A 72,089-nucleotide genomic window follows, 5' to 3' on the forward strand; every position below is an offset into this window, starting at 1 on the left:
AGAGATATCCCACAGGAGGAAGGGGGATGGGTTAGCGAGATCCCACAAGAGGAAGGGGGATGGGGGAGCGAGATCCCACAGGAGGAAGGGGGATGGGGGTGAGTGCTCCCACACGAGGAAGGGGGACGGGGGAGAGAGTTCCCGCAGGAGGAGGGGGGATGGGGGTCCGGGGAGAGTGATTCCACAACAGGAAGGGGGACGGGAGAGAGTGATCCTACAAGAGGAAGGGGAACGGGGGAGAGAGATCCTGCAGGAGGAAGGGAGATGGGGTAGAGAGATCCCGCAGGTGGAAGTGGGACGGGGGAGAGAGAATTCTCAGGAGGAAGTGGGACGGGGGAGAGAGATCCTGCAGGAGGAAGGGTTACGTGGGAGAGAGATCCTGCAGGAGGAAGGGGGATGGGGGAGAGGGATCCCTTAGGAGGAAGGGGGATGGGGCAGATAGATCCCACAGGAGGAAGGGGGATGGGGAAGAGAGATCCCACAGGAAGAAGGGGGATGGGGGAGAGAGATCCCACAACAGGAAGGGGGATGGGGAAGAGAGATCCCACAAGAGGACGGGGGATGGGGAAGAGAGATCCCACAGGAAGAAGCGATGGGGAATAGAGGTCCCACAGGAAAAAAGGGATAGGGAAGGGAGATCCCATAGGAGGAAGAATTGCGGAAGAGAGATCCCACAGGAGGAAGAGAGATGGGGGAGAGAGATCCCACAGGAGGAAGGGGGATGGGGGTGCGCGATCCCACAAGTGGAAGGGGGATGGGGGAAAGAGATCCCACAGGAGGAAGGGGGAAGGGGGAGACAGATCCCGCAGGAGGAAGGGGGATGGGGGAGAGGCATCCCGCCGGAGGAAGGGGGATGGGGGAGAGAGATCCCACAGGAGGAAGGGTGATGGGATAGAGAGAACCCGCAGTAGGAAGGGGGATGGTGGAGGGAGATCCCACAGGAGGAAGGGGGACGGGGGAGAGATATCCCGCAGGAGGAAGGGGAATGGGGCAGAGAGATCCCACAGGAGGAAGGGGGATGGGGAAGAGAGATCCCACAGGTGAAAGGGGGATGGAGGAGAGAGAACCCACAGGTGGAAGGGGTACGAGGGAGAGAGATCACACAGGAGGAAGGGGGACGGGGGAGAGAGATCCCGCAGGAGGAAGTGGGCAGGGGCAGAGAGATCCCACAAGAGGAAGGGGGATGGAGGAGAGAGCTCCCGCAGTAGGAAGGGGGATGGGGGAGAGAGATCCCACAGGAGGAAGGGGGATGGGGGAGAGTGTTCCCACAAGAGGAAGGGGGACGGGGGTGAGAGATCCCGTAGGAGGAGGGGGGATGGGGCAGAGAGATCCCACAGGAGGAAGTGGGACGGGGGAGAGAGATCACGCAGGCAGAAGGGGGATGGGGGGACTGGGGAGAGTGATCCCACAACAGGAAGGGGGACGGGAGAGAGTGATCCTACGAGGAAGGGGGACGGGGGAGAGAGATCCTGCAGGAGGAAGGGGGATGGGGGAGAGATATCCCACAGGCGGAAGGGGGATGGGTTAGCGAGATCCCACAAGAGGAAGGGGGATGGGGGAGCGAGATCCCACAGGAGGAAGGGGGATGGGGGTGAGTGCTCCCACACGAGGAAGGGGGACGGGGGAGAGAGATCCCGCAGGAGGAGGGGGGATGGCGGTCCGGGGACAGTGATTCCACAACAGGAAGGGGGACGGGAGAGAGTGATCCTACAAGAGGAAGGGGAACGGGGGAGAGAGAATTCTCAGGAGGAATGGGGACGGGGGAGAGAGATCCCGCAGGAGGAAGGGCGACGGGGGTAGAGAGATCCCGCAGGAGGAAGTGGGAAGGGGCAGAGAGATCCCACAGGAGGAATGGATATGGGGCAGAGAGATCCCACAAGAGGAAGGGGGATGGAGGAGAGAGCTCCCGCAGTAGGAAGGGGGATGGGGGAGAGAGATCCCACAGGAGGAAGGGGGATGGGGGAGAGTGTTCCCACAAGAGGAAGGGGGACGGTGGCGAGAGATCCCGCAGGAGGAGGGGGGATGGGGCAGAGAGATCACACAGGAGGAAGTGGGACGGGGGAGAGAGATCACGCAGGCAGAAGGGGGATGGGGGGACTGGGGAGAGTGATCCCACAACAGGAAGGGGGACGGGAGAGAGTTTTCCTACAAGAGGAAGGGGGACGGGGGAGAGAGATCCTGCAGGAGGAAGGGGGATGGGGGAGAGGGATCCCTCAGGAGGAAGGGGGATGGGGGAGAGAGATCCCACTGGAGGAAGGGGGATGGGGGAGAGATATCCCACAGGAGGAAGGGGGATGGGTTAGCGAGATCCCACAAGAGGAAGGGGGATGGGGGGAGCGAGATCCCACAGGAGGAAGGGGGATGGGGGTGAGTGCTCCCACACGAGGAAGGGGGACGGGGGAGAGAGATCCCGCAGGAGGAGGGGGGATGGGGGTCCGGGGAGAGTGATTCCACAACAGGAAGGGGGACGGGAGAGAGTGATCCTACAAGAGGAAGGGGAACGGGGGAGAGAGATCCTGCAGGAGGAAGGGAGATGGGGGAGAGAGATCCCGCAGGTGGAAGTGGGACGGGGGAGAGAGAATTCTCAGGAGGAATGCTGACGGGGGAGAGAGATCCCGCAGGAGGAAGGGCGACGGGGGTAGAGAGATCCCGCAGGAGGAAGGGGGACGGGGTAGAGAGATCCCACAGGAGGAAAGGGTATGGGGAAGAGATCCCACAGGAAAAAGGGGGATGGGGAAGATAGATCCCACTGGAGGAAGGGGAATGTGATCCCACAGGAGGAAGGGGAATGGGGCAGAGAGATCCCACAGGAGGAAGGGGGATGGGGAAGAGAGATCTCACAGGAGGATGTGGGACGGGGGAGAGAGATCCCGCAGGAGGAAGTGGGACGGGGGAGAGAGATCCCGCAGGAGGAAGGGGGACGAGGGAGAGAGATCCCGCAGGAGGAAGGGGGACCGGGTAGATAGATCCCGCAGGAGGAAGGGGGACGGGGCAGAGAGATCCCACAGGAGGAAGGGGGACGGGGTGGAGAGATCCCGCAGGAGGAAGGGGGACGGGGTAGAGAGATCCCGCAGGAGGAAGGGGTATGGGGTAGAGAGATCCCACAGGAGGAAGTGGTATGGGGTAGAGAGATCCCACAGGAAAAAGGGGGATGGGGGAAGTGAGATCCCACTGGAGGAAGGGGGATGGGGCAGAGAGATCCCACAGGAGGAAGTGGGACGGGGGAGAGAGATCACGCAGGCAGAAGGGGGATGGTGGGACTGGGGAGAGTGATCCCACAACAGGAAGGGGGACGAGAGAGAGTGATCCTACAAGAGGAAGGGGGACGGGGGAGAGAGATCCTGCAGGGGGAAGGGGTATGGGGGAGAGGGATCCCTCAGGAGGAAGGGGGATGGGGGAGAGAGATCCCACTGGAGGAAGGGGTATGGGGGAGAGATATCCCGCAGGAGGAAGGGGGATGGGTTAGCGAGATCCCACAAGAGGAAGGGGGATGGGGGAGCGAGATCCCACAGGAGGAAGGGGGATGGGGGTGAGTGCTCCCACACGAGGAAGGGGGACGGGGGAGAGAGATCCCGCAGGAGGAGGGGGGATGGGGGTCCGGGGAGAGTGATTCCACAACAGGAAGGGGGACGGGAGAGAGTGATCCTACAAGAGGAAGGGGAACGGGGGAGAGAGATCCTGCAGGAGGAAGGGGGATGGGGGAGAGAGATCCCGCAGGTGGAAGTGGGACGGGGGAGAGAGAATTCTCAGGAGGAATGGGGACGGGGGAGAGAGATCCCGCAGGAGGAAGGGCGACGGGGTAGAGAGATCCCGCAGGAGGAAGGGGGACGGGGGAGAGAGATCCCGCAGGAGGAAGGGCGACGGGTTAGAGAGATCCCGCAGGAGGAAGGGGGACGGGGGTAGAGAGATCCCACAGGAGGAAAGGGTATGGGGAAGAGATCCCACAGGAAAAAGGGGGATGGGGAAGATAGATCCCACTGGAGGAAGGGGAATGTGGCAGAGAGATCCCACAGGAGGAAGGGGGATGTGATCCCACAGGAGGAAGGGGAATGGGGCAGAGAGATCCCACAGGAGGAAGGGGGATGGGGAAGAGAGATCTCACAGGAGGATGTGGGACGGGGGAGAGAGATCCCGCAGGAGGAAGTGGGACGGGGGAGAGAGAATTCTCAGGAGGAAGGGGGACGGGGGAGAGAGATCCCGCAGGAGGAAGGGGGACCGGGTAGAGAGATCCCGCAGGAGGAAGGGGGACGGGGTGGAGAGATCCCGCAGGAGGAAGGGGGACGGGGTAGAGAGATCCCGCAGGAGGAAGGGGAATGGGGCAGAGAGATCCCACAGGAGGAAGGGGGATGGGGAAGAGAGATCTCACAGGAGGATGTGGGACGGGGGAGAGAGATCCCACAGGAGGAAAGGGTATGGGGAAGAGATCCCACAGGAAAAAGGGGGATGGGGGAAGGGAGATCCCACTGGAGGAAAGGGAATGGGGCAGAGAGATCCCACAGGAGGAAGGGGGATGTTGAATACAGATCCCACGGGAGGAAGGGGGATGGGAGAGAGAGATCACACAGGAGGAAGGGGACGGGGGTGAGGGATCCCGCAGGAGGAATGGGGACGGGGGAGAGAGATCCCGCAGGAGGAAGGGGGACGGGGGAGAGGGATCCCTCAGGCGGAAGGGGGACGGGGGAGAGAGATCCCGCAGGAAGAAGGGGAATGTGGGAGAGAGATCCCTCAGGTGGAAGGGGGATGGGTGTAAAAGATCCCGCAGGCGGAAGGGGGATGGGGGAAAGTGATCCCACAAGAGGAATGGGGAAGAGAGATCCCGCAGGAGGAAAGGGGATGGGGGAGAGAGCTCCCACAGCAGGAAGGGGGATGGGGGAGAGAGCTCCCGCAGGAGGAATGGGGATGGGGGAGACAGTTCCCGCAGGAGGAATGCGGATGGGGCAGAGCGATCCCACAGGAAGAAGGGGGATGGGGAGAGAGAGATCCCACGGGAAGAAGGGGAATGGGAGAGAGAGATCCCACAGGAGGAATGGGGACGGGGGAGAGGGATCCCTCAGGAGGAATTGGGACGGGCGAGAGAGAGTTCCCACAGGAGGAAGCGGGACGCGGGATAGAGATCCCAGTGGAGGAAGGGCGATGCGGGAGAGAGATCCCACAGGAGGAAGTGGGATGGGGGAGAGAGATCCCGCAAGAGGAAGGGGGTCGGGGGAGAGGAATCCCGCAGGAGGAAGGAGGACGGGGGAGAGGTATCCCTCAGGAGGAAGCAGGACGGGAAGAGCGATCCCACAAGAGGAAGGGGGATGGGGGAGAGAGATCCCGCAGGAGGAATGGGGATGGGGCGACGGGGGAGTGGGATCCCGCAGGAGGAAGGGGATCGGGGGAGAGAGATCCCGCAGGAGGAAGTGGGACGGGGGAGAGAGAATTCTCAGGAGGAAGGGGGACGGGGGAGAGAGATCCCGCAGGAGGAAGGGGGACCGGGTAGGGAGATCCCGCAGGAGGAAGGGGGACGGGGTGGAGAGATCCCGCAGGAGGAAGGGGAATGGGGCAGAGAGATCCCACAGGAGGAAGGGGGATGGGGAAGAGAGATCTCACAGGAGGATGTGGGACGGGGGAGAGAGATCCCACAGGAGGAAAGGGTATGGGGAAGAGATCCCACAGGAAAAAGGGGGATGGGGGAAGGGAGATCCCACTGGAGGAAGGGGAATGGGGCAGAGAGATCCCACAGGAGGAAGGGGGATGTTGAATACAGATCCCACGGGAGGAAGGGGGATGGGAGAGGGAGATCACACAGGAGGAAGGGGACGGGGGTGAGGGATCCCGCAGGAGGAATGGGGACGGGGGAGAGAGATCCCGCAGGAGGAAGGGGGACGGGGGAGAGGGATCCCTCAGGCGGAAGGGGGACGGGGGAGAGAGATCCCGCAGGAAGAAGGGGAATGTGGGAGAGAGATCCCTCAGGTGGAAGGGGGATGGGTGTAAAAGATCCCGCAGGCGGAAGGGGGATGGGGGAGAGTGATCCCACAAGAGGAATGGGGAAGAGAGATCCCGCAGGAGGAAAGGGGATGGGGGAGAGAGCTCCCACAGCAGGAAGGGGGATGGGGGAGAGAGCTCCCGCAGGAGGAATGGGGATGGGGGAGACAGTTCCCGCAGGAGGAATGCGGATGGGGCAGAGCGATCCCACAGGAAGAAGGGGGATGGGGAGAGAGAGATCCCACGGGAAGAAGGGGAATGGGAGAGAGAGATCCCACAGGAGGAATGGGGACGGGGGAGAGGGATCCCTCAGGAGGAATTGGGACGGGCGAGAGAGAGTTCCCACAGGAGGAAGCGGGACGCGGGATAGAGATCCCAGTGGAGGAAGGGCGATGCGGGAGAGAGATCCCACAGGAGGAAGTGGGATGGGGGAGAGAGATCCCGCAGGAGGAAGGGGGTCGGGGGAGAGGAATCCCGCAGGAGGAAGGAGGACGGGGGAGAGGTATCCCTCAGGAGGAAGCAGGACGGGGAGAGCGATCCCACAAGAGGAAAGGGGATGGGGGAGAGAGATCCCGCAGGAGGAATGGGGATGGGGCGACGGGGGAGTGGGATCCCGCAGGAGGAAGGGGATCGGGGGAGAGAGATCCCACAGGTGGAAGTAGGATGGGGGAGAGAGCTCCCACAGGAGGAAGGGGGATGTGGAAGAGAGATCCCACAGGAGTAAGGGGGATGGGAGAGAGAGATCCCACAGGAGGAAGGGGGATGGGAGAGAGAGATCCCAGAGGAGGAAGGGGGGTGGGGCGGAGAGATCCCACAGGAGGCAGGGGGATGGGGAAGAGAGATCTCACAGGAGGAAGCGGGAAGGGGGAGAGAGTTCCCACAAGAGGAAGGGTGACGGGGAAGAGAGATCCCACAGGAGGAAGGGGGACGGGGTAGAGAGATCCCGCAGGAGGAAGTGGGACGGGGGAGAGAGATCCCGCAGGAGGAAGTGGGACGGGGGAGAGAGAATTCTCAAGAGGAAGGGGGACGGGGGAGAGAGATCCCGCAGGAGGAAGGGGGACGGGGTAGAGAGATCCCTCAGGAGGAAGGGCGACGGGGTAGAGAGATCCCGCAGGAGGAAGGGGGACGGGGTAGAGAGATCCCACGGGAAGAAGGGGAATGGGGAGGAGAGAACACACAGGATGAAGGGGGTTTGCGAAGAGAGATCCCATAGGCGGATGGGGGATAGGAAAGAGGGATCTCACAGGAGGAAGGGGAATGGGGGAGAGAGATCCCACAGGGGGAAGGGGAATGGGGGAGAGAGATCCCACAGGAGGAAGGGGGATGGGGGAGAGGATCCCACAGGAGAGGGGGGGGTGGGTAAAGACATTCCACTGGAGAATGAGGAAAGGGTAATAGAGAGCCCACAGGAGGAATGGGGATGGGGATGAGATCCCTAAGAATCGAAAGGGGGATTGGGATAAGAGTTCCCACTGGAGGATTCCACGGGTAAACGATAATGCTACAGGTCGAAAGGATGCAGAAAATCTTTGTACGTGTGTGTTGGGTCTGAACAGAGACCCAGAGGAGATGCGTCCTCGCTCTCTGTGTATCTGGTAGTGAGCAAAGTCACACACTATCAAGGGCAGGGGAGGACAATCTCACAATGGTATTTCTTTCCTTCTCACTGGGACAGTCTGCTGACGGTCTCTTGTCCCTTACCGGGAAGGGGGTGTGAATCTCTGACCCACCTGCTGGAGTCAGTGTCGGTCTGGGTGTCAGTAACAGTCAGACGGAACATTGTCAATGGACGTGTCACAGGCAGCAGGAAACACGGCCATTCCTGTGATTTACTACCATTAAACCAATGGTCGTTGTTCACTGATCTGATGAAGTTTTCAACATCCCTTCACAAGGAACCACAGAACCCTCCCGTCCTTGGGGAATCACTGACCGATCCCCTGGGCATTTGTCAGAATTCTTCACAATCGGATTTATCACTGTTTAACCCAAATCTCTTTACATTGAAATGACACAATAGAACAGTTTCACAGTTCAGAGTGAGAGTTAAATCAAGTTACCTCAACGCCCGGCACTTGTGCAGCCCGGGTCCCAGCCGCTGGATTCCTTCACACTGAATGTGACAGTTCTCCAGGTCGAGGTGTTTTATTGTATCACAGAGTCCGATGACATGAGACAGGACCGCGCAGTCAATCGGGGTCAGTGTCACTCCACTGAATGAAAGTGTTTCCACAGATCCCAGTGCGCCCTGAGCCAGTCCACGATTCTGAGACTCAAACAGGTAGTGCAATGTGTTCAGGAGGCTCCTTTTACCAGCTTCACTCCATGTGTTTCCACTCTTGCGTTTAACCTCCTCCTTCACCCAATCAATCACCCGGCAGATTGTTTCATGAGGAAATGGACCCAGAAACTCCTCCAGGCCCCGAGCTGTCATTGGGGAGGAGAGACCAGCAACAAAACGGAGAAATACCTCAAATCGCCCATCTGTCATGTTGTGGGCTTCAGTGAGGAATATCAGGATATCCCCAGGATGTGGATTCAGGAATTGTGCGACTGCAGCTACAAACTCTTGGATGGTGAGGTGTGGGAATGTGTACACCACACTCTGGGCAGAATCCTCTCTCTCCAAAAGCTCCATCAAGAACCCAGACAGGAACTGGGAAGGCTGAAGATTGTACTTGATCAAATCTCCATCTGTAAACACAATCTTCTTCTCGGACACTCCTCTGAAGGCCATCTGACCAACCCTGAGTAACACATCACGGGGGTTCTCAATCTCACGGCCGTGGTTTTTCAGGATGTTATAAATATAGTAGGAGTACAGTTGGGTGATGGTCTTGGGAACTCGCTGCGGGTCCCTGACTCTTTTTGTGAAGAAGGGGCCCAGTGCCAGAGCGAGGATCCAGCAGTAGGAGGGGTTGTAGCACATGGTGTACAGGATCTCGTTCTCCTTCACGTGTTTGAAAACAGCTTCGGCCACCGTCTGATCTTCAAAATGTCTGATGAAATATTCCTTCCGTTCCTCACTAACAAATCCCAGGATTTCAGCCCGGACACTGATATCCGCCTTTTCCAATAAATGTAACGCAGTGGGGCGGGTGGTCACCAGCACTGAACACCCTGGGAGCAGCTTGCCCTGGATTAAACTGTACACAATGTCAGACACTTCACACCTCCACTCGAGATCTGGGCACTGGTGCTTGGGTTCTGTATCTCTCCGACTGTTCGCAAAATCGATTCTGTGTTTGAATTCATCCAAACCATCGAATATAAACAGTAATCCCTCTGCGTTCTTCCAGACTTCTCTCAGGATATTCCCAAAGTAAGGATACTGATCCAGAATCAGTTCCTTCAGGTTTATTCGACAGTTAATACTGTTTAAATCTCGGAATTTGAAACTGAAGACAAATTGGAATTGTTGGTATATTTTCCCCATGGCCCAGTCATAAACAATCTTTTGTACCATCGTTGTTTTCCCGATCCCCGGGACTCCGGCCACTGCTGCTGAACTCCCAGATTTGGATTTACTCCGGGAAAAGCTGCTCTGGAATAACTGATCAGTACGGATTTTTTCCAGCTGACTGCGGAGTTGTTTCTCTCTATAATCCTCATGGTCTCTGCCTCTTGCCAGCAGCTCATGTTCCACCAGTGTCCAATCTCGAACAGTAGAAATGACCGTGAGCTCAGCGTATCGATCAGCCAGCTGGAAAACCTTCACCTTCTCCGTCATCAGGATCGTGTTCACTCTCAGTGTTTCAGTTTGTGCCCGCAGAGTCTCCTTGTGTTTCTGTTGAACATCTTCCATGGGAACAGAGAACATATTCAAAACGTTAAATGGCTCATCTGACAAAGAACTTTATAATGGTATTTCAGCATTCAGTGTTTGAGATTTCATGAATAAATTCAATGCTTCCATGGATATTAGGACAGAAAGTAAAATTCTGTTCACAGACATGGAATTGACAGCAATGGATGTTCCTGAAAATGTCCAATCCTCATGTTCTGGTTCTAGTTATTTGTGAAGGTGAACATTCCCCTGATTGCACTTTCTGAGGAAGCTTAAACAAGCATCACTCCCCACTAACATCTTAACTGCATTCTACAGAGGCGTGGTTGAGAGTGTGCTGACCTTTTGCATCACAACCTGGGACTCCAGCTGCAGTGCTGCCGACAAAAAAGCCTTGCAGGGGGTGGTTAGGGGAGCAGAGAAGGTTATTGGGGTCTCCCTACCTTCTGTCCAAGACCTCTTTCAACGTCGATGCCTCCAGAAGACACGTTACATCATTAAAAACCCCTCACACCCTCTCCATGAACTGTTTGTTCTTCTGCCATCAGGCAAACGTTACAGGAGCATCAAAACTAAAACCACAAGGCTACTAAACAGCTTCCTCCCACAGGCAGTCAGACTGCTAAATAGCTGCTCTACCTGACTCTGCTTTGGACACTTTTAACTTGCACTGGACACTTATAACTTGATTTAAAGCGACATGTGGCTGTTGTGTTTTATTACTTATTGTTGTGTTTATTATTTAGTGTTGCGTTTGTTATGTTATGATTGCACTGCTCCTGGGAAACGCTGTCTCATTCTACCCTGCAGAGCTGATGTACGGTTGGAATGACAATAAAGTTTTTGAATCTTGAATATCCTATTGCAGTCCTGACTGCACTCCCGTTACAACAACATTTCACTATATTTAAAGCATTGTTTGCCTCATTAACAGACGATGTTAATGTTGATCTGGTTTGGAACTATGGAGAGCAGGACACTGTGCATTTTGGCCAATCTGCACACTGGGGAGTCACAGGTGTCCACTGCTCTTGCATCAAAACAGGAGCAGAATATGCGGGAAATACTCAAGTCGGGCAGCGTCTGGGGGAGAATCACAGTGAAGTTGCGGATCGATAACCCATCGGAACGACAGGAATGATGTTGTATTTATTATTTAGTGTTGTGTTTGTTATGTTATGATTGCACTGCTCCTGAGAAATCCCGTGAAGGCAGTGGAGTTTTGAGATCAGAGTTTTCTTGTTCCTGGGTGAGCTGCCAATCACAGCCGACAAGCCCCATCTGCCCAAAGCGACTGGTTATAAGGCACCAGTAACCCACCTCTGCCCCTTCTCCTGTGGGAAGAAACGCTTCCACCGGGATTAGTGGCTAAACCGCACGTGAAGGCCAAGAGCTGGACAGAGGCTACTCGCCACTGGGAGCATTTAATAGGTCGCAGCAGCTCATCCGCACTGACACCCCCCTACCCCCCGGCTATAACAATCTTAAGCAACCAAGGGGCGCTGTATTATTGACAATGAATCGGTAAATTGGTTTATTATGCACCACTGTAAAATGGAAAACTTTTCTGCATGCGATCCAAATAGATCATTACATCACATCGGTGCAATGAGGTTGTACAAGGAAAAATGGAACAGAATAGTTCAGGGAAACAGTGTTTCAGTTGCCGAGAAAATGCAGTGCAGGCAGACAATAAGGTAGAAGGCCAAAGGATCATTGGGAGGTCAGCGTTGAGTTTTTTTGGGACTATGTTCCTAAACTAGAAATCAACACCTTAAACTACAGTACTGTGCAGAAGTCTGAGGTGTATATTAGGACTGACACATTTTGTCTTTCATTTTCTAGTTTGCACTTTATCCCGTTGTGATGTGGTTTGAACGGCATCGTCTGGATGAAAGGTGCTTTATAAATAAGTCATTATTATTATTATTATTATTATTATTATTATTATTATTATTATTATTATTATTATTATTATTATTATCATCATCATCATCATCATCATCTTAACCTAAACTGGTAAAACTTGACGTACAGGCATAGCCAAGCACACTCGTGTCCCAATTGATAGGAGATTTCAGACTATACTCGTGGTGTATAGTGTTATGGGTTTTCGAAGATTTACACAAGTATCGCCGTGTGGGCCTAATTTATTAATACTATTCTGAAAAGCCTTTAGGATGATACCAGTTATTGATATTACGATTGGGATAAATAATACCCTGTTCGTGTTCCATAGTCTTTCATTTTGCCATTTCAATTCAACATATTTCTGGTATTGTTTTTTACTAATTCATTTCTGTAAGTTATGTGTGTTTGGAATGGCTATATATATTTAAAAAGTTGCTTTTGCTTGTTTATCCTGTAAAATTACATCCGAACGCAGATCATGTATTATCCTATCTGAAATAATGATCGGACGCAGTATGATATGAAGGACTCTAACTCTAAAAGTGGAACTCTAAAAGTAATTTACGTTTAGTAAATTATGGTGTTTTTCATCAGTTGTAGTTTAAGCAATGTTTTTGTGAATGTTGTCCGCCATTTTATTGTGCTTGTGCAAGTAATGAGATACAGTTGAACGACTGCAGGATCTTGTAAAGTCGGATTGTTTGTAGTTTCTCTTAGAATTTTCAGCATATATCGTCTTGGACCTATTAGTCGTTTATTGTGTATTATTGATAACTACATGTGTCAACAACCTTGTCCTGTATTGCTACAATGATCCCTTCTGTTTCTGGTAAGAGGTCTCCAACTCTGAGACAGGAGCTCGACGCTTCCTTGTCGACATCTATGTCAATAGAGCTAATTGTGGATTTCAGAAAAGGCGAGATGAGGGAACACGACACACCAGTCCTCACAGAGGGATCTGATGTGGAACGAGTGAGCAATTCTATATTCCTGGCTGTCAGTATCTCCGAGTATCTAACCTGGACCCAATATATCGATGCAACTACAGAGAAGGCACAACAGTGGCTATATTTCATCAGGAGTTTCCAACATCACTCGAATATTTCTACAAATGTAACTTGCAGAGCATTGTAACTGGCTGCATCACCGTCTGGTTCACGAGGAACGGAGTAAGGCGCACACTCAACGATTCAGGAGCAACTTCTCCTCTACCATGCAGTTTCCAAATGGACATTGAACCCATCGATACTGCCTCACAAATCTCTTTTTAAATTTCTATTTCTGCACTACTTATTTAGTTTAATATTTCATATAATCACACAGACATGCACAGCTATATATGTCCAACTTCCAGGCCCTGAAGCCACTTCGCTGCTCAGCCAGATCCACCGTCTGACAGGCCACATGTCTCGCATGGATAACTCCAGGTTACCGAAAGCAGTACTCTACGGAGAACTCTCTCAGGGCAAGTGACATCGTGGTGCCCCGCGCAGGAGGTACAAAGACCAAATTAAGCAGAGGCTTTCTCAGGTAAATATGGAGGTCAACGAGTGGCAGCCGCTGATCCACGGAAAAGCCACGAATTCTGAGGAACCCAGAAGAGCGACTGCTGAAAAGAAGAGGGGATGCAAGAAGGATACAACTACCCAAGCGCCTGCATCCCAGCTGTCCCTGTGTCCCAACTGCTCCCGTCCACAGATCCAGAATTGGCCCCTACCGTCACCAACAATCGTGTCGTCATCCGGTACCACCACCACCCCCCACAGACAGACAGACAGACACACACACACACACACACACACAAACCTATTTGGGAAGAGAACAGGATTTAGGGTATGTTTCATGATCATTAATGCTTGGTGGAACCCCGGAATGTCCATGCCCCCAAATCCTTTTGTTCCCCGGATCTGGAGTACCTGGTGCTGCTGTGTAAACCTTTCCGGCTGCCAAGGGAGTTCCCGGCTGTTATTATCACAGCTGTGTAATAACAACATCCCCCAGTTGTGTGTTATTGTCACAGAGGGGAGATGATTTCCTTCACAAATCGGTCAGGACTTCCCAAACCACAAAATTTGTATCAACAGTTCCGTGTGAACAGCACTTGTCGTGTGACCGACTGCTTACATTGCTGGTGATCAGCAGGAGCTCAAGAAATTCAGCTCCGATCTCTGCAAAGTCATCCAGGCAGCGAAATGACAACACAGAGATCGTATTCAGGCACAGCTCTCCACCAACAACACACACAGCTTATGGCAAGCTCTGCACCCCAATGCAGACTTCAGAGCTAAGTGCAGTGGTGCTGCCAACATCGCTGCCTGTCTCCCAGAGGATCTAAGTCTCTTTACGCTCGGTTCGATATCGCCAACACTGAGACCCCGAGGAGAGCCGACAAAGCGACCTGCACATTGGTCATCTCTGAGGCTGAAGTTCGCAGGTGTTTCCAACGAGTGGACAGTCTCAAGCCTGCGGGACCGGACGGCGTCCCAGGGCGGGTACTCAGGATGCGCGCGGCACAACTGGCAGGTGTATCTACGGATATTTTTAATCTCACCCTCTCCCAATGTAGAATTCCCTCCTGCTTCAAATCATCTACCATTGTTCCTGTACCTAAAACAACTAAGGCAACGTGTCTGAACGTCTGGCGTCCTGTCGCACTCACCTCAATAATAAGCAAATGCTTTGAGAGACTGGTCAAGGACTGCATCTGCAGCTTGTTACCACCCACACTGGACCCCCTACAATTCACCTACCGACACAACCCATCAACAGATGACACAACAGCGACTGCTCTGCACACCTCCTTAAACATCTGGAGAAGAGGGATGCTTATGTGAGAATGATGTTATTAGACTACAGTTCAGCATTCAATACCATCATTCCCTCCAGGCTTGACAAGAAGCTCAGAGACCTCGGCCTTCACCCTGCCTTGTGCAGCTGGGTCCTGGATTTCCTGTCAGCAAGTGGTAAGAGTGGGCTCCCTCACCTCTGCCCCTCTGACCCTCAACACAGGAGCCCCTCAGGGCTGTGTCCTAAGCTCCCTCCGTTACTCTCTGTATGCGCATGACTGTGTCGCTACCCACAGCTCCAATCTGCTAAATAAATTTGCTGAGGATACTATATTTATTGGCCAAATCTCAAATAATAACGAGGCAGCCTACACAGAAGAAGTCACCACCCTGACACAGTGGTGACAAGAAAACAACTTCTCCCTCAATGTCGCAAAAACAAAGGAGCTGGATGCAATGTTGCAAAGACAAGAGGAATGGAGACGGGCTAACCCCTATTGACATCAATGGATCTGGGGTTGAGAGAGTGAACAGCTTTAAGTTCCTCGGCATTCACATCACTGAGGACCTCACGTGGTCTGTACACATCAATTGTGTGGTGAAAAAAGGCACAACAGCACCTCTTTCACCTCAGACAGAACCATAGAACCATAGAACATTACAGCACAGAAACAGGCCTTTTGGCCCTTCTTGGCTGTGCCGAACCATTTTTCTGCTTAGTCCCACTGACCTGCACCTGGCCCATATCCCTCCAAACCCCTCTCATCCATATACCTGTCCAAGTTTTTCTTAAATGTCAAAGTGATTCCGCATTCACCACTTCATCTGGCAGCTCATTCCACACTCCCACCACTCTCCATGTGAAGAAGCCCCCCCCCCATGTTCCCTTTAATGTTTTCGCCCTTCACCCTTAACCCATGACCTCTTTTTTTTCTCCCCTTGCCTCAGTGGAAAAAGCCTGCTTGTATTCCCTCTATCTATACCCATCATAATTTTATATTTCTCTATCAAATCACCTCTCATTCCCTACATGCCAGGGAATAAAGTCCTAACCTATTCAAACTTTCCCTGTAACTCAGTTTCTCAAGTCCCGGCAACATCTTTGTAATCCTTCTCTGCACTCTTTCAACCTTATTAATATCCTTCCTGTAATTAGGTGACCAAAACTGTATACAATACTCCAAATTCGGTCTCACCAATGTCTTATACAACCTCACCATTACATTCCAACTCTTATACTCAGTACTTTGATTTATAAAGGCCAATGTACCAAAAGCTCGCTTTACGACCCTATCTACTTGTGAGGCCACTTTTAGGGAATTATGTATCTATACTCCCAGATTCCTCTGCTCTTCTGCCCTCCCCAGTGTTCTAACATTTACCTTGTATGTTCTAACTTGGTTTGACCTTCCGAAGTGTAATACCTCACACTTGTCCGCATTAAACTCTATCTGCCATTTTTCAGCCCATTCCTCCAACTGGTCCAAATCCCTCTGCAAGCTTTGAAAACCTTCCTCACTGTCCACTACACCTCCAATCTTTGTATCATCAGCAAATTTGCTGATCCAATTTGCTACATTCTCATCCAGATCATTGAGATAGATGACAAATAACAATGGACCCAGCACAGATCCCCGTGGCACACCACTAGTCACAGTCCTCCACTCAGAGTAGCAATCCTCCACTACCACTCTCTGGCTTCTTCCATTGAGCCAATGTCTAATCCAATTTACTACCTCTCCATGTATACCTAGCGACTGAATCTTCCTAACTAACCTCCCATGTGAGACCTTGTCAAAGGCCTTACTGAAGTCCATGTAGACAACATCCACTGCCTTCCCTTCATCCACTTTCCTGGTAACTTCCTCGATAAACTCTAATAGATTGGTTAAACATGACCTACCACGCACAAAGCCATATTGACTTTTTCTAATAAGTCCCTGTCTATCCAAATACCTGGAGATCCTATCTCTTAGTATTCCTTCCAATAATTTACCTACTACCGATGTCAAACATACCGGCCTATAATTTCACGACTTACTTTTTGAGCCTTTTTTAAACAACAGAACTACATGAGCTATTCTCCAATCCTCTGGCACCCGATCCGTGGATATCGACATAATATTTATGCCAGGGCCACTGCAATTTCAACATTAGTCTCCTTCAAGGTCCGAGGGAATACCCTGTCAGGTCCCGGGGATTTATCTACTCTGATTTGCCTCAAGACAGCAAGCACCTCCTCCTCTTTAATCAGTATAAGTTCCATGACCTCCCTACTTGTTTGCCTTGATTCCATAGACTCCATTCTAGTTTCCTTAGTAAATACAGATGCAAAATACCCATTTAAGATCTCCCCCATTTCTTTTGGTTCCATACATAACCGACCACTCTGATCTTCAAGAGGACCAATTTTATCCCTTACTATCATTTTGCTCTTAACATACCTGTAGAAGCTCTTAAAATTATTGTTCACCCTGACTGCCAAAGCAACCTCATGTCTTCTTTTAGCCCTCCTGATTTCTTTCTTAAGTATTTTCTTACTCTTTTTATACTCCTCAAGCATCTTATTTCCTCCCTGTTGCTATACATGTTATACATCTCTCTCTTCTTCTTTATCAGACTTTCAATATCCCTCGATAGCCAAGGCTCCTTATTCTTATTCATTTTGCCTTTAACCCTGACAGGAACATACAAACTCTGCACTCTCAAAATTTCTCCTTTGAAGGTCTCCCACTTACCAATCACATCCTTGCCAGACAACAACCTGTCCCAATCTACGATTTTTAGATCCCTTCTCATTTCTTCAAATTTGGCCCTTTTCAGGTTTAGAACGTCAACCCGAGGACCAGATCTATCTTTATCCATGATCAAGTTGAAACTAATGATGTTATGATCACTGGAACCAAAGTGTTCCCCTACACACACTTCCGTCACCTGCCCTAACTCATTTCCTAATAGGAGATCTAATATTGCATCCTCCCTAGTTGGTACATCTATATATTGATTTAGAAAACTTTCCTGAACACATTTTACAAACTCTAACCCATCTAGACGTTTAAAAGTATGGGAATCCCTATCAATGTGTGGAAAATTAAAATCCTCTACAATCACAGATTTCTGTCTCCTGCAGTTGTCTGTTATCTCTTTGCAGATTTGCTCCTCCAATTCTCGCTGACTATTGGGTAGTCCATAATACAACCCTGTTAATGTGGTCATACCTTCCTGTTTCTATGGCCTCAGTAGACAAGCTAATCTGTACTGCCGAAGCACTGCTGTAATATTTTCCCTGACTAGCTAAGCCACCACCCACCCTTCATCCCTCTGTCTCTATCACGTCTGAAACATCGGAACCCTGGAACACTGAGCTGCCAGTCCTGCCCCTCCTGTAGCCATGTTTCAGTAATGGCTATGATGTCATCATTCCATGTGTCAATCCAGGCCCTCAGCTCGTCTGCCTTTCCCACAATACTCCACGCTTTGAAATATACACACCTCAGAAGATTATTACCACCACACACAACCTTGCTATTTGTGACTTTGCATGAACTACCAACATCATTTATTTTTACCCCCGTTCCACTATCTGCTCTGGCACTCTGGTTCCCATCTAGTTTAAACCCTCCCCAATAAAACTAGCAAACCTCCCTGCAAGTATATTGGTCCCCTTGTAGTTCAGGTGTAACCCGTCTCTCTTGTACAGGTTCCACCTGCCCCTGAAGAGGACCCGATGATCTAGAAATCTGAAACCTGGCCCCCTACACCAGTTTCTCAGCCACGTGTTCATCTGCCAGAGCATCGCACTCTTACCCTCACTGGCACGTGGCATAGCCAGCAATCCGGAGATTACTACCCTCTGTGTCCTGTTTTTCAACTTCCTACCAAGCTCTCTGTACTCACTCATCAGGACATCCTGACTCTTTCTACCTATGTCTTTGGTACCGATGTGTACCACGACATCTGGCTGATCATCCTCCCACCTCAGAATGCTGTGCAGGCGATCAGAGACATCTCTGACCATGGCACCTGGGAGGCAACAAACCATCCGGGAGTCTCTGTCACGACCATAGAATCTCCTGTCTGTACCCCTGACTATGGAGTCCCCTATCACTACCGCTCTCCTCTTACTCCTCCCTCCGTTCTGCACTGCAGAACCAGACTCAGTGCCAGAGATCCGGCTGCCGCAGCTTGTCCCAGGTAAGCCATCCCCCCCAACAGTATCCAAATTGGTATACCTATTTTGGAGGGGAATGGCCATAGAAGAACCCTACATCAACTGCCCTTTCCCCTTCGCTCGCCTGACGGTAACCCAATTACCTGTGCCCTGTTCCTTAGATGTAACTATCTGCCAGAAACTACTATCTATAATCTGCTCAGTCTTTCGAATGATCCGGAGGTCATCCAGCTCCTGCTCCAGTTCCCTAATGCGGTCTGTTAGGAGCTGCAGCTGGATGCACTTCTTGCAGGTATTGTTGTCAGGGACACTGGATGTCTCCCTGACTTCCCACATCCTGCAAGAGGAGCATGCCGACATCCTGCCTGGCATATTCTCTAGTCTGAACGAAAAAAAAGAAAAACAGATGGTAGAGATGGTTGAGGACGTTTGGGCTGTGCCCCTAAATGCTAACGATTTTCTATAGGGGCACAATTTTGTGCATCCTGACTGGCTGCATCACTGCCTGGTATGGGAACTGTATTTCTCACAATCGCAGGACTCTGCAGAGAGTGGTGCGGACAGCCCAGTGCATCTGTAGATGTGAACTTCCTATTATTCAGGTCATTTCAGAGATAGGGGGTAAAAAGTGCCCGAAGGATCATTCTGGACCCAAGTCTCACCAAGCACAAACTGTTCCAGCTGCTACCATCCGGGAAATGGTACCGCAGCGTAAAAGCCAGGACCAACAGGCTCCTTGACAGCTTCTTCCACCAGGCCATCAGACTGATTAATTCACGCTGATACAATTCTATTTCCACAATTGGATACATAAATACAGACTCACTGCACACACTTTACTGTAATCGTGCTGCTGGCGCAGAAAAACAATTTTCACGACATGTGTCCATGATATTAACCCTGATCCTGAAAATTTTTATCTGGCTGTTGTCTCATTTTTTTAGATGTTATTCATCATCCTCATACTGTCCTCGTTCATATTAATCCAAGTGCACTCCAGTGCACATGGTGTTTACCAGAAATTGCTATTTAAGTTCTTATTGTTTTGAATATTTTCCAGATCTGTTTCAGACCAGGATATTTTACCAAAATTATACATCGATATGGGCACAGTGAGCGTTTACTACCTTGGTTATATTTTTACTGTTCAGCTCTGTTTGGCAGATTTTCCTGATCCTTGATGTAAATTCAAAGTTTGTTCAGCCTTGCAGTAAATTCAGATTTTCTTCAGCCTTGAAGTAAATTTTGTTGGAAGGTTTTCCTTTTTAAAACTATTATCTATTTTCTTTGCTTATTGATATCCTAAATATACGTTTCATATTCTGTTACATTGCATCCTGATGCTCTGTTTGATATTCTACCGGCTCTATTGCACCTTTCTTTATGTTTATTCATGTTCTGTACTTTCTTAGTCTAAAGTTCATGCTTATATATTTGGAAATTAGTTCCATTATTTGAATGGTTCGTTTCAGCTTTACTGCTGCAAGAGCAAATAATTTCAAATCATCAATGTATAGCTGTGTCAAGGTATAGTTCATATATTTTTCTGATTAGATATCTGATTTTTATCTGTTTCAGTAAATTATGAGTGGGCTTAAAGCTAGACAAAACCATAGTGGGCTTAGTGAGTCGCTTTGGAAAATCCCTCCATTTATTTTGATAGTGGTCGTTGTTCCTCTGTGGTTGTTAATAGGATGATTATTTTACGCGAATGCTTCATCAGTTGTAGAAATTTCACAAGTATTGTATGAATTTTATATATATTTGGAACTTCTCTTAAACACAAGGAACAGAATCAGATGTGTTTTTTTTTTGATTGACAATACAACACTGAAAGTTTTCTGCTTTCCACAGGGTTTGAAATAGAATTACATCATCTGTTATCTGTTGTTCAAACCCGAATGGTATTCTGTCTGCTCTCCTGTGAGTATATTGTGGTTATCTAAGTTGTTATCTGAGTTGTTATTAGTTACGAGATGTACGATGCTATAATTTTAGATATAAAATTGTCTTATTATTATTAAGAGCCAATAATAACACAGTAGGTGACCATTTAGTAATCTTATAAATGCAGAATAAAGCTGCCATTGAGGCTGGTGGTACATACCTTCAGCCTTTTATATGTTCTGCCCCGTGGGAGTATGACAGAGAGGATGTATGAGGTGGTTTGGGGTTCAGTAGCAAGGCTTTGGTTCGGGTTTGTGTCTTGCCAGCTTGATTGAGTTCCTCCAGGAGGTGACAAAGGTGATGGATGCAGTCACACATGGATATTGTCTACTTGTATATTGGTAGAGTGTTTGACAAAGTCCCACATGGGAGGCTCATACAGAATATTAACATGCTTGAGAACTGTGGGGAACTGTCCTGGCTGCCGGGGACACAAACTGGGAGAAATTTCTTGGCTGGCGGGTGGTGAATCTGTGAAATTATTGTCATAGACGGCTGAGGAAGACACTTCATTGGATATATTTAAAATGCAGGTCGATATGTTCCTGATTAGGAAGAGTGTCAACGTTTACTGGGATAATGGGGTAAAGAGGAATTGAAGAGCAAATTCACTGAGCCGAATGGCTTAATTCTGCTCCTAGGTCTTATGGTTTTAGGGAGCATCTGGAGTATTGTGTTCACTTCTGATTGTCCAGCTCTTGGAAGGATTGGAGAGGGTGCAGAACAGGTTCATCAGGATGTTGCCTGGGTTCGGTGGCATGTGCTACAAGTAGAGGTTTGATAAACCTGGTTTGTTTATTCTGGAGTTAGAATAGAGATCTGACTGAGGTGTACAAGTTTGAGAGATATGAGTCTGGGTCGACAGCCTGTATTTTGTTTGTTATTTTTTATATATGACTGGTGTCTAATACCAGAGGGTATTTGGTTAAGGTGAGATGGGGTAAATTTACAGCAATTGTGCGTAGTTTTTTAACAGAGTTCTGGGTGCCTGGAATTTACTGTCTGAGTCAACATGGCTTTGTGAGGGGAAGGTCGTGCCTCTGTCCTGGGACCCCTGCTATTTGTGATTTTTATAAATGACCTGGATGTAGAGGTGGAAGAATGGGTGAGTAAATTTGTGGATGACATGAAGATTGGAGGAGTTGTGGATGGAGCTGTAGGTTGTCGAAGGTTACAAGAGGATATAGACAGGGTGCAGATTTGGGCAGAAAAGTGGCAGATGGGGTTCAATCCGGATAAGTGTGAGGTGATGCATTTTGGAAGGACAAACCAGAATGCTGAGTACAAGTTTAATCGTTGGTTTCTTAAGAGTGTGGATGAACAGAGGGACCTTGGGGTTCAAATCCATACATCCCTTAAGGTCGCTGCATGGGTTGATAGGATAGTTAAGAAGGGCTATGGGATGCTAGGCTTCATTAATAGGGGGACTGAGTTCAAGTGTAGAGAGGCCAAGTTGCAAATCTACAAATCTCTGGTGAGACCGCACTTAGAGTATTGTGTTCAATTCCGGTCACCTCATTATAGGAAGGATGTGGAAGCTATGGAGAGGGTGCAGAGGAGATTTACCAGGATGTTGCCTGGTTTGGAGAACAAGTCATGTGAAGCAAGGTTAGCAGAGCTGGGACTTTTCTCTTTGGAGCGTAGAAGGATGAGAGGGCACTTGATAGAGGTCTAAAAAATTATGAGAGGCATAGATAGGGTGGATTGCTAGAACCTGTTTCCCAGAGCACCAATAGCAAACAATAGAGGGCATATGTACAAAGTTAAGGGAGGGAAGTTTAGGGGAGACATCAGGGGTAAGTTTATTTACAAAGGGTTGTGGGTGCCTGGAACAACTTGCCAGGGATGGTGGTGGAGGCTAAAACATTAAAGGTATTTAAGAACCTCTTGGACAGGCACATGGATGAAAGAAAAATAGAGGGTCACGGGGTAGTGTGGGTTTAGTACTCTTTTTAAAGGAATACATGGCTCGACACAACATCCAGGGCGGAAGAGCCTGTACTGTGCTGTAGTATTCTAGTGTCTAGAGTCTAGTGTCTAGGGTCATGTCGGAGGCAACTATGTTATAGATGCTCCTAGTTATACATGAATGTGCAGGAAATGCAAGGAAATGGTCAATAATATAAGAAAGGATACCAAAGTATATTTTTTTTCTTTCCCGGATATATAAAGAGTGAAAAAAGGGAGAGGGTCAATATCGGACCACTAGAAACTGCTGTTGTAGTTGCAGTAACGGATGAAAAGGAAATGCCAGACAAACTCTGTGCAAGTCACTAGCAGAATTCCAAAAGGTAAAGAACATCAGCAAACAGAATTGCGTGCAGTGCCATTTCAAAGGAAAAGGGGCTTGGAAGATGAAAGGTCTGAAGATAGAAAAGTCACCTGGACTGGGTCATACAGTGTATCAGGAGCCTGCCTGGGGTTTGTTGGGATTCCCAGAGCGTTAGGACCTGGAGTGAAGGCTTCAGCAGAACCAACAGCTGGATTAATAGAAAAATATATTGTAGAATATTCAGGCTGCAAAGAGAGATTCGTTGAATTGTTACTTGAATCCAGAGATCAGCGAATGATTAATGGCGAATTTTGATTCCCAGGTTTTGGCAAGTCACAGACTAACACTTGAGATGTGGTTTGAACTGTGCATTTGATCACTCACCGATCAGCTGAGTGGGTAATTCCGATAAACCTTGGCCAATGTTCATGTATTCCTGTGGATCAGGACCTGTTTAAATATTTAAAAAATCCATGGAAACAGAGCTAAAATAATTAAAATAACTAAAATGTTTATCTCAATGTGCCTTTGGGGTCAGAGCGTGGTTTTAACATACCGAGTTCCTGTATTTCCCTCAGTATTCTGTCCAACTTCGGTAACTCAGTCCTCCACATCAGAAAGGATTCCCACATCGCCCTCCGGGCCCGGGAGCCTTTGCCATTCACCAAACTGAGGAAGAGTCTGGAACTCTCTGTCCGGTTTCCCTTCTCTGTCAGTTCAGTGACTTTCTGCAAAAGGAAACAATGGACTTATTGTGGAGCAGACAGACAGACATGGAGAATGTGCAAGAAAGTGTCTGTAAATGGCCCCGGTAGATTCAGAACAGATGCAGTCACTGGGCTGTTGCTTCATCCTCTCAGGGTTCAGTCATTAACAGAGAAACAGTAACTGAAGGAAATTCTAAATCAATAGTGTGTAAGAATAAGGATTTCCTGACACCCTGCAGTAGATGCAATGTGATTAATTTCCTTGATCTGTCAATGTGCAGCATTGCATCAACAAGATGTGACAACAAGAACGGAAGAGAGGGGAGAGAGAGCAAAAACAAATGGATGGCGGGCATCACTGAATCGTGGCTGACAAAAGTTTATAGTTGGGTGCTTACATCCAAGGATAAATATTGAATGGAAAGGATACGCAGGTAGGTGAAAGTGTTGGGTCGAAACTGCTGTCATTAAAAATGAAAAGTCCTGAGAAAGAGGTGATGTCGGATTAGACAATGTGGATGTTAAGAAACTGCGTAGGTAAAATGACCCTGATGGAAATTATATACAGGCGTGTTAACAGTAGGCAGGATGTGGGCTACAAATTACACCGGGGGAGAGAAGAGGCATGGAAAAAGGTCAATGCTAAAATTGTCACGGGGAGTTTCAATATCCAGGTAGCTTTGGAAAATCAGGTCGGTGCTGAATCCCAAGTGAGGGAATTTATAGAATGCCAATGAGATGGCTTTTGAGAGAAGCCTATGGTTGAGCCCACTATAGGAAAGGCGGATCTGGATTTTGTGTTGTGTATTGAACCAGATTTGATTAGGGAGCTTCAGCTAAATAAACCCTTAAGAGGCAGTGATCATAAAATAGCAGAACTCAGCCAGCAGGTTGAAAGGGAGAAAGTAAAGTTAGAGGTATCACTGCTACAGTAGAATAAAGGAATTACCGCGGCATGAGAGAGGAGAGCGCCCTCTTCTTTGTGGTGGCGTGTTGGGGAGGCAGCATTAACAAGAGGGACGCCTCACGTCTTAATAAGCTGGTAAGGAAGGCGGGCTCTGTCGTGGGCACAGAACTGGAGAGTATAACATCGGTAGCAGAGCGAAGGGCGCTGAGTAGGCTACGGTCAATTATGGAAAACCCTGAACATCCTCTACATAGCACCATCCAGAGACAGAGAAGCAGTTTCAGCGACAGGTTGCTATCGATGCAATGCTCCTCAGACAGGATGAAGAGGTCAATACTCCCCAATGCCATTCGGCTTTACAATTCAAACGCCAGGGGTAGGATATGTTAAAGTGCCGGGGTCAGGACTGAGCTTAAGTTACCATTCAATGTATTTCTTAGTAAACTATTTAAGTACTTTTTAAAAGCTATTTATTAATGCTTTTTGAGAGGGTGATTTTAGATGCATATTTATATTGAGTTAAGTATTGTATGTAATTAGTTTTGCTACAATAAGTGTATGGGACATTGGAAAAATGTTGAATTTCCCCATGGGGATGAATAAAGTATCTATCTATCTATGTATCTATCTATCTATCTATCTATCTATCTATCTATCTATCTATCTATCTATCTATCTATCTATCTATCTAATAAATTCGAAAATGACATTAACAGGGACAATGGCAGAGCAGGAATGGCTGAAGTTTCTCGGAGGACAAACAATCACAATGATGAAGAATTATTCTAAAGGGAGGATGATCAACCGTGGCTGACGAGGTAGTGAAAGCAGCACAAAAGCAAAGGAGAGGGGACTGAAAATTACAAAATATAGTAGAAAGCTGGAGGACTGGGATGTTTCTACAAACCAACAGAAGGCAATTAAAAAGCCGTAAATAGAGAAAATATGAAATATGAAGATAGGCTAGAGAATAATGTAAAATAGCTTACCAAAACGTCCGTCTGATATATGAAGATTGAAAGAGAGGAGAGTGGATATTGGGCTGCTTGAAAATGACAGTGGAGAGGTACTGTCAGGGGACAAGGAAATGCCGGAAGATATTGGTCGGCATTTTGCGTCAGTCCTCACTGTAAAAACACTAGAACGTGCCAGATATTTGAGAATGTCAGGTGGCAGAAGTGAGTGTATTTGCAATTATTGCGGAGAAGGCGCTTGGTAAGCTGAAAGTTCTGAAGATAGATGAGTCCAGATCAACTCACCTGATTGCTTCTGAAAGAGGAGGCTGAAGAGATTGTGGAGACATTAGTAATGATCGCTCAAGAATCACTAGATTTTGGAATGGTTCCGGAGGACTGATCATTTTAAACTATAGGCCAGTTAGTCTGATCAGCGTTTGGGAAGATGTCAGCAGTCGATAATTGAGGATAAGGTTTCGGGGTATTTGGACGCACATGATAAGGAAAAGGCCAACATCCATGGAAGGGAATCTTGCCTGACAGAACTGTTGGAATTTTTTGAGAGAACAGCATGCTGGGTCGACAACGGAGAGTCAGTGCAAGTTGTTTACTTGGACTTCTCGAGGACCTTTGACCAGGTGTCCCACATAGACCGATGAAACAATGGACACATCAGTGGCAATTGGAATGTAGTATAGTGAGGTACATGGCCATATACTTTAGCATAAATAATGAAGACGTAGACTATTTTTGAATCTGGGAGAAAATTCAGAAATCGGAGTTGTAAAGAGTCTCTGGAGACCTGGTGCAGGATTCCTCGCAGTTTGAGTCGGTGTTAGGAAAGGCAAATACAATGCTAGCATTCATTTCGAGAGGATCAGAATATAAGAACAAGCACTGGCCAGTTCGCACTCGCATATTGTGATCCCCTGATCAGAGAAAATATGTGATGGCTTTGTGAAAAATCCACAGAGGAATCTAAACGAACAGAACCAGTGATATTAAACCAGATTTTGATGGGAATGGTTCCTGGATGCACCTGTACTGGCTGGAGTGTGGAAGGATGAGGGGGAATCTAATTGTAACCTGTGGAATATCGAAAGGCATTGAGAGGACGTGGAGATGATGTTTCTAAGTGGGGGAGTCTAGAACCAGACGGAACAGCCTCAGATTAGAGGGACGTCCATTTAGAGCAGAGATGAGCAGATTATTCTGCCAAGGAGTAGTGAATCTATAGAATTCATTGGCAGTGACAGCTGCGGAGACCAGGTCATTGGGTATATTTAAAACAGAGGTTGGTACCTTCTTGACTAGTCTGGTCAGCAAAGTTCACTGGGCGAAGGCAGGAGAATGGGAGAATATCCTTCCAAAGCACCGCCATAAGATTTTCTCGGTCAAGCAATGCAGCACCTCCTCCTCTGGCCCCTCCTACTCTATCACACCTGAAGCAACTAAATCCAGGAATATTTAGTTGCCAATCACACCCTTCCTGCAACCATGTTTCACTAATAGCTACAACATCATAATTCCAGGTATCAATCCACGCTTTCAGCTCATCCACCTTTCTTACAGTGCTCCTAGCATTAAAATAACCATATAACCATATGACAATCACAGCACGGAAACAGGCCATTCCGGCCCTCCTAGTCCGTGCCAAACTCTTAATCTCACCTAGTCCCACCTACCCGCACTCAGCCCATAACCCTCCACTCCTTTCCTGTCCATATACCTATCCAATTTTACCTTAAATGACACAACTGAACTGGCCTCTGCTACTTCTACAGGAAGCTCATTCCACACAGCTATCACTCTCTGTGTAAAGAAATACCCCCTCGTGTTTCCCTTAAACTTTTGCCCCCTAACTCTCAAATCATGTCCTCTCATTTGAATCTCCCCTACTCTCAATGGAAACAGCCTATTCACGTCAACTCTATCTATCCCTCTCAAAATTATAAATACCTCGATCAAATCCCCCCTCAACCTTCTACGCTCCAATGAGTAGAGACCTAACTTGTTCAACCTTTCTCTGTAACTTAAGTGCTGAAACCCAGGTAACATCCTAGTAAATCGTCTCTGCATTCTCTCTAATTTATTGATATCTTTCCTATAATTCGGTGACCAGAACTGTACACAATATTCCAAATTTGGCCTTACCAATGCCTTGTACAATTTTAACATTACATCCTAACTTCTGTACTCAATGCTCTGATTTATAAAGGCCAGCATTCCAAAAGCCTTCTTCACCACCCTATCTACATGAGACTCTACCTTCAGGGAACTATGCACTGTTATTCCTGGATCTCTCTGTTCCACTGCATTCCTCAATGCCCTACCATTTACCCTGTATGTTCTATTTGGATTATTCCTGCCAAAATGTAGAACCTCACACTTCTCAGCATTAAACTCCATCTGCCAACGTTCAGCCCATTCTTCTAACCGGCATAAATCTCCCTGCAAGCTTTGAAAACCCACCTCATTATCCACAACACCTCCTACCTTAGTATCATCAGCATACTTACTAATCCAATTTACCACCCCATCATCCAGATCATTTATGTATATTACAAACAACACTGGGCCCAAAACAGATCCCTGAGGCACCCCGCTAGTCACCGGCCTCCATCCCTATAAACAATCATCCACCACTACTCTCTGGCATCTCCCATCTAGCCACTGTTGAATCCATTTTATTACTCCAGCATTAATACCTAACGACTGAACCTTCTTAACTAACCTTCCAAGTGGAACTTTGTCAAAGGCCTTGCTGAAGCCCATATAGACTACATCCACTGCCTTACCCTCGTCAACATTCCTCGTAACTTTTTCAAAAAATTCAATAAGGTTTGTCAAACATGACCTTCCACGCACAAATCCATGCTGGCTACTCCTAATCAGATCTTGTCTATCAAGATAATTATAAATACTATCTCTAAGAATACTTTCCATTAATTTACCCACCACTGATGTCAAACTGACAGGTCTATAATTGCTAGGCTTACTTCTAGAACCCATTTAAACAATGGAACCACATGAGCAATACGCCAATCCTCCAGCACAATCCCCGTTTCTAATGACATCTGAAAGATCTCCGTCAGAGCTCCTACTATCTCTACACAAACTTCCCTCAAGGTCCTGGGGAATATCCTTTCAGGATCCGGAGATTTATCCACTTTTACATTTCTTGAAAGCGCCAGTACTTCCACCTCTTTAATTGTCATAGGTTCCATAACTTTCTTACTTGTTTCCCACACCTTACACAATTCAATATCCTTCTCCTTAGTGAATACCGAAGAGAAGAAATCGTTCAAAATCTCTCCCATCTCCCTCGGCTCCACACATAGCTGACCACCCTGATTCTCTAAGGGACCAATTTTATCCCTCACTATCCTCTTGCTTTTAATATAACTGTAGAAACCTTTCGGATTTACTTCCACCTTATTTGCCAAACCAAACTCGTATCTTCTTTTAGCTTTTCTAATCTCTTTCTTAAGATTCCTTTTACATTCTTTATATTCCTCGAGCAATTCCTTTACTCCATGCTGCCTATATCTATTGTAGACATCCCTCTTTTTCCGAACCAAGTTTCTAATATCCCTTGAAAACCATGTCGCTTTCAAACCTTTAACCTTTCCTTTCAACTTAACAGGAAAATAAAGATTCTGTACCCTCATAATTTCACCCTTAAATGACCTCCATTTCTCTATTACATCCTTCCCATAAAACAAATTGTCCCAATCCACTCCTTCTAAATCCTTTCGCATCTCCTCAAAGTCAGCCTTTCTCCAATCAAAAATCTCAACTCTAGGTCCAGTCCTGTCCTTCTCAATAATTATATTGAAGCTAATGCTATTGTGATCACTGTACCCGAAGTGCTCCCCAACACATACATCTGTCAGCTGACCTATCGCATTCCCTAACAGGAGATCCAACACTGCCCCATCTCTAGTCGGTACTTCTATGTATTGTTGCAAAAAACTATCCTGCACACATTTCACAAATTCTAAACCATCCAGCCCTTTTACAGAATGAGCTTCCCAATCTATGTGTGGAAAATTAAAATCTCTCACAATCACCACTTTGTGTTTACTACAAATATCTGCTATCTCCTTACACATTTGCTCTTCCAACTCATGCTCCCCATTAGGTGGCCTACAATACACTCCTATCAGTGTTACTACATCTTTCCCATTCCTCAATTCCACCCAAATAGCCTCCCTAGAGGAGCTCTCTAATCTATTCTTCCAAAGCACCGCCATAAGATTTTCTCGGACAAGCAATGCAACACCTCCTCCTCTGGCCCCTCCTACTCTATCACACCTGAAGCAACTAAATCCAGGAATATTTAGTTGCCAATCACACCCTTCCTGCAACCATGTTTCACTAATAGCTACAACATCATAATTCCAGGTATCAATCCACACTTTAAGCTCATCCACCTTTCTTACAATGCTCCTAGCATTAAAATAGATACATTTAAGATACTCTCCACCTCCTCCTCTCTTTTCATCCCTAACAATGCATTCAAATTTATTATCTTTTTCTTTCTTCTCCCCTACATCTTCGGGCTGAGCGCATCCCTTCTCCATCACCTGCCTTTCCTCCCTCACACAATGTCTACTTGCTTGCTCTACTGGTGAACTAACCTCCTCTCCCATAGTTTCCTCAAATTGATTCCCCCCCCCATCTTACTAGTTTAAAGTCAGCCCTGTAGCCCTAGCAAACCTCCCCGCTAGGATATTGGTCCCCCCAGGATTCAAGTGTAACCCGTCCTTCTTGAACAGGTCGCGCCTGCCCCAGAGGAGGTCCCAATGATCCAGAAACTTGAATCCCTGCCCCCTGCTCCAATCCCTCAGCCACGCATTCATCCTCCACCTAATTCCATTCCTGTACTCACTGTCGCGTGGCACAGGCAGTAATCCCGAGATTACTACCTTTGCGGTCCTTCTTCTTAACTGCCTTCCTAACTCCCTATACTCTCGTTTCAGGACCTCTTCCCTTTTCCTACCTATGACATTGGTACCTACATGTACCACGACCTCTGGCTCCTCACCCTCCCACTTCAGGATATCTTGGACGCGATCAGAAACGTCCCGGACCCTGGCACCAGGGAGGCAAACCACCATCCGGGACTCCCGACCACCTCCACAGAACCGCCTGTCTGAACCCCTGACTATCGAGTCCCCTATTACTATGATCCTCTTTCTTCTATCCCTACCCTTCTGAGCTACAGGGCCGTCCTCTGTGCCGGAGGCCCAGCCACTGTCACTTCCTCCAGGTAGGCTGTCCCCCCCAACAGTACTCAAACATGAGTACTTATTGTCAAGGGGTACAGCCACTGGGGTACTCTCTAGTACCTGCCTCTTCCCCTTCCTGACCGTGACCCGGCCCCGGAGTGACCACCTGCCTGTAACTCCTCTCTATCACCTCCTCACTCTCCCTGACCAGGCGAAGGTCATCGAGCTGCATCTCCAGTTCCCTAACTCGGTCCCACAGGAGCCGCAGGTCTGCGCACCTGGCGCAGATGTGGACGTCCGGGAGGCTCGGAGACTCCAGGATCTCCCACATCCGACACCGAGAACAAACAAGCTGCCCCCACACTCATACTTCCCGAATAACTGAAAATAACAAGGAGTACTAAAAGATAAGCCTACTGTGCCCTCTTCCGCCTAAGCCCTCTGAGCCCAAGCCCTACACTCTGCTCCCGGCTCACTTCGCTGCCCGCAAACGAAGCTGCCCGCTGCTTAAGGCTGCGTTCTTTTTATATCTTCCCTCCTTCCCAGGCCTCCTTCACGCGCCTGCGCAGTCCCGCCTCTCAGAACTCCGATCTGAGAAACAATTTGAAAATGGCCGCCGCCGCACTTCATCTCAAAGCCTCGCCTCGCTGGTAAGGAAGGCGGGCTCTGTCGTGGGCAAAGTACTGGAGGGTTTAACATCGGTAGCTGAGCGAAGGGCGCTGAGTAGGCTACGGTCAATTATGGATAACTCTGAACATCCTCTACATAGCACCATCCAGAGACAGAGAAGCAGTTTCAGCGACAGGTTACCATCGATGCAATGCTCCTCAGACAGGATGAAGAGGTCAATACTCCCCAATGCCATTAGGCTTTACAATTCTACCGCCAGGACTTAAGAACTTTTTAAAAGCTATTATTAATGCTTTTTGAGATAGTGATTTAGATGCATATCATATTTTTTACTGAGTTAAGTATTGTATGTAATTAGTTTTGCTACAACAAGTGTATGGGACATTGGAAAAAAAAGTTGAATTTCCCCATGGGGATGAATAAAGTATCTATCTATCTATCTATCTATCTAAACAGTGAATAGTCTTCAAGCAACATACACCTATGATGGAATTAAGGTAACTGAATATGGATGGGCTTAGGACATTGCTCTGAGAAATAAGAGAGGCAGGGTTTAAGGGTAAGCACAACATTGTGGGCCGAAGGGTCTGTACTGTGCTGTACTGTTCTATGTTCTATGTTCTATGTCCTGGATCTGAATGATTGATCTCCTAGAACAGTTACCAGTAGGGAATTGGAAAGCTTTTCCATAACACGAATAATGGACAACAATTATGGAATAAATCAGCATAATTCCCTGATGGTCCACTGCACTGTGAAATAATCCCTCAGTTTCACTGCTACCAGGTCTGAGGAGTTACAGTTGTGAAAGAAATTTAACCAGTAAAGCAGACGTCTCCAGATGATGAATTTATAGATGAGCATCGTATTTACAGATTACCTCTTGCCTTTGGATAATGCCTGTGTGATTCATTACAGACAGCGCCAATGAATCCCAACGAGAACAGAGTTACTCACGGGTGTAATACACTTGATTTTCTAATACCACTCATGGCTGAATAGGTCAGATCCAGGACAAGACAATCACTGTTTGTGAGCTCCAAGGAGAGTGACTTGAAATGGTGTGACCCTGTCTCTCATTAGTTAGATATTCACCAAGTTAGCAGTTTTTTTTTTGTTTGCCCCTTCCCTTTCAGGAAATCCTATTGATCTTCTTCCCTTTCAGGACAACTTGTTGAATTTTTGGGATCATGAGATATCAGCTAGTCACCAGATTTATTTTATGTTTTGTGCTTTCTTCTGCCCTTTTAGATCAAACTATTGATGTTTGTGGTCATAAGGTATCAGCTTTGTGCGTGATCTTTCACATCTAATCAATCTCAGAGATTTTCGAGGAAGTTACCAGGAAAGTTGATGAAGGCAAGGTTGTGGATATTGTCTACATTGACTTCAGCACGGTATTTGACAAGGTCCCGTATAGGAGGTCAGTCTAGAAGATTCAGTTGCTTAGCATTCAAGATAAAGTAGTAAACTGGATTAGACACTAACTTTTTGGAAAGAATTCGGAGTGTCACTATTTCTGTTTGGCGCCTATAGCTCGTGCAGTGTCACGGGGATCGGTGCTGTGCTTGTTGTTGTTTGTCATCTATATCAATGATCTGGATGAAATTACGGTTAACAGCATCAGCAAATTTGCTGTTGACTCCAACATTTGGAAGGTGCAGTGGACAAAGAGGAAGACTACACGAGCTTGCAGTGAGGTCTGGACCAACTGGAGAATGTGCTTAAAAGGGGCCGATGCAATTTAATGCAGACAGCTGCAAGATGTAGCACTTTGGATGGACCAATCAGGGTAGATCTTACTGAGAGACCGGTAGAACAAAGTGATCTGGGAATACAGGTCCATAAGCCAGTAAAAGTGGCAGTAAATTTTGCTAGGCTGTGAAAGAAAGTTTCTTAGCGCATTAACCTTGGTAAATGAAAATATCGTGTACGATATGATGTTGTATTAGACGTTGGAGAGGCCTAATTTGAATATTATGTGCAGTTCTGCACACCTATCTGCAGGACAGATGGAAATAAGTTTGAAAGAGTACAGAAAAAACATTACAACGATGTTACCTGGACTGGAAGACCTAAGTTATAAGAAAAGAGTTAACTGATTAGGACTTTATTCATTGGAGCATGAAAGACTGAGCGGAGATTTGATAGAAGTGTACACAATTACATTGGGATATAGGTAGGATAAATGGAAGCAGGCATTTTGTACTGAGGTAAAGAGGTACTTCAACAAGAGGTTATCACTAAGGGTGAAAGGTGAAAAGTTCAAAGCGTACAAAAGTGAAACCGGTTTACTCAGAGGGTGGTGAGAGTGCGAAACTAGCTAGCAGGGCAAGTAGTGCAAGTGGTTAAGAGAATTCTGAATAGATGCTTGCGTAATGAGTGTATAGAGCGCCATGGCCCGGTGCAGGTCAATGGGAATAAGTAGATTCTGTAGTCTGGCATGGAATAGATGGGCCAAAAGGCCTGTTTCTGCACTGTACTTTGCTGTGACTATGGCAAGTCAGCCACACATTGTTTGGGAACTCACGGAACCAAGACAAGCTGTGGTTAGCTGGTTTTCCTCCCTCAGGTACCGCAGTGAAGCCGGTTTGCCCAATTGACAGTTTAATACTCATCCTGGATTAATGAGATGAGGTGAAGCTACCCGACGGTTCAGCCAAGATTTGAAATTAGTTTCAGACCGAATGCCTTTTGGAAGTCCAGATATGCAGCCACTGCTCTTACTTCACACTGATAAATACAGCAGGTGATACAAGAAAAGGTGATGCTAAACCTGCAGTTCCCAGTGCTCCCCACCTTAACAACTGAAACCAGATCTGCGAGAGACAAGTCAAAGATCAAAGTCTCCATTCCCAAGTCGATCTCCTAAAACGTGCAGGAGATTAATGTTGATCACTATTCCCTCTGATACCAGCAGATCAGTGACAATACACGAACTGCACTCACCTCATTTTCTTCTCTACTGAAATGTCCCTCCTCTGTCAACATCAAACCCAGTCTCTCAACCTTTTCTTCAATTGCTTGTTTGAGTCTGTCCCTGTAGAACTTTGTCAGTTGGTACAGTCGATATTCCTCCCCCTGTGCCAGGAGGTCGGAGATTGTAAACTCTGGCTCTGTGAATATAAAAAGGAAAATGTAGGCTTGAACTCAGATATCCCTCGTCTCCACCGCTCTCACCCAACTCAACAAAAAAACGTGTCTTGAACCTGTCTCCAGATACAAAACTGGATTAATTTTCCATCTCCAACACCATCACACTGAGCACGGAGTCCCCCTACGGCTGTGTGCACAGACCACTGCTGTTCACTCTGCTGACCCACGACTGTGCTGCAACACACAGCTCGAACCATATCATCAAGTTCGCCGATGACACGACCGTGGTGGGTCTCATCAGCAAGAACGACGAGTCAGCTTACAGAGAGGAGGTGCAGCGGCTAACGGACTGGTGCAGAGCCAGCAGCCTGTCTCTGAATGTGAACAAAACAAATTTCTTGGTATTCATCTAGCGGAGAATCTCACCTGGTCCCTCAACACCAGCTCCATAGCAAAGAAAGCCCAGCAGCGTATCTACTTTCTGCGAAGGCTGAGGAAAGTCCATCTCCCACCCCCCATCCTCATCACATTCTAAGGTGGTTGTATTGAGAGCATCCTGAGCAGCTGCACCACTGCCTGGTTCGGAAATTGCACCATCTCAGATCGCAAGACCCTGCAGCGTATAGTGAGGTCAGCTGAGAAGATCATCGGGGTCTCTCTTCCCGCCATCACGGACATTTACACCACACGCTGCATCCGTAAGGCCAGCAGCATTATAAAGGATCCATGCACCCCTCATACCATCTCTTCTCCCTCCTGCCATCTGGGAAAATGCACCGAAGCATTCGGGCTCTCACGGCCAGACTATGTAACAGTTTCTTCCCCCAAGCGATCAGACTCCGCAATACCCAGTGCCTGGCCTGACACCTTACTGCCCTATTGTCACGTATATTATTTATTGTAATGTCTGCACTGTTTTGTGCACTTTATGCAGTCCTAGATAGGTGTGTAGTTTAGTGTAGTTGTTGTGTGTTTTTTTTTATTTTCCTCTGTTGTTTTTTACGTAGTTCAGTCTAGTTTTTGTAATGTGTCATGTAACACCATGGTCTTGAAAAACGACTCATTTTTACTATGTACTGTATCAGCAGTTATGGTCGAAATGGCAATAAAATAGTGACTTGACTTGACTTGAATCTAACACTTGCCTTAAAGCCTAACCAACAATGTTCTAGGCATTACGTAATAGAAGGACCACATTTAATATAAACCAGTCCATCCCCCATCCGACCCATTCACCTATTTAAATTTGGATGGGCATAAACGTTGGGATTGTTGGTAATATTCGCTTCCCAGAGATACTCTCTCCATCCTGGCGAATACATTTCCCCTGATACACATCCCGGAAACACTCTCCACATCTGGACAGCTGCATTTCCTCCAATTCACATCCTGGAAATCCTCAGAGCAGGTAGTACATTTCCTGTAGTGGGGTAACGGCTGCCCAGTGCACCACATGTACCACACCCACACATTTTCCCTCTCCTCTGACCAACCCTCCAACAAGGCCTCACCTTTACCCTCCACCCTGCCGCATTCTGTGAGCACATCACACTCATATTTCACTCACCTGCTCCTTCTTGGGGACTTGACAGTTCTGTGTTCAATGAGCTTCCGAGCTGACAGGCAGTCGCCTCACTTGTGCCGGTTCCAGGTTCCGGATCAGTGTCTCTGACGTCACTGTCTCTGGGCTGACAGGCAGTCGCCTCACTTGTGCAGGTTCCAGGGTCCTGATCGTTGTCTCTGACGTCACTGTCTCTGGGCTGACAGACAGTCGCCTCCCTTGTGCTGGTTCCAGGGTCCTGATCGGTGTCTCTGACGTCACTGTCTCTGGGCTGATTTTTCTCCTCCTTCTCTGCGGCCGGACCGCATTCCATTGGGACATCGCTCTCAATCTGACCCTGCGTTGGTACCTTGCTTCCCGTGTCCCGATCATCTTCCCTCGACGATCTGCCTGGTAAAATCCTCTTCAGTACGTTCCGTACTAGTTTCAATTTTCCACATGAAATAAATAATGAATTGCACGTTATACAAGTATGATTTTGATCTGAGCAAAACTGATTCAGACTGCAATGGAGCCGAGACTCTGGCTGACCAGATTTGGAGTGGAACTGTGCTGGTTAATGTGACCCATAAACCCTGTCAGGTGACGATCCCGATAAGCCGGTGACTGGACACATTTACTCCCAGTAAAATAGCACGATAAGCACGGTAATACCAATCACAGCAGTTGAACGCACGGATGACCACGGGATCATAATGCACCGGTGTCCAGTGATACTGGGAAATATCACTGTGATTATCTTCCACAAGCTAAAATCTCCCTCGGTCACTAACTGTCCAGTAGTCTGTGTCACGCAAAGACCAGCAACGGGATTAGACATGGTGCAGTCTGCTGGATCACACATTCTCCAGTTGCTTTGTCACACGAGGGGCTGGAAATTGGACAAGGGGACTGGAGTTGCTTTCTCCAGTCCCCTTGGTCACAGACTGACCATTCCCTTGAGACGCACGTCGCCCGGTCCCCTGGGTCGCAGGCTGACCATTCCCTTGCGATCTATGCTGTCCTCTCCCCTGGTTGCCATCTTATCCCCCACCAGCTGATCATCATGTAACAACTATGCATGTCATTGGCAAAGTCTTGGTTATAGAGCTTTGTGTGTAGTTGCAGTTGCTAATCTATAGGATGGAGGTGATGAAGCTGGAAAGTGTGAAGTGAAGAATGAACACTACGGTACTGGACTAGGGTGTTGTTTCTTGTGTTATATGGTTGGGCTGGGGCAGCTTGCCCTGGAGCACACACACACACACACACACACACACACACACACACACACACACACACACACACACACACACACACACACACACACACACACACACAGAGTAATCAGGGGTGCAGATAGGATAGATGGTCACAGTCTTTTTCCCCGGGTAGGGGAGTCTGAGACTCGAGGGCAGAGATTTAAAAGGGACCAAACGGGCATTTTTTCACGTGGTGGCTGATGGGTATAAATTACATGCATCCAGAGGAGGCCGCAAACACAAATAAAATTACAAAATTGAGAACATGTGGGCAGGAAAAAGGGGAGAAGAAGTTTACTAGGGAAATTTGGGAAAACTGCAGGAAAATGGGACATTTAGATCAGCATGAATTATATGGGCCGAAGGACCCGTTTCCAGGCTGGAGCATCGTTTTTATTCCAGCTGGAATCTCAGATTTGAGCACAATCACATTGTCTACAGGTGACAGAGACATTTGGTCATTGGTTATGCCGGGTTTCCCAGCCAAGATCCTGGGAATTTAAATTCATGTGGAAGATCATATCAAGAGGGAAATATGTAGAACTCAGGTTCACCATTTCTTCACAGCCCAGGCATTCACTGGGGTATTAAAACTCCGAAGCAGATCACAAATGTATCTACAATGAGCTGCCTCCTGTTCCTCAGCCATTCCCAGCACCGGCAATGATCTCCGCTCCGCTACAGAAAACAGATTTCGGTGACACCCCTCCTCCTTTGCGTAGCAGGCAAGAAAAACCAGGGGGGAGTTGGTAGCTTTCCTTCCAAAACCTGAAATGCTGTGTTATCATAGAATCTCGGAAATCCCGGAGATGCTCCTATCATCTGCTTCTGAATTTTATAAATGAAAGTTGAAGATGTCTTACACATCAGGGCCTGTCTGGAGGTGAAATGGACCCTGACCCTGAACATTCACATAAACCACAAGATCTCTGTCACATTCCTGTCTGTGTTTCACTCACGACCACATGATTCAGGAGCCCCTGCTCCTTTCACTCAGCTGAAGCTTTGTATGATGAGCGGAGTGATTCGACCATTACTGGTGTCAGGTCCCTGCGCTGGAACTGTTGGGTTGATCAATTACTCAAGGCCGCTTTACCAGTGGGATAAATGACACTGCTGGATGAAACTTTTCTATGCACTGTTAACACCTGTCAGTTTTTTCATCTGAACTATTGTGTACAAACGCGATAAAAGTTTAATTCAAAGATCCCTGTGATCATACCTTTGTCCATTCTGACTCTGACTGGCGATTGTTGATTGTCGTCGTCTTGTTTACACTTTGGTCGCTCTGCAGGACAGCTCCACCTGCTGGTGATGCTCTAAATTTCACAACAAGCAGACAGTGAGTCAGAGAGTACGACTACTTTGCATATAATACAGTATTTCCATCCCCGGTAGCATTTGGCATGGGGACCAAACATTCCCTGTTAGTAACCACTTCCACACCATATCTGTCCACTGATACCTGGCGCATCTACTGACAGAGCCACAGAGCAATAAAATCCAAATTCAGAGCGTTCAACCCAATGAGACAATGCCAACCACAGTGCCCACTGAGATGGTTACAATTTCCTGTGATGGGGCCATCTCCCTTCTGGCCTCTTCACTCCATCTACACACCCCAACTGCTTTTTGAATTATGCAACTGCACCTGTCTCATCCACTTCCTCTGGCTGTTTCCTCCACATGATCCCCAACATCTGCATGAATCCGCTGCTGATCAGATTGGCTTTGCAATCTCTTTACCAGCCCCTGTCCATTTAGATCCCCTAGATGCTACGATAATCTTCACTGTGAACAGCAACTACTAACGTTGTGCATTCTGTGAACTTACAAGTCAAGTAATCCTTGTGCAACCGCATCCAAATCATTGCTATAACATAACGAATATCAAAGGTCCCAAATTGTAGCCTCACGGCACACCGCTAATTACTCGCCTCCATTACGAGGAGAAACCTTCAACCAGCACTCTTTGCTTGCTACCTTGAAGCTAATTTTGAATACATCCAATTTGCTCTCTCCGGACAGCATGGGACCTGATCATCGAGTCCAAGCTGCCATGTGACACCTTGTCAAAGGCTTTACTGAAGTCCCATGCACAACATCCATGGAAACATAACTTTGAATTTCCACCTCTGCTTCATGTCACGTTCACAGGTTCTGACAATGTAATTAGCAGAAAAGTACTTGATGAGGCCAAGGTATGTCAATGTAAATTATGGGTTGCCATGTGCTAGTGAGGACTGAATAAAATGCAGTGTTGGGATATTTTGCTTTATAAATGGTCTGTTCTCAGCAGAGGCCTACGCGACGATATATTCGAGGGTAAGTATATCACTGCAGATTGCAATAGCCAATGGGATCAAGGGCATGTTGCTGCAGTTCATGGTAATTCCACATTTCTACAATCACTACAACACGACACACTTGGGGCTTCTTATAAAGGGAGGAAATTGTCAACGCATTTTAAGATGATTATAACGTAACAAGGAAACAGCAGAACTAACCAAAAGCTTCTTCAGATGATGCAGGACCTTCAAATGAGCAAAGACTGAGAGAATATGAGTGACTGTAAAGAGCTGGGCTTCTGAAAGCACATTACCAGACCTGGAGTGATTGCAACTGGGACTGACAGAGGCATTCCACCTATTTCGTACCTTCCTTTGTAAAGATATGTAATGTTTACAGGACCAGTGTTCGAGTGAATGAGACTCACCAAACTTTCTCCTGACTGAATCAATGAAAACTCTGAGTCAGAGGGTTCTCTTCAGTTGGTACTCTCAGTCCTCGGGCTGGTTCACTTGTCGCTGTTCCCTCGTTCTCATTCGTGGCTTCTTTCCAGCTGTGGGCTTTTCTTCCAATAAATCTCTCACCGCAGGTCTAACTTTAACCAGAGAGATAATGAAGCACATTAACAATACAAAGGAGAAAAAATATTTCTGCTCAATTTTTTCAAAAGCGAATCTCACTGAAATTTAAACGCTGAAGACAAATAAAAGAATCTCATGGAACAAATCTGTAATTGTCCCTCACACGTCACAAATCCTGATACGGGATACGAAGGACTCATCATTCAGTCATAAGATATCAGAGCAGAATGAAGTGATTCAGATCATCGAGTCTCCTCCATCATTCAATCATGGTTGATTTTTTTTCGCCCCAATGCCATATTCTTGCGTCCTCTTATAAAGTGCTGGAAACTCCGTTCGTGGGAGCATTTTGGTTATGCAGACGCGCAGTTTAGAGGGAACAGTGACGGGTCTCTCTCTCCAGATTATCCCCACCTTATAACAGTGTTTTGTCCACTGCCTTGACAGCGACAGTCTGTTGTTACAAACATGCAAATCGTCAATAATCAGGCCCAGATCTCATCCGTGTTCGTATTCGAGATGGGTGAGGGTTTGCCTAAATGGGAAATGCACTAAATGGCCTCTTTGTTAGGTACAACTCTATACCAGCTCATTAATACGAATCTGTTAATCATCTGCTTGCAGCTCAAAGCACAAACACATGCAGATATGGTCAACGAGTTGTTATTCAGGCCAAACATTTGAAGAGGAAATAAATGTGATGTAAGTGACGTTGACTGTGGAGTGGTGGCTGGTGCCAGACCGGGTGGTCTGAGTGTTACGGAAACTGATCAGCAGCTTGGATTCTCAAGTATAAATCTCTCGGTTTACTGAGAATGGACCGGAAACAAACCAAAGGAACATCCATCGAGCGGCAGTTCTAAAGGCCACGTTAATGAGAGAACTCAGTGAGATTGGGCAGACTGATTAAATCCGACAGGAAAGCGGCAGGAACTCAAATAACCATGAGCTCTAACAGAGGCGTGCAGAAGAGCGTCACTGAGCGCCTAACATAGAATGTGGACGGGGTGCACCCGCAGTAAACCCCGAGCATTCACTCAGTGTCACATCATTAGGTACAGGGGTACATAAAAACGTACCCCCTGAGTGTAGACTTCCATACTTTTATCAACTGTCAGTGAGATTTATTACAGGAATTTTTATCCTAAATATCACTGCCGGATATATAAAGTATTTGTTAAAAAACACAAACAGAATAAAACACACATATTCGTTAATCCACGCAACCCTGAGGACAATATTGAACTGATAGAAACAATAGCATTACTAGGGCGACCAGTGGGCGTAATAAAGCACCATAGCATTTCCCCTATGACCCTGTCCTTACCTGGTGCTGGACTCCTGATTCTGTTTCCACCGAATCTGAACATCTGAATTTTATGTCCCTACCAGTAAGTGAACACACCCTGAGCAATGTTCAGTTGATAACACGCTCATAAACCTGAACTTCAGTCTATTCAGCATGTAACGCCACACTCTGTTCCACAACGCTTGTGTTAAACCACATAAAAGCTTAATTTGCATGAACAAGTCACTCTTACAAGCGGTCTGAACCAGAATTAATACTACAGTGCAAGCGGTGCAGTAATTTCCTCTCTCCAGAATACTTGATCTGCTCTGGAGAAGAATCGCAACCCGCATCCTGGTCCGGTTGGGTTGGCGTCGTCACTTCAATTTATTGTACCAGTTAGGGCCAGTTTATTGTCAGATTATAAACTCCAGCGACAGCTCAGGGCAAAGATCGCTGTGGGTTTATTGCACAGAGACAGCAGAAGGAAGGGCGCTCTCAACTCTGATGGAATATTATGTATTTGGAATAATGTTCTCTTTTGAACAGGAGGCATTCCTTTTCTCCAGATTTAACTGCGCCCCCTCTGCCTGGAGCAGACTTCAAGGTCACCCCGTTTATAACGAGCCATCTTTAACAGTTGTCCGCAGTTGGACTATTGCAGTAATGGGCCAACTGGAGAGCAGCTGTCCCGAGATAACCATCTCCCAGAGATAACTACCGGTCAATGTCGACAGCAAGATATGGACGCTCTTCTCCTTCAGCTTATTGCTCATTGACGGGAAACAGGTTACCACATCAGAGTAGCAATCATATGAAATTATCATCATATCCCGCTGGCGAATTTGCCTGGCAACCCGTTTACTTCACACATACATCCACCAGCTTAGCATTTATTTTAAAGGAACTTGTACCGTTCCTCGTCAGAGAACGATGGGTAAAAACATTAATTTCACTGCGTTTCTTCTCTGTCAGAGTGTGCTGCCGGTATATTGAATTAGTAGTATTGCATTCGCCCCCTCAGTCCTGTTCCGTCATTCTCTATGATCACAGCTGGACTGTGATCTCAGTGACACATCCCTGCGACCACCTGCAACACTTCACTCCCTTGCCTGTCAAGAATCTCTCCGCTGCGGAATTAAACTCACAGAAAATAATCCCTGCTTCTCGTTTCCTTTGAGGAAGAGAATTCCAAACACACACAAGTTCCACCACATAGAGTGTGGAATTAGTAACAGGACATTCACCCCCTCAGTCCTGTTCCGCTATTCTCTATGATCACAGCTGGACTGAGATCTCAGTGACACATCCCTGCGACCGTCTGCAACACTTCACTCCATTGGTTGTCCAGAATCTGTGTCCTGCGGAATTTAAAACATTGAAAAAACCAAACCCCGGTTCTCATTTCCTTTGAAAACAGTTCCACCTCTTAAAAATAACCTCATCTATATTCACCTGTTTCAGCTTCCCCTGGAACAGCAACTGATAGTATTGATACGGTAGAAAAACCGAGAAATGCCTGCCGTGACAAGTGGGCTTATTGAAACACCATAACACAGCTCAGTACAGTCCATGTTCTTACCTGGTGCTGGACTCCTGGGTCTGGTTTCAGTGAATCCGAGTATCTGAATTTTATTGTCCCTACCAGTAAGTGAACACACCCTGAGCAATGTTCAGTTGATAACACGCTCATAAACCTGAACTTCAGCCTATTCAGCATGTAACGTCACACCTTGTTCCACAACGCTTGTAGTGAAAAACGCAAAAACTCGTTTCTAACATGTGGTTCGAGCCAAGAGTACGACTTCACTGCCCGATGCAATGATTACCTTTCTGTCGAAAATTTGATCTGCTCCAGGGAGGGAGCAGTACCCGTATCCTGGTTCGGTTCTGTTGGTGTCGTCGCTTTGAGTTATTGTTCGCCTTGGGACCAGTTTATTGCCGGATTATAAACTCCAGGTACAGCTCAGGACAAAGATTGCTGTGGGTTTATTGCACAGAGAGAGCAGAAGGAAGGACGATTGTAAAATATTATGCATTTTGTGTCATTTATATATATATATTTTTCCTTTTGAACACTGTGCATTCCCTAAGTTTGTCCCAGCTGCCTGGAGCTGACTTGAAGGTCAGCCTGTTTAGAAAGAACCATTTGTAACAGAAGTCCGCAGTTGGTCCATTACAATAATGGGCCGATTGTGGAGCAACTGTGCCGAGATAACCATCTCCCAGAGATAACAACCGGTCAAAGTCAACAGTGAGATAAGAACGCCCTTCCCCTTCAGTTTATTGTTCACTTACTGGAAACAGGTTACCATGCCAACGTAGAATCATATGAAATAAGCTTAATTCATTTATGTAACCACTAGCGGATAAAATCTCCTCACTTTCATCTAAATAACAGCGAATACAATCAACTCTCCGTCTTTATCGAGTTCCAGCGAACACAGAGTAGAGGTCAGCATTGAAGCCGACGGGTAACAGCAGCAGATGCTCCCGGACATGCACTCAGTGGCCACATTATTAGGTACAGTAGGTACACAGTAAAGCGCCCACTGAGTGTAGAATTTGCTATTTTGGTCTACGGTTAGTGAGAATTATCACATTATTTGTTAATATAAATATCACTGTCAGATCTACCTCGTCTTCGCTGAAAAAACACATACAGAATAATCGAGCACACAGATCCGTGAAGCCGCGCGATTTCAATGGTAATATTGATAAGGTAGAAATATTAGAACTGCTGCCGTTAGAAGTAGGTTTATTAAAACACCATAACATTCCCGAATACAGTCCATGTTCCTACCTGATGCAGGACTCCAGGGTCTGTTTTCAGTGAATCCGAGTATCTGAATTTTATATCACTAACAGTAAGTGAACACACCCTGAGCAATGTTCAGTTGATAACACGCTCATAAACCAGAACTCCAGTCTATTCAGCATGTAACGCCACACCCTGTTCCACAACGCTTGTGTTAAACCACACAAGGACTCACCTTGCTTGAATGAGTCTTTCTAACTTGTGGTCCGAACTAGAATTAATACTTCAGTGCGCGACATTTTACCAACTCCAGAGAGGAATCGTAAACCGCATCCTGGTTCCGTTCGGTTGGTGCCGTCGCTTTGAGTTATTGTTCACCTTGGGACCAGTTTATTGTCAGATAATAAACTCCAGCGACAGCTCAGGGCAAAGATCGCTGTGGGTTTATTGCACTAAGTGAGCAGAAGCAAGGGCGCTCTCAACTCTGATGAAATATTATGCATTTGGAATAATGTTCTCTTTTGATCAGCGGACATTCCCTTTCTCCATATTTAACTGTGCCCCCGTAGCCTGGACCTGCACTGATTTAAGTTGGCCCATTTAAAAGCCATCTTTAACAGTTGCCCGCTGTTGTTACCTTTGGGTAATGGGCAATTGGGGAGCGGTTGTGTCGAGATTGCCATCTCCCAGTGATAACTACCGGTCAAATTCGACAGCAAGATTTTGATGCCCTTCTCCTTCAGTTTATTGTTCACTCACTGGAAAGAAATTGCAGGATCACAGCGCCATCATATGAAATTTAGACCATTTCCTGCTGGTGAATTTGCCTGATATCGCATTTACTTTATACATACAGCAACCGTTTTTCATCAGTGAGTGATGGAAACACTCGAAACATTAAATTCACGGTGTCTCGTATTTGTCAGAAGTTGTTGCTGGCATATTGAATTAGTAGCAGGATATTCGGCTATTTTTATTTGAAGAAAGAACAAGCAGGATAGAGAGAGGTGAATACGTTGATGTTGGGTACTTGGATTTTCGGAAGGCCTGTGACAAGGAGCCACACTCGAGGCTGCTAAGCAAGCTAGGAGCCCATGGTATTACAGGAAGAATTCCAGCATTGATAAATCAGTGCCTGATTAGAAGGAGGTCTTATGGTCTTATGGAAATGCAGCTTCCCTGGAGGTGGAGGAAAGAGGTGGAAGAGGCAGTGGGAAAACATGGTTTGTCAGCTCTGAGAACGAGTTGAATGGACCATAACCTTCAGACTGAATCAGAAAACCATTCTGAGGGAATTGGAAATGTCAGAAGCAGGGGAGATGTGATCACATGTGTTGGCGGCAGGGGTTGTGTCTCCATTCAGACCCTCAGTGAGCTGGTTCAAGTTACAATGTGCCAGGAAATGTGCAGATGAACGCATAGTGTTTGGAGCAGGTTTAAATCACTGATTCTGACACAATGAGAGTTTTAGCTTTGTTGTAAGGAAGCAACATTAATGGAAGAAGACTAAGGAACTTCATCAATTGCCAGTTGTTTAGCTGAAGTGTATGTTACCTTGACAGAAACAGATATTCGCAGTGGTAACAAAGGGGTTCAGTCTGGTTTATTTCAAATTGGAGAGGGGTGTGGAGTTTTGAAATCAATGCCTTGTGGTGCCACCATCTTTAATTCAGCGTGTTCGGAGTGGAGGGTCACACGGCACGGGAACAGCCTTTGGCAGGCCTTACCTGTTCTGACCATCCACTCACTGTCTACACTGGTCCCATTTATCAGCACTTGGTTCATAGCCGACTGTCTCTCGGCAGTTTCAATGTTCATCAGGATTATTCTCTGGATCACGTCTTGAATGACGGATCAATATGAGGTACTAGCCAGTTCTCCCGGAGTTTGCTTGTGGCTAGGCAGGTCACAAGTGTATTGGTCAAGGCCCCAGCAATCTCTTCACTTGCCTCTCTCTGTAACGTGGGGTATATCCCATCAGGGCCTGGAGACTTTTACGCCTTAATGCACTCTAAGAGACCCAACCCTGTCTCCTCCCTTACTTCAAAATGCCTTTGTATACTTGTACTCTCCGCACTGATCTCCCTATCCTCCGTGTCTTTCTCCTTGATAACTACTGATGTAAGTTACTCATTAAGGACCTCACACACATTCTCGAGGGCTCTGTTTGATTCGACCTTCCTGAGCTTTACATACTTTTCCTTTTCCTGCTTGACTAAATTCATCACTTCTCACGATATTTAAGGTTCTCTGACGCTGCCAATCTTGTCATTACGTCATACTGGAATATACGCGTCCTATACTCCGTGCAGATGGACTTTAAACACCCTCCACATCTCAGATGTGGACGCCAGTGTTAGGAAGGATGAACAGCTCTGATGGGCAGAAGGGTGCAGGTTTGCCCATGTCCCGCCCCCCTTTGGAGAATCAGAAACCGTTACTGTTGCTATGCTGCTAATGAGAGAGAGAGATGTGAGAGAAAACATGCTGGAATTGGAACATCTGCTACAGATAAGAGAGAGATAAAGCAGGGGAGTGAGACTTGTTGATCCACCATATTATGACTTCTGAAAGACTTACGGCTTCTGAGAGGGTTGTTCACCTTGTACCATTCTGTTCATTAAAATTCCTCAGTGGACAGCCGGAGTGGGCTGGTTTGATGGACACAGCCATTCAAAATTGATGGACAACTGAGACCCCGTGAGTAGGGATAAAAGTGAGGTCTGGGGAGATACCCTTCTGACACACCCGGAGACTCACTATTGAGCACTGCTTGAGTGTTGGAACCCACGTGAAGGTGTGGGGCATCGGAGACCGAACAAAGGGATCGGTCAGTTTAACTCACGGCGTTATAGCAGGGTCAGTGGGGGCTTGTGTGTGTGTCCTCTCATGCCAGACTAACGAGTCCACCACAGATGAACGGTCTAGCTGAAGGATAGAGGGGTCATACCTGAATGGCCACAACACATCGACGGATCAAGAACGTAAAGGAAGGTTTGCCTGCCTGTGGCTGTTACATCTTGCTCTCTCTCTCCAACAATTACAACACAACGACCAACAACTACCTCAGCACGTATGAACTGAACTGAACTTTATATTCACACATGTCAATTCTTTATCCACTAGACATTGATAGAGCTTGTTTATTATTGATTATTATTATACCCACACTTTTCGGTTTAGTATTGCTAACGTGTATTATATGTATATTTGCATATTGATATTGATTTCTTTATTTTACTAATAAACAGTGTTTGAAAATAGTACCACCAGACTCCAACGGATACTTCTTTCTCTGCTAGTTAGACACCCAGTTACGGGGTACGAAACAAATTGGGGGCTCGTCCGGGATTTGATTAAAAAATTGAGGGTCCAGTGAATTGGGCTATAAGTCCATTATCTGATCTGGCTGCGTGGGTAACCAGACTGGAACCAGAGGAAATGGAAATAGACAAATTTATAAAGAACCCGACTTTGGGGGCATTGGAGAATGCCAGGAAGTTGGAATTTGTGAGTGTTGTGAGACGATTAAATCTCTCGGCAGTGAAATCGTCGATGAGAAAGTGGGAGATACAGAGGGCCATAGCCCAGCATTATACATCCAAGGCTGTGTTCGCACCTGATGCATTGAACCTGTTACCTGGGAAGAAACCAGTTGATGGGGCGGCTCAGTTAGAGATGGAAAAAATAAGGTTGGAAATGGAGAAGAGGAAAATGGAGTATGAGATCCTGCTAAAGGAGTTGGAGGCGAAAAGGAAGAACGAAAGAGCTGAGTTGGTTGAGAAGGAGAAGCAGAGGCAGCATGAACTTCAGATGAGGCAGCTGGAAGCAGAGGAGGAAGAAAGGAAAGCTGAAAGGAGGAAAGAGGAAGCTGAAAGGAGGATGGAGGAGGAAGAGAAACAACGGCAGTTCGAGAGGGAGAGATGGCAACATGTGGATAGCGGGGCAGACCGAGCGGAGAAGTTTAATGTTAGTAGGGAGTTTAGGTTAGTAGCTCCATTCGAGAAAACGGACGTTGATAGTTACTTCTTGCATTTTGAAAAGGTGGCCGTGAATCAGAAGTGGCCCAGAGATCAGTGGGTGACGTTGTTACAAAGTGTATTAAAAGGAAAGGCTCAACGGGCATATGCGGCGTTGTCCATGGAAGAGTCTGAGGATTATGAGGAAGTAAAACAGGCTATCCTTCGGGCCTACGAGTTAGTACCTGAAACGTATAGACAAAAGTTCAGAGATTTAAAGAAACTGTGGAATCAGACGTATACAGAGTTTGCCTATGAGAACGGTGTGCTCTTGGATCGCTGGTGCGCTGCAGAAAGGGTGGAGGAGGATTTCTATCGTTTAAGAGAGTTAATTCTGATTGAAGAATTTAAAGGTTGTGTTTCGGATGATATCCGGACGTATCTGAACGAGAAGTCGAATAAGTCTATAACGGAATTTGCCAGGTTAGCAGATGAATATGCCCTAACCCACAAGACAAAGTTTCCCCCAAATAAGAGTTACCAGAAAGGCAGTAGAGACGGTAGAGAAAGTCCACCGGCTAAGGTAGAGAATAAGCTGTGAGCTGGTGGTAAAGATAAGGAGGAGGACAAGCAGGCTGGCAGGAAGGTTCCTGGCTTGACCTGTTATACTTGTGGAAAGGTTGGTCATATTGCATCTAAGTGCTTTGCTCCGAAGAAGGAGAGAGGAAAAGGGAAAACAGCAATCCCTACAGGTTGCATTGAGTCGATCAGCAGATCAACGAGGAAGGCAAAGGTAGATAGAGTATGAGAGGGCCGTCAGAAATTTATTTTGGAAGGGACGGTGTCTGTGAAAGAAGGAGAAACCCCAGTTCCAGTGAGAATCTGGAGGGATACTAGGGATGACCAGTCATTGATCCTAAGTAAGGTGCTATGTTTCGGTCCTGACACTGGAGAGGTGGTATTAAGAGGCATAGGAAAAGGGACAGAAGCTGTACCTTTGCACAGGATCATTTTAAAATGTGACCTGGTATCTGGACCTGTTGAAGTAGGGGTGCGGTCAGAATTACCGAGAGACGGCGTGGACGTCTTTCTTGGTAATGATTTAGCAGGTGGTGACGTGTGTTCAGCAGTGAAGCTGACAAGCAAGCCTGTGAGTGCTGAGGACCCGCCCCTACATTCTAAGATCTATCCCGCATGCGCAATCACTCGCAGCATGTCGAGAAAGGCGGCTGAGAAAGAAGACAGTTTAAATGAGTCCACTGTTGATTTGGCTGAGATGTTTATATCGACCCTGTATCTAGAGGGGTTAGGGGATGGTAAAGCGGAGAACAGGGAGGTGAAAGAAGGTAAAGGAGAGGAGGTAGTTTTACCCTTAGCCAAGAGGGAATTTGTAGAGGCACAGAGTAAGGATGAGAAACAGATGAGGCAGTTAGAAGGTCCAGGGTTGGACACGGACGATCTGTCTGGCTTGACAGAACTGTTTGAAGAAGTTGAAAAATTTAAATGTGTTCCCGATAATGATATAAGGGCAGTCCTAGATGAAAAGGATGCCATTACCTTGAAGGAGTCTGCTGGGTTAGCAGATGAAGTTGCTTTAACCCGCAGGGTTGAGTTTACTCCGGATGGGAGTTGCCCAGAAAGTAACTGGGAGGATCAGGGGAACTTAGAATTTGAAAAGGGGACTGGCATTGGAAGCATAGAAGAGGCAGATGTCCCGTTTGCTTGTGTTCAGGTTGTTGAATTACCTGTGGAGTCACAGGATACTGAACCTAGTGTTGAAGCTCAGAAAAAGTCTGAAGGATCTGATTTAGTTGAAAAGGAATGCAGTCCTTTTGGATAAGATGGACTTGGTTTACTGAAGAAAGGGTTAACCTTGGTACCAGTGGAAAGTGAGAATTCTCTGTTGTTTGTATTAGAAGGTGTGTTAAAATTTAGTGAGGAGATGAAAACTGGTGATGTGAATATTATCGAAGGAGAAGGGAAAGGTGTGTTTCCTAAATTGAATTAAGAAAATTTAATGTCTTGGATTGGTTTTAGAAGCAGTAACCAGGCTGAAGGAAAACTCGCTTGTTAACAAGGTGCCTGTGAATTAATTACAGTTTGTTTTGGAATTTGAAGGTAAACAACTCGCTGATGTTATTCAAGGAGGTGATTTGGAGAGACAGAACCAAAAGTGTTGTTTTAACAAAGAGGGATCACTTGCAGATGTTAAACTGAAAACTAATAGAATGAAGGGTCCTGAAGATAGAATTAATGACTTGCTCAAAAATAAAGAAGTGTGTGGAAGTTCGGAGAATGGGCTAAGTTTGGAAAACATTGGTGTTAAGATAAATTCTATGAAAGGAGTATGTGAAGGCCTATTCCACACTGGTGAGCAAGCTAACCATGTGAGAGTTAAGTGGAAAAGGGTCAAAGGTTGACCATGTCTCTGGACCTGATGAAATTTCAGTGGAAATGATACAAGCCCCAGAACATCTGGCCATGGATATTCATTTTGAAGAGTATAATGGCATATATGAGTCTGGTGTATTGCCTGACGATCTCTTGAAAACAGTATTTATAATTCTGCCTAAAATTCCTGGAACTATTGACTGCGAAAATTATAGAACAATCAGTCTTATGAGTCACATAATAAAGATTTTGTTGATAATTGTTCTGAGTCGAATTAAAAACAAGTTAAGGCCAGAAACTTCTGAACTGCAATATGGGCTTATGGAGGATAGAGGAACAAGTGACGCAATTTTCATACTACGAATGCTTTCAGAAAGGGAAATTGAGTGTCAAAATGATGTCTTTTTATTTTTTATTGATTTCACTAAAGCATTCGACAAAGTGTAACATGAAAAACTATTTCAAATTCTCACTTAACTAAACATTGATGGAAGGGACCAGTAACTTATTCAAAATTTATATTGGAATCAAACAGTGGCTGTAAAAATTGATGATAATATAAGCAGTTAGACTAAAATTCAAAGGGGAGTTAGAGATGCGTTGCCTCACCGGAATTATTTAATATCTATACTGAAATGATTCTCAGAGAAATAGAAGACCTAGATGGGATAAAAATTGGAGGTGTTTGCATCAACAATATAAGATATGCAGACGATACCCCCCGAAAAGCAAGTGCTGCAGAAGACTTACAAATCCTCCTAGACAAATTAGTACAAACAAGTGCAGATTTTGGTCTAACCATCAACGGTAAAAAAAAAACACATATATGGAAATATAAAAAGGGCAGGATACTCCCAACTGCCAATTGTCCATCGGTAACAAAGAGATTGAACAAAAGATTGGCTTTAATTACCTTGGTAGCTTTATATCACAAGATGCTAGAAGTAAGGTAGAAATAAAAAGAAGAATTGCCATTGGCAAAACCAACGTCCAAAAAATGAATAAAAACACAAAATGCTGGCAGAACTCAGCAGGCCAGACAGCATCTATGGGAGGAGGTAGTGACGACGTTTCGGGCCGAAACCCTTCATCATTCTACCTCCTCCCATAGATGCTGTCTGATCTGCTGAGTTCTGCCAGCATTTTGTGTTTTTATTTATTTCCAGCATCTGCAGATTCACTCGTGTTTCCAAAAAAATGAAACCCATTTTTACCAACAGACACATTTCTATGAAAACAAGGCTTAGGCTACTAAAGTGTTACATCTGGTCAATCTTGCTGTATGTTTCCGAAACATGGACTGTAACACCTGAACTCCAAAAAAACTTAGAAGCAGCAGAAATGTGTGTTTTTTTTTTTTGGAAGAATGCTGAAAATATCATACAGAGATAGGGTAACTAATGAGACGGTACTCCAACGTGCACATGCAAAAAGATCTTTAATGAGGACATTAAATGAGAGGAAACTTAAATTCCTGGACCATGTCATCAGAAAGGGAGAAATAGAATGCCTTACATTGCAAGGCCCAATGCCTGGGAAACGCGGAAGAGGAAGACAAAGAAGAAAATATATGGACACTGTGAAAGAACTAACAGATCTCAGTGTGCGGGATATCATTGACGCTGTGAGGAGTCATCGGATGTGGAGAGCCATGATCGCCCAAGCGTGTAACGCGCAAGGTACATGCAGAAGAAGTATCAATGTCAGTCTCATATGTCCAGACACTCCTGTGATTAACGTCACTTTATGGACAGACAATCAATCGTTTTAATCTATCATACATTATGTATTGCGTTTTGTTTATTATTGTGGTCTCTATCATTTTTTTTCCTGTCTTGCTTTAGATCTAGAGTATGAATTATTTTGTTCCCTTTTACACTTGTGTACTAGAATGACATCAAACATTTTTGAATCTTGAATCCTGGGGAAAATGCCACGACCAACCTCATTATTTATATCCCATCTTGATTTCATGAACTCCTACAATGTCACCCTCATTCTCATCTGGACTAAAGATCCAGCTCAGCCAAATGCTTCCTATGACTCGGCCCTCTAATCCAGGCAACATCTTCAGCAATCTCTTCTGCACCCTCTCCAGCTTGATAATATATTTACTACAGTAGGGTGAACACAACGGTACGTAATACTCTGTGTAGCCATGTACATTCATATACAAATCAATGGCATGAATAGTAAATTACAGAGATCTCAACACTGACACTCACATCCCACTCGTCACAGGCCTCCATTCGTTAGAACCATCTACATTCATCCCCCTCTCCTTCTTGTTCTCTAGCCCGGTGTGAATCCACCTCGCCAGCCCCCTGTGAATCCCACGTGACCGAACCTCCCCGATCAGCTGCCATGCAGGATCTTGTTACAGACTTTACCAAAGTTCAGATGAACAACATCACTGCCCAACTTCACCTAACGCCCTAGTTCATTCTTAAATAATCTCCAAAATACTTGACAGATATGATATCCTATTGGACAGTGTTGACTGTGATTTCCCCATAACCAATGCCCAACCGCCCGGGATTTCTGCTTCACTGCAGACTGAGAAAATTCCGATCCCAGCTGCAGAATTACCAACCTGGACTGTAGCCCGCATACTGCCAGTTCCATATCATCAGAGTCACCAGCCCAATATTATCACCCATACAAAGACGCCTTGGTGCCGGCAATTTGCCGTGGGGTTCCTGCCATTTCCGATTCGCAGACTAAGATGGAATTGGAACCTAATGACCCTCTGTCGGGGCCGGTGCTCAGGCTGGTTCCCCGGTCTGTATAGAGGATGCGGATACACTTCAGCCTGACCCCAGCAGCTAAACCGAGCACATTTGATCTCTATGTCATCGTTGTGTGGGATCTTGCACAGCAGAGCGGGCTGCCATGTTTCCTGCAGTGCAGCAGGAACAAAATGTAAAATTATAAAGTAGAAAAAGCTGGGAGCTCAGTACATCAGACTACGTCTCTGAAAGGGCAAATGGTGGAAGACCCAGTTCCAGAACTGAGACTGTCCAAGATGCTGCCGATCTGCTGAGCGTCTCCAGTATTTTCCCTTCCTTACTTTAAATTTCCTGCAACTGTAGTATTTACTCCCTCTTCATTTTAATGCACAGATAGTAACAGATTGCCACCCTGAACTGTAAATGCCACCCCCACCCCAACCAATTTGTTAGTTCTGAGTTCATTCTGACCCTGGTGTAACACATCTCATACAGCCAATGCTCACAGCATCCTTTCCTCCCACTATCACTCTGTTACATTTGCTCCCGAGGCCACTGTCTCTACACTGAGAGGCGGTGACCACAGAGCGATAAAAACTGCAACACTTGCTGCAGCTCTGACGGGCCGTTACCCTGGAAACAGAGGAAATGGCTCACTGAAAATAACCGAAAAAGGAAATAACAAACTCAACATCAGATGCTGTGAGTTCCGTTATGACAAAGATTAACACTGCAGCCATTTTGTAACGGTGAATCTAAAATTGAAATGGTTGCTTTTACCCTGTCACGTGTTGTGTCCAACTAAACCTCTGGTATTCCTAGCGAACAATAACTAACTAACTAACTAACTAAATAAATAAATAAATAAATAAATAAACAAACAAACAAACAAACAGACAGGCACACAAATAAATAAATAAATAAATAAATAAATAGAAAGCTTCAATACTAAACTTCACAATGAAGACAAAGTTAAGAAGAGAGATTGTTGAAATATATCATTGCGGCATTGGGATGCAGTCTGGACAAACATTGAACAAGCAGGTTGATATATATATATATCATTGAGCTGGTGGCATACAGGCAGGACAGAGATTGAACTAGAAGGTTGATATATATCATTGAGGTAGTGGGATACAGGCTGGACAGAGGTTGAACAAGATGGTTGATATATATATCATTGAGAATGGTTTGTTTTACCGAACGGCCGCTTCCAGTGTGCTGGAAATATGTAAAACAATTATCGACCCCAGGCGTCCATCCAGGTGGAGTTTGGATCCGATACCGGGCCGGGTGACGGAGGCAAAGTTCACCAGGTACATCTTAATGGATGGGTTCAGTCTCGGCATCACCACCTCATCCCGCTCCTGGGACCAGAACACCAGGGGCTGAGCATGGGCTCATCTCAGGCGGTTCGGTGTGAAGGTCCCATAACCCGGACCGACCACGACAGTTTGTATCCAGGAAGCGGGACGAGGCCGCCAGTTCGAGGAGGTTAACGGGACTCTCTGCCCAACATGAGGTTCCCCGCCCCCGGGATCGACTTCAGTACTCACCGATGGGAAATTGTCGGTTGCGTTCAACCCCAGTGACCGGCCTCAATACTGACCGATGAGAACTTCATCAATTTGTCCGGAGAGCAGCGAGATCCGTCCACCGGCTCCCCACAGACGAACAGCTTCAACAGAGAACGGAAAGAAAACCCCGCCCATCCGGAGGCTGTGAGAGCGGGGGCGGGGCCTCGGAAGCGAAAACCTGAGATGCTGCAGATCTGCGTTTGAAATGGGAGCGAGAAACCGGTGACTCTGCTCCTCGCCCCTGACACGCTGCCCGCCCTACCTGCCGCATTCCCCACATTATTCCATATTTACACTAGCTACATTTTTATTGTTCCCCTCTGTATCTTCCCCGTCCCCATGGCTCCAACTCCCGATTCTCAGAGTCAAGGGTTCGATTCCCATCCCGGTCCGACATACAATTCCCACCCGAAAAGGAATTGTGCAGGTTTCAATGAAATCACTTCTATGTTTATAAACACTTTTTTTCTATTCAGATTCCTCCGGAGCCTCACTGGACAGGCACACTGAGACATCAAGTGAAAAACAGCAGGAGGAGGCCATTCAGCCCCTCTAACCATCAACAAGATGGCGGCTGCTCTCCCATCTCAGCCACATGTTTCTGCCCGATCCTCAGTTCCTCCATCCCTTCCGTCTCCACACATCTGCCGGCCTTTGGTTTTTTTTGTGAAAACGATCACTAAGGTGTTGCTCCTCCACCCTGAGGGCGGTCTGATCGAAACGTCGGAATGGGAATCAGAATTAAAACGTCTGGCCGCTGCAATGTCCCCCTTGTGGCAGATGATGCAGAGATGCTAAACAAAAACCGTCTCCCAGTTTATGGCGGGTCTCACCAATGTGGAGGAGGCCGCATCGGGAGCACGGGGCACAATAGATGAGCCCAGCAATAGATTCGCAGATGACGCGTTGCCTCATCCGGAAGGACTGCTTTGTGTCTCTGAATGGAGGTGAGGGAGGAGGGGTACGGCAGGTGTAGCACTTAGGCTTATGCAGGGATAAGTACCTGGAGGAAGATTAGTGGGGAGGGATGAATGAACAAGGGAACCAGGGGTGTGTCAGGAATGGACAGGAGGAGGAGTATAGGAAACTGATACAGGACTTTGTGATATGGTGCAACTCAAACTACCTGCGTCTCAATGTCACCAAGACCAAGGAGATGGTGGTGGACTTTAGGAGATCTAGGCCTCATATGGAGCCAGTGATCATTAATGGAGAATGTGTGGAGCAGGTTAAGACCTACAAGTATCTGGGAGTACAGTTAGACGAGAGGCTAGACTGGACTGCCAAGACAGATGCCTTGTGCAGGAAGGCACAGAGTCGACTGTACTTCCTAAGAAGGTTGGCGTCATTCAATGTCTGTAGTGAGATGCTGAAGATGTTCTATAGGTCAGTTGTGGAGAGCGCCCTCTTCTTTGTGGTGGCGTGTTGGGGAGGAAGCATTAAGAAGAGGGACGCCTCACGTCTTAATAAGCTGGTAAGGAAGGCGGGCTCTGTCGTGGGCAAAGTACTGGAGAGTTTAACATCGGTAGCTGAGCGAAGGGCGCTGAGTAGGCTACGGTGAATTTTGGATAACTCTGAACATCCTCTACATAGCACCATCCAGAGACAGAGAAGCAGTTTCAGCGACAGGTTACTATCGATGCAATGCTCCTCAGACAGGATGAAGAGGTCAATACTCCCCAATGTCATTAGGCTTTACAATTCTACCGCCAGGACTTAAGAACTTTTTAAAAAGCTATTATTAATGCTTTTTGAGATAGTGATTTAGATGCATATCATATTTTTACTGAGTTAAGTATTGTATGTAATTAGTTTTGCTGCAACAAGTGTATGGGACATTGGAAAAAAGTTGAATTTCCCCATGGGGATGAATAAAGTATCTATCTATCTATCTATTTATCTATCTATCTAATTGTGGAGGGAGTGATCCCTGTTGAACCCTGTTTGTGACATCCTAACCAGATTTGCATGAATGCAATCCCTACATTCATTAGTTATCTCTTTCCTGCGATAGAAACGTTATATATTCCATACAGTGAATGCTCAAGACATCCGGGCCTCCACACCGGCTCCTGAGGTCACTGAGGGGCGGTGACCAGAGAGCGATAAATATGTTCAACACTCTGCAGCTCTGCTGGGCTGTTACCCTGGTGATGGAGGAACTGGCTCAGCAGAGCTAACTGAAAATAGGAAGTAAGGAATTCAACTTCACATGTTCTGTTTCATGAACTTATGAACATTTGGAGAGGCATAACATGATCAGGAATAGTCAGCTTGGCTTTGTCAAGGGCAGCTCGTGCCTTACCGGCCTGATTGAATTTTCTGAGGGTGAGACTAAGCACATTTATGGAGGTAGAGCAGTTGATGTAGTGTATATGGATTTCAGCAAGGCACTTGATAAGGTACCCCATGCAAGGCTTATTAAGAAAGTAAGGAGGCATGGGATCCAAGCGGACTTTGCTTTGTGGATTCAGAAATGGCTTTGCCCACAGAACGCAAAATTGTTTGTAGATGGGTCATACTCTGCCTGGACGTCGCTGACTAGTGCTGTTCCTCAGGGATCTGTTCTGGCACCACTTCTCTTCGTCAGTTTTATAAAGGACCTGGATGAGGAAGTGGAGGGATAGGTCAGTACATTTACTGATGACACAAAGGTTAGGGGTATTGTGGATAGTGTGGAGGGCTGTCGAGGTTATAGCAGGACCCCGAATGGAAGCGAAACTGGGCTGAGAAGTGGAAGATGGAGTCTGACCCAGATAAGTGTGAGGTGGTTCACTTTAGAAGGTAAATATGATGGCAGAATATAGTATGAATTGTAAGACTCTTGGCAGTGTGGAGGATCAGAGGGATCTTGGGGTCTGAGTTCATAGGACACTCAAAAATTCTGCGCAGCCTGACTGTGTGGTTCAGAAGGCATACGGTGTATTGGCCTTCATCAACCTTGTGATTGAGTTCAAGTGCCAAGAGGTAATGTTACTGCTATATAGGACCCTGGTTAGACCCCACTTGGAGTACTGTGCTTGGAGTGCAGTTCTGGTCACCTCACTACAGGAAGGGTGAGGAAGCGATAGAAAGGGTGCAGAGGAGATTTACAAGGATTTCTCTGGATTGGGGAGCATGCCTTATGAGAATAGGATGAGTGAACTTGGCCTTTTCTTCTTGGACAGATGGAGGATGAGAGGTGACCTAATAGAGGTGTATAAGATGATGAGAGGCATAGATCGTGTGGATAGTCAGAGGCTTTTTCCTCAGGGCTGAAATGGCTAACACGAGAGGGCACAGTTTTAAGATGCTTAGGAGAAGTTACAGAGGCAATGTCAGGGGTAAGTGTTTTTACGCAGAAAGTGGTGAGTGCGTGGAATGGGCTGCCCGCGACGATGGTGGAGGCGGATACAACAGGGCCTTTTAAGAGACTTTTGGATAGGTACATGGAGATAAAAAGAAGAGGGCTGATGGGTAACCCGAGGAAATTTCTAAAGTATGTTCATGTTTGTGAGAGCACTGTTGGACGAAGAGCCTGTGTATTATGCTATGGGTTCTCTATGTTTCTCTGGTTCTATGTTCTCAGTTCATTCCACACAGCCAATGCTCACAGCATCCTTTCCTCCCACTATTATTCTGTTACATTTGCTCCCGAGGCCACTGTCTGTACGCTGAGAGGCGTTGACCACAGAGCGATAAAAAAAAAAATGTGCAACACTTCTTGCAGCTCTGGTGGGCCGTTACCCTGGAAACGGAGGAAGTGGCTCACCGAAAATAACCGAAAAGGGAAATAACAAACTCAACATCGTATGCTGTGAGTATAATTTTGAAAAAGGTTAACACTGCAGCCATTTTGAAATGAAGAATCTAAAATTGTAAAGTCTGCTTTTAACATGCTGTATTTAATAATCCTCTGATAGTTCTGGCTAACAAAAAATGACAATAGTTAGCGATCAATAATATATTAACCTCTGCCGGAAATATATCCAGTGACAGCCCCAATCACCATCTGTTGCAACAAACTCCACAGATAGACCACTCTTTGGCTGGAGAAGTTTCTCTCAGTTTTAAAGGGAAGCTTGATTATTCCGAGGCTGTCCTCTCAGACCCCAGACTCTCCGTCTGATGGAAACATCCTCCACGTGTCCACTGTCTCCAGGCTGTTCAATATTCTGTGGATTTAAATAAGATCCCGTCCACCTCTGTACTTCTGAACTCAATAGAGTACAAGCTCAGAGCCATCAAATGCTTGTCATACGAGCGGTGGTTGATACGTTTGTGGCCCAAGGTAGAAGGAGTCCATTTTAGAAAACCCAGCACGTTTATTTTTCAACATAGTCCCCGCCTACATTTACACGCTTAGTCCAGTGGTCGTGGAGCAAACGGATCCCTTCTTTGCAGAATTCGACAACTTGGACCTCCAGAGTTGGTCGACAGGAAGAGTGATTGATAAGTTCATGGCCTAAGGTAGAAGGAGACGGTTTATACAGCTCTCGTTACATGCACATTCAGATCAACTCTTTGAGTGATTATACATAAAGTTTGAAGTTAATAACTCATCTCCTTCCAGTACAGGCCACAGACTTATCAATCACCCTCGTACAGAAACCCTCTCGTTCCTGAGATTACTCTTGTGAACCACGTGAGCCACAGTTGTACTGAACACATCTGCTTCATTTCCAACGATTGACAGGCAGGAGACAATGAGGGGGGATTTCCAAACACAGTTTGAACACCAAACTCAGGGTCTATTTCTACTGTTGCAAACACGGTACAGCCCGTTTACTCACAGCCTCTCACTGTGAGGGATGGGATGGTAACTCATCCTCTCCTCGGTATAGCAGTCATTTCTTCCAAAGAAACTCCCGAAACAAACATCTGAGCCCAGAACAGAAATACTGGCTCAACACCTCATAAACCTGGGCAGCTTGAACCCCGGGTCCATTGTACTTGGATCTAAAACTGTAATATCTCAGGACCTAACCTCACAGCGTCACACAGATGAATCTGCCACTCACCGACCCCCGAATCCTCACACATCGTCCCCGCATCTCACACTGCGTGGTGTAATCAGAAATTTCCCCATAGCCAATGCCCAGCACCCCGAGGCTTTTGATTCATTGTGAAAGGAGGAACATCCAGCCCCCATCTGTGGAAGTACTGACCTGGGTCAAATCCCCGATACTGATAGCTACATAGGCCCAGTGTTTCCCAGGGTTACAGCTCAAGCAGCAACTCGCCCAGGACTCCTTGTTGCCAGTAATATGCTGCTGTGTCTCGGCCATTCAGACTTCAAACACCAACACTCCGACATCAACCTGTGTCAGAACGGGAACCTGATGAACCTCTGACTGGGCCAGAGATCGGGCTGGAAAACCTGGGCGCGGGGCAACAGCAGGCGGGTATAATGTTACCCATTGTCTCCACCAGATAAACTGAACACATTTTTATCATTATGCTATTGTTAAATGAGATCTTGCCCAGCACAATTGCCCGTCACATTTCCTGCAGGCTAATAGGAATAAAACATTTTAAATGTAAAATTGAAAGTCATGTGTTGGAAACTCGGTATATCAGATTGGATGTGTGGAAAGAGAAACTGTGGAAGACCCAGTATCTGAACCGGGACTGTCCAAGGCGCTGCCCGATCTGCTGAAGATTTTCACCATTTTCTCTTTTTACTTTAAATGATGCACAACTATTAACTGATTACACGATATTTGTGACAGTCCGAACAAATTAGCACAAATGTAATACCAATATTCATTAGTTTTCTCGTCAATCCAATACAGGGATAATGCAGTCAATGCTCACAACATCCATCCCACCCCACTAACAATCTGTATTCTCTGCTTCCAACCCTCCTTCCGACAACGATTAATACAGCAGACATTTTAACTTTGAAGCTAAAATCGCAATGACTGTCTTTAACTTACTACGTGCTGTATTCAATAAACCTTCCAGTAGTTCCAGGTAACAAACACCGATTTCAGTATCAACTCAGTGAGTCAAAAATACGTCATAATGAAGACAACGGCAGAAGAGAGATTGTTGATATATAATCGTTGATGGGATACAGGCTAGACAGATGTTGACCAAGATGGTGTATATATATATATATCTTTGAGGTGGTGGGATACAGGCTGGACAATGGTTGACCAAGATAGTTACACTTACATCCTTCATATACATGAGTAAAAATCTTTACGTTTCCGTCTAAATATGCAATGTGCAATTTATAGTACTTTATAATAAATAGTATGTTCAACAATAGAACATAAAATACGATTTTGTCAGCATGAATTAATCATTCTCATAGCCTGGTGGAAGAAGCTGTCCCGGATCCTGTTGATGTCCTGGCTTTCATGTTGCGGAAACACGGGGAAATCTGCAGATGCTGGAAATTCAAACAGCACACACAAAATGCTGGTGGAACACAACAGGCCAGGTGGCATCTATAAGGAGAAGCACTGTCGACGTTTCGGGCCGAGACCCTTCGTCAGGACTAACTGAAAGGAAAGATAGTAAGAGATTTAAAAGTAGCGAGGGGAGGGGGAACTGCGAAATGATAGGAGAAGACCGGAGGGGGTGGGATGAAGCTAAGAGCTGGAAAGGTGATTGGTGAAAGTGATACCGAGCTGGAGAAGGGAAAGGATCATGGTTTCGGGAGGCCTAGGGAGAAAGAAAGGTGGGGGGGAAACACCAGAGGGAGATGGAGAACAGGCAAACAACTAAATATGTCAGGGATGGGGTAAGAAGGGGAGGAGGGGCATTAACGAAAGTTAGAGAAGTCAATGCTCATGCCATCAGATTGGAGGCTACCCAGCCGGTATATAAGGTGTTGTTCCTCCAACCGGAGTTTGGATTCATTTTGACAGTAGAGGAGGCCATGGATAGACATATCAGAATGGGAATGGGACATGGAATTAAAATGCGTGGCCACTGGGAGATCCTGCTTTCTCTGGCAGACCGGGCGTAGGTGTTCAGCGAAACGGTCTCCCAGTCTGCGTCGGGTCTCACCAAAGGCCACACCGGGAGCACCGGACGCAGTATACCACACCAGCCGACTCACAGGTGAAGTGTCGCCTCACCTGGAAGGACTGTCTGGGGCCCTGAATGGTGGTGAGGGAGGAAGTGTAAGGGCAGGTGTAGCACTTGTTCCGTTTATAAGGATAAATGCCAGGAGGGGAGATGGGGTGAGGGCTGATGTGCGGGAAATGAGAGAGATGCGTTTGAGAGCAGAGTTGATGGTGGAAGAAAGGAAGCCTTTTTGTTTAAAAAACGAAGACATCTCCTTCGTCCTGGAATGAAAAGCCTCATCCTGAGAGCAGTTGCGGCGGAGACGGAAGAATTGTGAGAAGGAGATAGCATTTTTGCAAGAGACAAGTTGGGAAGAGGAATAGTCCAGGTAGCTGTGAGAGTCTGTAGGCCTATAGTAGATATCAGCAGATAAGCCTTCTCCAGAGATGGAGACAGAAAGATCAAAAAGGGGAGGGAGGTGTCGGAAATGGACCAGGTAAATTTGAGGGCAGGGTGAAAGTTGGAGGCAAAGTTAATGAAGTCAACGAGCTCAGCATGCGTGCAGGAGGCAGACCCAATGCAGTCGTCGAAGTAGCGAAGGAAAAGAGGGACACGGAAACCCGTATAGGCCTGGAACATGGACTGTTCCACAAAGCGAACAAAAAGGCAGGCATAACTGGAACCCATGCGGGTGCCCATGGCTACACCCTTGGTTTGGCGGAAGTGGGAGGAGCCAAAGGAGAAACTACACTGGACGTCCATGGTTCCTCCGGCTGTTTGTTCTTTGGTCTGAATAACCCGTGTCAGTATGGAGAGCGGGATTTTACACCATATTCCAGGTACAATCTCAACAGAACCCAAATAATTGTTACGGTAATTACCACACTTAAACACAAGAAAGCTTGCAAACGCTGGAAATCCAAGACAATACATGCAAAATGCTGAAGGAATTCAGCACAACAGGCAGTATCCGTGGAAAAGAGTAGACCGTTCGTCATTTTGGGCAAAGAGCCTTCTTCATTACTGTTGCGGGAGGGGGAAGATATCTGAATAAAAAGGTAAGTGAGGGGTAAGAGGCGAGCTGGAAGGTGATAGGTGGTCAAGGGCTGAGGATGAAAGAATCGGAGAGTTGTCAACAGGAGAAAGGGAAGGAGGGGACCTGGGAGCAATAACAGGCTGGTGAGCAGAAATGAACGTTCAGAGTAGGGAATAGAGAGGTTTTTTGGTGTCGGGGGGATTTGTTTACTGGAAGGAGAATTCAATATTCTTACAATCAGGTTGGAGGGTACCAGATGGAATATAAGGTGTTGCTCCTCCACCCTGAGGACGGTCTCATCTCGGCACAAGAGGATGCCGTTGATCGAGATCTCTGAATGGGAATCAGAATTAAAATGCAAACACAACGAAATCTGCAGATGCTGGAAATTCAAACAACACACACAAAATGCTGGTGGAACACAGCAGGCCGGGCAGCATCTATAGGGAGAAGAGCTGTCGACGTTTCGGGCCGAGACCCTTCGTCAGGACTAACTGAAAGGAAAGATAGTAAGATATCCCGCAGTGAAACAGTAAGAAAATGCTTTTTAATATAAAATTGAAAATAAATCACTGGAAACTCAGTGCAGGATTTTGCCTTTTTGATGCACACATATTGGCTGACTGCAAGATGTTTGTGGCATCCTGAAGAGATTTGCATAAATGCAATCCCAACATTCATTCGTTATCTCTTTATTCCAATATAAACATCATATTTTCCAGACAGTGAATGCTGAAGGCATCCTCGCATCCACACTGCCTCCTGAAGACACTGTCTCTCCGCTGAAGGGCAGTGACCAGAGAACCATAAAAATGTTCAATACTCCTTGCAGCTCTGGTGGGCTGTTACCCTGGTGATGGAGGAAGTGGCTGAGCAGAGCTAAGGGAAAATAGGAAATAAGGAACTCGACCTCACATGCTCTGAGTTTCATTATGATAGTTGAATACTGGCCTCTCAGCCATTTTGTAATGGGGAAGCTAAAATTCCAGTTGCTGTTTGAACCCTGTCCCGAGGTGTATCCATTAAATCTGTTGGTATTTCCATCTCTACAGAACTTCCAGCAGTGCAGAAGCTGTTCCAAAATCAAAACACGTTGTTGCATGCGGCCTATCTGCTTCAAATGGCAACTATGGGATATTTACAAAAGATATCACATGGTGATAACCATAAAGTGTACTTCTTTGTTCAATTAAGTGGCTAAAATTCCATCATGTTCATGTGGCTGCCAATAGCTTATATCTATGTCAACTCCAGGCATTGATTCATGTTCAATTCGGATCCTGCTACTGGACAGAATGATGGAAGGGAAGGTCTGCAGAAACAACTGAATATACTGAGATTGTAACCTCGGTTACTAGACTCCCCTACTGTTGAATACATCTTGTCCCTATCCGCTCTATCCGGACCTCAGGATTTCATCGAGGTTCCTGTTCGCAGAGTCATCACCCCTCCATTGAGATCAGGCCCAGAAACACCAAATGCTCCTCATACATAAAACCTTTTCAATCTAGAATCACTCTTGTGAACTTTGTAAACAACAACTGTAATGAGCACATTCCGTCGGATACAGACAGTTTGCCGGGGGAATAATTTATTGAGCCTCATGTACTGTTTCGTAGTGCCCAATTAATTGTCAAAAAAGAACATTGTGCTATCTAGTCAAGGAACCGAAAGGGATGGGGTAGATCTTCAATGATTTTTGTTTGCCTGTATTTACCTGGGAGACAGATACAGAGACTATAGAAATCGGGAAAAGCTAGTCTTGCTATAGATCGTATGAGGATTACAGAACAGATTCCTGCTGAATTAGAATGGACAAATCCCCCGGGCCTGACAAGTTGTTCCCTTGGACCTTGCGGGAGGCCCGTGCAGAAACTGCTCGAACACTGTCAGAGACAAACAAAATGCACAGAGCTGTCGCTGATATTGAGGCGGTAGGATACGGACTGGACAGAGTTTGAAAAAGATGTTTGATATATATCACTGAGGTGGTGCGATACAGACTGGACAGAGGTTGAAAACGATGGTTGATATATTTCATTGATGTGGAGGGAAATAGATTGGACAGAGGTTGGACAAGATGGTTGATATGTATCGTTAACTTGAAGAGATACAAGCTGGACAGATTTTGAACAAAATCGGCATGGGCTAAGCTGATGGAACCACGTGGGAGAAAGGATCAATGACAATCACAGATGGTCCTCCAGGAATGCACAGATACTAAATTAAAATCGAATGGAACGATAGAGATAGAACAAACAACGGGAACTTTGAATTGTGGCCTCTATCCCTCAGTAAATTTCATCAACCTACCACAGAGAACATCCCAACAGGATTCTTCACGCGTTCATACGGCTCCTGTTTTACTCGTAAGTGCAAGGAACTGCAGAGAGCTGTGGACAGCTGAGGACATCATAGAAACCAATCTGCCCACCATGGACTGTGCCTGCAATTCCTGTGTGACTGGTAAAGCAGGCACAACATAACCTCACAACCCGGGACAGTCTGACATCCCACTTGGGTAGGAGTTTAAAAAAATGGAAAACACTGCAACCAGGCTTAAGGACGGTTTCCGTTCTGTTGTTATAAGCAAAATGAACGGTGGCCAGCAAGATAAGGAGGACTTTAACCTCACAATATAACTTGAACCACATGTCTACCTGCCCTGCAATTTCTCTGAAATAATAATGGACAAGCTGGGCCGAAAGTAATCTTTTAAAAAAGGTGCAAAGAGACGTGGGAGTGCTTGTGTAGTTTTCCTGCAGGTTCATTTACAGGCCGAGTCGGCGGTGAAGAAGGCAAATGCGATCTTTGCAATCAATTCAAGAGGATTGTAATATAAAAGGAAGGATGTGCTGTTGAGAATTTATGAAGTCCTGATGAGGCAACACATAGAGACATAGAAAAATAGAAAAGTTACAGCACAATACAGGCCCTTCGGCCCCCGAGGCTGTGCCCAACATGTACCTTCGAACGACCTAGGCTTTACCAAAAGTCCTCTATTTTCATAAGCTCCATGCCCCCCTGCAGGAGTCTCTTAAATAACCGTATCGTTTCCGCGTCCACCACCGCTGCCGGCAGCCCATTCCACGCACTCACCACTCTGTGCAAAAAACTTACCCCTGACATCTCTTCTGTACCCACTTCCAAGCACCTGAAAACTATGTTCTCTCGTTCTCGCCGTTTCAGCCCTGGGGAAAAGCCTCTGACCATCCACACGATCAAGGCCTCTCTTTATCTTGTACACGTCTATCAGGGCACCTCTCGTCCTCCATCGCTCCAAGGAGAAAAGGCCGAGTTCACTCGAGCTATTCTCATAAGGCATGCTCCCCAATCCAAGCATCATCCTTGCAAATCTCCTCTACACCCTTTCTGTGGTTTCCACGTACTTCCCATAGTGACGCGATCAGAATTTAGCACAGTACTCCATGTGGGTCGGACCAGGGTCCTATATAGCTGCAACATTAGCTGTCGGCTCCTAAATTCAATTCCACGATTAATGAAGGCCAATACACCGCATGCCTTCTGAACCACAAAGTCAACCTGCGTAGCAACTTTGAGTGTCCTATGAACTCGGATCCCAAGATCCCGCTGATCTAGCACACTGCCAAGAGTCTTACTATTAATGCTAAATTCTGCCATCATATTTGACCTACTAAAATGAAACACCTCGCACTTATCTGGGTTGAACTCCATCTGCCAGTTCTCAGCCCAGTTTTGCATCCTATCCAAATCCCGTTGTAACCTCTGACAGCTCTCCACACTATCCATAACACACCCAACCTTTGTGTCATCAGCACATTTGCTAAACTATCCCTCTAATTCCTCACCAAGGTCATTTATAAAAATCACAAAGAGTAGGTGTCCCAGAACAGATCCCTGAGGCACACCACTGTCACCGGCCTCCATGTAGAATATGACCCGTCTACAACCACTCTTTGCCTCCTGTGGGCAAGACACTTCTGGATCCACAAAGCAATGTCTCCTTGGATCCCATGCCATCTTACTTCCTCATTACGCCTTGCATGGTTACCTTATCAAATGTTTTGCTAATATCCTTACATACTACATCTGCGGCTCTATTTTAATCAATATGTTTAGTCACATCCTCAAAAAAATTCAATCAGGCGCGTAAGGCACAACCTGCTTTTGACAAAGCCATGCTGACTATTCCTAATCATATTTTACCTCTCCAAATGTTCATAAATACTGCCTCTCAGGATCTTCTCCATCAACATGCCAACCACTGAAGTCAGACTCACTAGCTTATAATTTCCCGAGCTATCCCTGAAAAGGGAACAACATCTGTAACCCTACAATCCTCCGGAACCATTTTGACAGTAGAGGAGGCCATAGATAGACAAATCATAATGGGAATGCGACGTGGAATTAAAATGTGTGGCCACTGGGAGATCCTGATTTCTCAGGCGGACCGAGCGCAGGTGTTCAGCGAAATGGTCTCCCAGTCTGCGTCGGGTCTCACCAAAGGCCACACCGGGAGCACCGGACGCAGTATACCACACCAGCCGACTCACAGGTGAAGTGTCGCCTCACCTGGAAGGACTATCTGGGGCCCTGACTGGTGGTTAGGGAGGAAGTGTAAGGGCTGGTGTAGCACTTGTTCCGTTTATAAGGATAAATGCCAGGAGGGAGATCGGCGGGAAGGGATGAGGGTACGAATGGACAAGGGAGTCGCGTAGGGAGCAATCCCTGCGAAAAGTAGAAAGGGGGGGGGGGGAAGGAAAGATGTGCTTGGTAGTGGGATCCCGTTGGAGGTGGCGGAAGTTACGAAGAATTATACGTTGGACCTGGAGGCTGGTGGGGTGGTAGGTGAGGACGAGGAGAACCCGATCCCCAGTGGGGTGGTGGGTGGATGGGGTGAGGGCTGATGTGCGGGAAATGGGAGAGATGCGTTTGAGAGCAGAGTTGATGGTGGAAGAAAGGAAGCCCCTTTGTTTAAAAAACGAAATCATCTCCTTCGTCCTGGAATGAAAATCCTCATCCTGCGAGCAGTTGCGGCGGAGACGGAAGAATTGTGAGAAGGAGATAGCATTTTTGCAAGAGACAAGTTGGGAAGAGGAATAGTCCAGGTAGCTGTGAGAGTCTGTAGGCCTATAGTAGATATCAGCAGATAAGCCGTCTCCAGAGATGGAGACAGAAAGATCAAGGAAGGGGAGGGAGGTGTCGGAAATGGACCAGGTAAATTTGAGGGCAGGGTGAAAGTTGGAGGCAAAATTAATGAAGTCAACGAGCTCAGCATGCGTGCAGGAGGCAGACCCAATGCAGTCGTCGAAGTAGCGAAGGAAAAGAGGGACACGGAAACCCGTATAGGCTTGGAACATGGACAGTTCCACAAAGCCAAAAAAAAGGCAGGCATAACTGGAACCCATGCGGGTGCCCATGGCTACACCCTTGGTTTGGCGGAAGTGGGAGGAGCCAAAGGAGAAACTGCACTGGACGTCCATGGTTCCTCCGGCAGTTTGTTCTTTGGTCTGTATAACCCGTGTTAGTATGGAGAGCGGGATTTTACACCATATTCCAGGTACAATCTCAACAGAACCCAAATAATTATTACGGTAATTACCACACTTAAACACAAGAAAGCTTGGAAACGCTGGAAATCCAAAGCAATACACGCAAAATGCTGAAGGAATTCAGCACAACAGGCAGTATCTATGGAAAAGAGTAGACCGTTCGTCATTTTGGGCAAGGAGCCTTCTTCATTACTGATGCGGGAGGGGGAAGATATCTGAATAAAAAGGTAAGTGAGTGGTAAGAGGCGAGCTGGAAGGTGATAGGTGGTCAAGGGCTGAAGATGAAAGAATCGGAGAGTTGTCAATAAGAGAAAGGGAAGGAGGGGACCTGGGAGCAATAACAGGCTGGTGAGCAGAAATGAACGTTCAGAGTAGGGAATAGAGAAGTTTTTTGGTGTGGGGGGGGATTTGTTTACTGGAAGGAGAATTCAATATTCATACAATCAGGTTGGAGGGTACCCAGATGGAATATAAGGTGTTGCTCCTCCACCCTGAGGACGGTCTCATCTTCGCACAAGAGGATGCCGTTGATCGAGATCTCTGAATGGGAATCAGAATTAAAATGCAAACACAAGGAAATCTGCAGATGCTGGAAATTCAAACAACACACACAAAATACTGGTGGAACACAGCAGGCCAGGCAGCATCTATAGGGAGAAGAGCTGTCGACGTTTCGGGCCGAGACCCTTCGTCAGGACTAACTGAAAGGAAAGATAGTAAGATATCCCGCAGTGAAACAGTAAGAAAATGCTTTTAAATATAAAATTGAAAATAAATCACTGGAAACTCAGTGCAGGATTTTGCCTTTTTGATGCACACATATTGGCTGACTGCAAGATGTATGCGGCATCCTGAAGAGATTTGCATAAATGCAATCCCAACATTCATTCGTTATCTCTTTATTCCAATATAAACATCATATTTTCCATACAGTGAATGCTGAAGGCATCCTTGCATCCACACTACCTCCTGAAGTCACTGCCTCTCCGCTGAAGGGCAGTAACCAGAGAGCCATAAAAATGTACAATACTCCTTGCAGCTCTGGTGGGCTGTTACCCTGGTGATAGAGGAAGTGGCTGAGCAGAACTACGGGAAAATAGGAAATAAGGAACTCGACCTCACATGCTCTGAGTTTCATTATGACAAAGTTGAATACTGGCCTCTCAGCCATTTTGTAATGGGGAAGCTAAAATTCCAGTGGTTGTTTTACCCTGTCCCGAGGTGTATCCATTAAATCTGTTGGTATTTCCATCTCTACAGAACTTCCAGCAGTGCAGAAGCTGTTCCAAAATCAAAACACGTTGTTGCATGCGGCCTATCTACTTCAAATGGCAACTATGGGATATTTACAAAAGATATCACATGGCGATAACCATAAAGTATACTTCGTTGTTCAATTAAGTGGCTAAAATTCCATCATGTTCTTGTGGCTGCCAATAGCTTATATCTATGATCAACTCCAGGCATTGATTCATATTCAATTCAGATCCTGCTACTGGACAGAATGATGGAAGGGAAGGTCTGCAGAAACAACTGAATATACTGAGATTGTAACCTCAGTTACTAGACTCCCCTACTGTTGAATACATCTTGTCCCTATCCGCTCTATCCGGACCTCAGGATTTCATCGAGGTTCCTGTTCTCAGAGTCATCACCCCTCCATTGAGATCAGGCCCAGAAACACCAAATACTCCTCAGACATAAAACCTTTTCAATCTAGAATCACTCTTGTGAACTTTGTAAACAACAACTGTAATGAGCACATTCCGTCGGATACAGACAGTTTGCCGGGGGAATAATTTATTGAGCCTCATGTACTGTTTCGTAGTGCCCAATTAATAGTCAAAAAAGAACATTGTGCTATCTGGTCAAGGAACAGAAAGGGATGGGGTAGATCTTCAGTGATTTTTGTTTGCCTGTATTCACCTGGGAGACAGATACAGAAACTATAGAAATCGGGAAAAAGCTAGTCTTGCTATAGATTGTATGCGGATTACAGAACAGGTGCTTGCTGAATTAGAATGGACAAATCCCCCGGGCCTGACAAGTTGTTCCGTTGGACCTTGTGGGAGGCCAGTGCAGAAACTGCTCGAACACTGTCAGAGACAAATAAAATGCACAGAGCTGTCGCTGATATTGAGGTGGTAGGATACAGACTGGACAGAGTCTGAAAAAGATGGTTGATATATATCATTGAGGTGGTGGGATACAGACTGGACAGAGTTTGAAAATGATGGTTGATATATATCATTGAGGTGGTGGGATACAGACTGGACAGAGTTTGAAAATGATGGTTGATATATATCATTGAGGTGGTGGGATACAGACTGGACAGAGGTTGAAAAAGATGGTTGATATATTTCATTGATGTGGAGGGAAATAGATTGGACAGAGGTAGGACAAGATGGTTGATATGTGTCATTAACTTGAAGAGATACAAGCTGGACAGATTTTGAACAAAATCGATATGGGGTAAGCTGATGGAACCATGTGGGAGAAAGGATCAATGTCAATCACAGATGGTCCTCCAGGAATGCACAGATACTAAATTAAAATCGAATGGAACGATAGAGATAGAACAAACAACGGGAACTTTGAATTGTGACCTCTATCCCTCAGTACATTTCATCAACCTACCATAGAGAGCATCCCAACAGGATTCTTCACGCGTTCATACGGCTCCTGTTTTACTCGTAAGTGCAAGGAACTGCAGAGAGCTGTGGACAGCTGAGGACATCATAGAAACCAATCTGCCCACCATGGAACCTGCCTGCAATTCCTGTGTGATTGGTAAAACAGGCACAGAATAACCTCACAACCCGGGAGAGTCTGACATCCCACTTGGGTAGAAGTTTAAAAAAAATTTAAAACACTGCAACCAGGCTTAAGGACGGTTTCCATTCTGTTGTTATAAGCAAAATGAACGGTGGCCAGCAAGATAAGGAGGACTTTAACCTCACAATATAACTTGAACCACATGTCTACCTGCCCTGCAATTTCTCTGAAATAATAATGGACAAGCTGGGCCGAAAGTAATTTTTTTTTAAAGGTGCAAAGAGACGTGGGAGTGCTTGTGTAGTTTTCCTGCAGGTTCATTTACAGGCCGAGTCGGCGGTGAAGAAGGCAAATGCGACCTTTGCAATCAATTCAAGAGGATTGTAATATAAAAGGAAGGGTGTGCTGTTGAGAATTTATGAAGACCTGATGAGGCAACACATAGAAACATAGAAAAATAGAAAAGTTACAGCACAATACAGGCCCCCCGGCCCACGAAGCTGTGCCCAACATGTACCTTCGAACGACCTAGGCTTTACCAAAAGTCCTCTATTTTCCTAAGCTCCATGCCCCCCCGCAGGAGTCTCTTAAATAACCGTATCGTTTCCGCGTCCACCACCGCTGCCGGCAGCCCATTCCACGCACTCACCACTCTGTGCAAAAAACTTACCCCTGACATCTCTTCTGTACCCACTTCCAAGCACCTGAAAACTATGTTCTCTCGTTCTAGCCGTTTCAGCCCTGGGGAAAAGCCTCTGACCATCCACACGATCAAGGCCTCTCTTTATCTTGTACACGTCTATCAGGGCACCTCTCGTCCTCCATCGCTCCAAGGGAGAAAAGGCCGAGTTCACTCAAGCTATTCTCATAAGGCATGCTCCCCAATCCAAGCATCGTCCTTGCAAATCTCCTCTACACCCTTTCCGTGGTTTCCACGTCCTTCCCATAGTGACGCGATCAGAATTTAGCACAGTACTCCATGTGGGTCGGACCAGGGTCC

At 46.4% G+C, this 72,089-nt stretch overlaps 1 protein-coding gene across 1 annotated transcript; it reads right to left on the reverse strand.

Moving 5' to 3' along the window:
* Positions 1-8,020: 8,020 nt before the first annotated feature.
* Positions 8,021-36,950, reverse strand: LOC140722352 (NACHT, LRR and PYD domains-containing protein 3-like). The gene is made up of 6 exons (XM_073037116.1): positions 36,857-36,950; positions 35,936-36,349; positions 34,222-34,388; positions 23,395-23,566; positions 23,223-23,288; positions 8,021-9,762 (listed from the first exon to the last, which is right to left on the reverse strand). The coding sequence occupies exons 1-6, from the start codon at positions 36,948-36,950 to the stop codon at positions 8,021-8,023; spliced, it is 2,655 nt and encodes an 884-aa protein (XP_072893217.1).
* Positions 36,951-72,089: the final 35,139 nt, after the last annotated feature.

This window comes from Hemitrygon akajei, unplaced genomic scaffold (genome assembly GCF_048418815.1).
Source record: "Hemitrygon akajei unplaced genomic scaffold, sHemAka1.3 Scf000075, whole genome shotgun sequence".
NCBI lineage: Eukaryota > Metazoa > Chordata > Chondrichthyes > Myliobatiformes > Dasyatidae > Hemitrygon > Hemitrygon akajei.

Coding starts and splice junctions, on each gene's coding strand:
- LOC140722352 (XM_073037116.1), bottom strand. CDS start 36,950: ATGGCAACCAGGGGAGAGGACAGCATAGATCGCAAGGGAATGGTCAGC. Junction 34,389..35,935: donor AAGTCCCCAAGAAGGAGCAG/GTGAGTGAAATA, acceptor TTATATTCACAG/AGCCAGAGTTTACAATCTCC. Junction 23,567..34,221: donor TCAGTAGAGAAGAAAATGAG/GTGAGTGCAGTT, acceptor TTCCTTTTGCAG/AAAGTCACTGAACTGACAGA.